Source organism: Tursiops truncatus, chromosome X (assembly GCF_011762595.2).
Source record: "Tursiops truncatus isolate mTurTru1 chromosome X, mTurTru1.mat.Y, whole genome shotgun sequence".
Classification (NCBI taxonomy): Eukaryota; Metazoa; Chordata; class Mammalia; order Artiodactyla; family Delphinidae; genus Tursiops; species Tursiops truncatus.
In genome coordinates, this window is record NC_047055.1 from 77330062 (window position 1) to 77402150 (window position 72089).

At 39.2% G+C, this 72089-nt stretch overlaps 1 long non-coding RNA gene and 1 pseudogene across 1 annotated transcript; both read right to left on the bottom strand.

The window, feature by feature from the left end:
- Positions 1 to 1395: 1395 nt before the first annotated feature.
- On the bottom strand, positions 1396 to 47693 carry LOC141277591 (uncharacterized). Its single transcript, XR_012329212.1, has 3 exons — positions 47574 to 47693; positions 10081 to 10160; positions 1396 to 1981 (listed from the first exon to the last, which is right to left on the bottom strand). It is a non-coding gene; the product is annotated as an uncharacterized lncRNA (long non-coding RNA).
- LOC101329127 (THO complex subunit 7 homolog pseudogene) lies at positions 2092 to 2836 on the bottom strand (annotated as a pseudogene).
- Positions 47694 to 72089: the final 24396 nt, after the last annotated feature.

Sequence of the window (72089 nt, forward strand, 5' to 3'; positions counted from 1 at the left end):
CAATTCCTCATGGATACAGAGGGATGATTGTATATAGTGCCTTATACCCATTCCTGTGCCTATGGTGGACATTACTAATTGGTCACTGCACCCCAACTTCAGTGCTGACTCAACCTCAAAATCCGTCTTAAACTGAGCACTCTAGGCAGTATTGACACGGAAATGAAAGCAATTTGTAATTTCAGGCCTAGAATAACAGCTGTGTGTCACAAAAGGGTAGAAGTAGTTCTAATCGGTTAGATGTCATTATCTAGGGCTCTTTGGTTGCAAGCAACAAAAGGAAGAGTTGCCCTCAGAAGGGGAAGAAACCAGGACGTCTCTGTAGACCTAAACAGTATAAGTTTGTGACCCTTCCTCACAAGAGCACTGCCACTCATGAGACTCAGCTCCAATGACTGGCACCCAAGCTTTGTTGCTTTGAGTATCCCATTATCAAACTCCCCAGAGAGTGAAGTTGATTGGACCAACTTGGAACAAATTTTTAAACCCTGGAACAATAAGTGATGGAGGGAAGACAGGGTCATATAGCACAGGGCAGACTTGACTATTAGGCCTGTGAATTGGGGCATGCCCAGAGATGCTTTCAGCTGCAATTAATCGAAAACACATCAGAAGTGACTTAAGCTAGGAGGAAAATTCATTGTTTTACCAATATCATGTCTAGGAATATGGAGTTCTGGGATTGGTTAATTCACCACCAAGGACCCAACATATTTCCATCTGTTAGCAAAAAAAAAAAAGTGAGGAAATAGCTATTGGCTAGACAATCAGCAGTGACTATCACAAGCATGTTGCTGTGAGCCAAATCACCACCCCAAGAGGTGTCTACCCTAGATATGCTTCAGGAAAACCAAAAGAGACCGAGAGAAACAGGACGGGGTGAAGGTAGGCTTTTCAGAGACTAAAGCCATAGAGGTCTCTAAGAGGAGTTACAGAAACCCCTGCAAGGCCCCCTGAAGTGCAAGAAAGGCCTCTTGAGGGCTAGATAAGTGCTTTCTTCATACATGGGACCAGGAACCAGGGTAGTTCTCTCAGGGGCCAGCAGAGCTACTCAGGACAAGTATAAAGTTTCCTAGGACCAGGAGATAATCTGGAAATGTTCCCACCTCACCCCCTGTCCAAAGCTAAATTAACAAAGCAGGTTCTGGGAAGGATGGAGAATCCCATCAGCCCTAATGATGGCACCAACCCAAACTTTCCAGGCAATGAGTCTGAGTAGCGTGGTTGAGACAGGATTGAGGCCAAGACTAGGAATAGGATTGAGTGCCCTATAAACTGTGCCAGCCAAGCCCATCAGTGGAAAGATCTGAGTTCCATTAGGAAAAGGAATGTCTTCTATAAACTCATTTATTTCTAGGGTTCTGGAATTTTTAAAAATTTGTGTGTTCCCCTCAATTTCTTTTTTTTTTCTAGAAAGTTTTGCATATTGATTTTACTTTGCATCTTGTAATTACCTCTGATATCAGTGATTCTTAATATCATGGAACCTCTCCCACAATAAGCATACACCACAAACATTTTGTACATAATTTCACCAAGTTCACGGCCCTCCTGAGAGCCTATTCATGGACTTCATTTTCAAAAGTGGTAATGATTTCCAGAAATTTACTAATTTTCTCAGGTAAATCCTAGAAATGCCACCTTCTCACTATCTTCCACTTATTTTGTGAGCAAATCAATGTTACCAGTTAAAAACTACCTAGAATACCAATGAGCACTAACATATCTGGCTTGAAAATACTTCATTAAACATTTTTGGATGTTGCTTCCTAACTTTTAAGTATAAAAAAGGCATTTCAGGGCTTCCCTGGTGGCGCAGTGGTTGAGAATCCGCCTGCCGATGAAGGGGACATGGGTTCCTGCCCTGGTCCGGGAAGATCCCACATGCCACGGAGCGGCTGGGCCCGTGAGCCATGGCCGCTGAGCCTGCGTGTCTGGAGCTCCGCAACGGGAGAGGCCACAACAGTGAGAGGCCCGCGCACTGCAAAAAAAAAAAAGGCATTTCAATAAAAACAAACATATAATGAAGTCATCTCCCTTTGTGTGAAGCAATATGAATGAACTGTGAATTAAAATTTAACAGCAACGTAGTTCACTGCCAAAACTTTAATTGTCTCAAGAACACAACAAATTCTGAACACACTAAGATCATGTTGCTACTTCAGTATTCTTGGGAATGGTGAGTGATGAGTTAGTCTATGGTTTAGGATCAGTTCCCATGCTTGTTTCTTGAGCTGCTTCTACCTCTGAGAGCTTTTCATCATTTTCCAGTGCTTGCTGAAGTTCGCGGATGGTAGTAAAAAGAACGTGAAACTGTTTTCTTCTCAATTCTAGCTTATCTTCAACACTTTGTTTAACACGTGAAAGATGCTCTAATTCTTTTCCCAGAGCCTCTATTTCCTTTAATGTCTCATGCCTGTCTGGATGACGCTGGATCGCTTTTGCCAATGCATCATATTCTTGGCGATTTTTTCGTATTTGTTTTGCTTGAAGAATTTGCTTTTTGAACTCAGCAATTTTTTCATGTGCTCCAGCAATGTTACCTTCTATTTCTTTGTAAGTTTTTTCATAATTTTCCACTTCTTTGAGATTCATATTATATACCAGCAAAGTTTTGCCCATTGAAAGTTCACATTGGGACAGTGTGCTCAGCATTTGTTGGTACTGGCTGTACCCCTCTTCCTGGGCTCCAGAGTAGCACCATTTAATGAAACTTTTCACTAGCAGATTAATTCTCTCATCATCTCCAGCACCCTCTCCGTCGATTAGGAGACGCTTCCGTATGACTTCGTCGTCGGTCATGGCGTGAGCGGCAGCGGCGACGGCGTGAGCGGCGGCGGCGACGGCGCAAGCGGAGGCGGCGACGGCGCAAGCGGAGGCGGCGGTTGGCGGTGGTGGAGGTCAAACTCCCACAATGCAGCTGGGTAAACAGCAATGGCGGAGGAGGCGGAGGCGCACGCGGCGGCGCACGCGGCCGCCCGCTCCGTCGCCTGAGCTGCGTCGCGTCGCGCCGCGCCGCCGCCGCCGCCGCCGCCGCCGCCGCCGCCGCCGCCGCCGCCGCCGCCGCCGCCGCCGCCGCGGGACCTGCGCTCCGCGCGCTCCCCGAACTCCTCCCCTCAATTTCTGAAAAAGATTTCTTTTGCAAACTCCCATCTGATCTCAGATCAGTTCAGGTGAAAAGGCATTTGGCCACAGACAGGTCAAGACAGCTAGGAAGATGATCAAGCTCCCAAACAGGAGGAATGGAGGTGGCTGTGATCGGCCACTTGGGGTCTTGGGATGAGAAGATGAAACCGAGGTAGATCAAGAGGTACCATTTCTATGAGATTAAGGTCCTTTCCGGACATTCCCCTCATGGAAAGGGGATGTACATGTCTGTGGTCTGTAGATAGAACACTATTTGAGGGCTTTGGGCCTGAATGAATGATAGAGCTGATGAGGATTCAGGTTGGGGCCCTTTTGAGGAAAGACTATCCCCTAGGGAGTTTCAGTTCTTTACTCTTTTTCACCTTTGCCTCTACCTTGAAGATAAATGTGAATGTGCATGTTCCCAAATCTCAAAGAGCCCCAGTTTTCTCATTTTTAAGTTAGAGATACCAAGTAGGGAATGCTGCAAGGATTAAATGAGATAATATGCCAAGTGTTTAACATTCTTGGCCCAGAGCAGGTGGTCAAAGAGTCGATAAAATCAATAAAACATACTTTCTTTTTTCCTTATTTCAGTGTGTATGTATGTATGTGTGTGTGTGTATCCTTCTGCCAGACACTGGATACTCTGCTAGGGGCTGGGTATTCAGAGATGAAATTATACAGTCCCCCTGCCCTCGAATATCTTGAAGTCTAAAAAAGAAGAGAGTTAAGGAAACATCATTTACAATGAAGTCTCTAGTAAGGGTATATATGCGTAAGTTCAGTGGTAATATGGAGAAAGTGAAGCCAGAGTCTACTTGAGGAATTCAGGGAGGGCTTTACAGAGGAGGTAGCATTTAATCTGGGCTCTGAAGGATGAGTAGGAATTTGTTCAGTGGACAAGCATGGGGAGAGTCTTCAAGACAGAGGAAACAGTACTGCAAACCACAGAGGTATGGGAGAGCATACCTAATTCAGTACTGCTGGAGCTTTACCTGTTACCATATCAGGCAAAAAAGGTAAATTTAATCCTATAGTCTGAATAATTTTGAGCAGGAAAGTGGCTTATCACATTAGCAGTGATATTTTAGGATGGAGGGATACTGAAATTAGAGGTTAGAGGAAAGATTACTATTTTGGACAAGATGGGACCTCAACTGGAGCACTGGCAAATGGAGATGAAGAGGAGGAGGTGGATTGGACAGTTATTGAGAAAACAGAACCTTTAAAACTTGGTGATGAGTTGGTTGTGGAGAATGAGGGAGAAGAGGCATCTAGTATATGTCTGGTGTCTGGGTAGCTGTGTAGATGATGGTAACACGCACTGGGATAGGCAACACGAGAGGAAGAGGGAACACAGTGTGGGGCAGGGAGGAGATGATGAGTTCCATTTTGAAATGTTAAGTTGAAGAGCCTATGGGATGTTCAAGTGGAGATCTTCACAGTCAGCACAGGATTGAAATCTGAGCTAGAAATGGAAATGTAGAAAATATCAGCAACAGTGAAAAGGAGAAGAGGAAAAGCAACATTAAAAGGTAGACAGAGGCCCTTTGGAAGACAGTCTGGTAATTCTTCAAAAGGTTAAACATGGAGTTACCATTTGACCCAGCAATTCTTCTCCTAGGTGTATACTCAAGAGAAATGAAAACATATGTCCACACAACAACTTGTACACAAGTGTTCCTAGCAGCACTATTCACAACAGTCAAAAGTTGGAAATAACTGAAACGTCCATCAATGGATGGATGGATAAACCAATTGCGGCCTATGCATACAATGCAATATTGTTCAGTTAGAGAAAGAATGAAGTAGTGACACAAACTTTGACAACTATGCTAAGGGAAAGAAGCCAGACACAAAAAGCCACATATTGTTTTTCACATAATTCCATTTATATGAAATGTCTGGAATAGGCAAATCCAGAGAGACAAAGTAGATTAGGTGTTTCCTAGGGCTGGTGAGGATTGAGAAATTGGGGGTGGTGGCTAAGGGGTATGGAGTTTCTTTTGAGGATAATGAAAGTGTTCTGAAATAGACAGTGGTGAAAGTTACACAACTTGGTGTTTACATTAAAAACCACTGAATGGCATACTTTATTTTTTTTAACATCTTTATTGGGGTATAATTGCTTTACAATGGTGTGTTAGTTTCTGCTTTATAACAAAGTGAATCAGTTATACATATACATATGTTCCCATATCTCTTCCCTCTTGCGTCTCCCTCCCTCCCACCCTCCCTATCCCACCCCTCCAGGCGGTCACAAAGCACCGAGCCGATATCCCTGTGCCATGCGGCTGCTTCCCACTAGCTATCTACCTTACGTTTGTTAGTGTATATATGTCCATGCCTCTCTCTCGCCCTGTCACAGCTCACCCTTCCCCCTCCCCATATCCTCAAGTCCGTTCTCCAGTAGGTCTGTGTCTTTATTCCTGTCTTACCCCTAGGTTCTTCATGACATTTTTTTCCTTAAATTCCATATATATGTGTTAGCATACAGTATTTGTCTTTTTCTTTCTGACTTACTTCACTCTGTATGACAGACTCTAGGTCTATCCACCTCATTACAAATAGCTCAATTTCGTTTCTTTTTATGGCTGAGTAATATTCCATCGTATATATGTGCCACATCTTCTTTACCCATTCATCCGATGATGGGCACTTAGGTTGTTTCCATCTCCGGGCTATTGTAAATAGAGCTGCAATGAACATTTTGGTACATGACTCTTTTTGAATTTTGGTTTTCTCAGGGTATATGCCCAGTAGTGGGATTGCTGGGTCATATGGTAGTTCTATTTGTAGTTTTTTAAGGAACCTCCATACTGTTCTCCACAGTGGCTGAACCAATTCACATTCCCACCAGCAGTGCAAGAGTGTTCCCTTTTGTCCACACCCTCTCCAGCATTTATTGTTTCTAGATTTTTTGATGATGGCCATTCTGACTGGTTAAAAAAACCACTGAATGGCATACTTTAAATGGGTGAGCTATATGGTGTGTGAATTATATCTCAATAAAACTGTTACTAAATTTATTTTAATATGGGCAGAGAAAGAAAGACTATCAGAGAAAATGGTAAAGGAAAACCCCAGAGGTAGGATAACCCAGAGCAAGCACTGAGGCAGATACACAGAAAATAAGAGCAGGTCAAGAGAATTTTTCACAACAAGGGTCAAATGCCATGGACAAGCCATGTATGATCACGACTGCCTTTCTTCTTTGCTCCCCTATTTTTCCTCTTGTCTGGGTAAGGGGACATCTCCACTGTGATCCTTAGAAGGCAGGAGGGTCTGGGCTCTCTCACACTCAGGCCCTACGACCTGTACTTATGCAAAAGTCTGGCAGCGTATGAACAAAACAGAAGCTTGTTTATACAAAGGCAGGGACCACATAAGAGGAAAGGATAAGGTTATTACCAATGAGAAATCTTAAGATAATTATCCAGTCTCTTCCAGGTGACCAGTTTTATCCTGGAAGGAATATGAATTTTGTCAGTAGCTGGTGCAAAGCTAAATGCCAGTGGGGCATGATATGATGAAGTAGAATGGTCCTTGAATACCCTTCACTTTGGCAAAGTCATCATCAAAGAGCACTAAGTCATTTCCTATGCAAGACCCTACATAAAGTATTTTAACCAACTGGATCTTTTGCCTTCAATTCTTCCTTGAATGGAGTTTATAATCAAAATCCATGAAGGCCAAGTGTACACTGGACCACGAGTTCTACCCGTGAAAAGATCACTAGTCATTCATTTCTCTACATCCAGCATCCCACAGGGGACTTGATACAATATAGGTGTTCAGTAAGGATTCCTTAACTGACCAATTGACTGACTGAATAAATGAATGAAGCAAGTGGACATACATTAACAAAAGAGCAACATGTGTAAAGGTTGGAAAATAGGAGAAATTAAATTCCTACAGTAGAGGGGCATGGAAGTGAGGGAAGATACTGAAAGTTCCAGGTTTAGTTGAGGGGAGCCTAGTTTGCCTTGCCAGTTCAGGCCAGGCAGGGAAAGTTCCTGAGTGGAGCTGACCTAATCTGAGGCAGTAGGGAGTGATGACCCAGGGGAAAGCAGAAAGGCATGCCCAGCCCACAGGCACGCCAATCCAAACACTGCACCCAACACACACAGCAAAACTGCAGGCCCAATTTGGCCTAAGGGCCATACTTGGTAGCCTTTGGGAAGGCTTCTTAAGAGGAGGTGGCGGTCAGAGATGTTTGGATGAAGAGAGAAAACTTGTGTGTTTTGAGGAGTCCACATTCCAGGGTCGAGTTGGGACAGATTGCTCAAAGGATGGGAACTTTGAGTTAGGGACACCAAGAGGCAAGGAAGAAAAAAGAGATTGGAGAAATGAGGTTAGCTGGAGCTTCCAGGAAGGAGACAAAGTCCCAGTAAGAGAACAATGGAGAAGCCACCCCAGGAGAAAGAGACAGAATTTGGACTGGACTCATAGCACTTTTAGCATAATATCACAAAATATTTGCTGAGGTGCTTGTCTTACCACCAGACCGAGCACAGGGCCCTCGTCTGATTGTTCTGAGCATGTGCCCTGATGCCTGACAATGTCTGCAGACTGAATGAAAGGTTGGATGAATGGATGACTGAATGAGAAGAAGAGGTGTATTTAACATGGTAGACAGCTTAGGAAACCACCCAAAAGAAGAAAAAAGTTCTTTGTGCAGAGATGTTTATTACAGCATCATCTGTAATGGTGAAAAATTGGAAATACTTAAGTAAATGATGGCACATCCACTCAATGGAATATTATGTGGCCATTAAAATGACAATTATAAAGACACTGTAGCAACACAGCAAATGATTATGATATAATGCTAAGTGACACAAGCAGATGAAATTGCATCTATGCCGTGATTATAAGTATGTAAAAATGATGTATGCATACGGCCAAGCCCTGGAAAGGGGAGCATAAAAATGAAAACAGGTGACTCATGGGGTGGCAGGATGATCAATGAATTATTTTTTCTTTTCTTTTGATTTGTGTTGATGTCATTTATGCCTTTACAAAGGAAAAAATAAAGTTGATAGGTGGCAAACTGAACCATGACCTTGAAAATTGAACAGAAAGACCTGGTGCCAGAGATGGGAATTCCTACAAAATGATGTTGCCAAGGTGAAAGAAGGCTAAGGCTGGAGGTGAGGCTGCAGGCATAGAAAGGAAGGGGTGAGTTAGGGAGATGTATGCAGTTATTGTCTGCAAATATGTGACCTGGGCAGGTTGTAACTGTACTGGAAGCAAGAGAGTAGGGAATTTGAAATAAGAAGACCAAAGTTCTGCTGCTTACTGTGTGATCTTTTGGGCAGGTTTATGAACCTCTGAGCCTCAGTTTGGTAATCTGTAAAATGGAGCTAAAGATCGTTAATTCACAGGGTTGTTTTGAGGATTAAGTGGAAGAGAATGTATAAGAAAGCCCTTTGTAAATGACAAAGCCTATACAACTGTAAACAGCTATTACCATTCTCATCATCAGTATAGTTATTATGTCTCCCAACTTGGCTTGAAATTCCATACATAAGAGATTTATTTCAATAACAAGCACATACTTCTGTAATAAACTGAAGGAGGAGCTATCAGTCATTCAAGAGTCAATAAAGCCTAGTTCGTGGTTGTCAACTCTGGCTGCTATTAGAATCACATGGGGAGATTTTATTAATTGATGCCCAGGCCACACGCCTAAGCCATTAAGGCAGAATCTCTGGAGATGGAAGCCAGGCAGGGGTATTTTTTAAAGCTCGCAACCTGGGACTTCCCTGGCGGTCCAGTGGTTAAGGCTCTGCACTTCTTAATGGTCGGGGATGCAGGTTCGATCCCTTGCTCAGGGAACTAAGATCCCGCATGCTGTGCGGTGTGGCCAAAAGAAAAACAAGGCTCCCAAGCTGCAGCTGGGATTAAGAGCTATTGGCAAGTAGGCCCTGAATCCGGGCAGCCCTGACTTCAAATTCCAGGTTAAATTTTGTCTCTTCCTCTCATAGACATAGAGAAGAGACATGTGGTTGCCAAGGGGGAGGGGGCTTGGGGGAGGGGGCTTGGGGGGAAGGCTGGAGTGGGAGTTTGGGTTTAGCAGATGCAAACTAGTATATATAGAATGGATAAATAACAAGGTCCTACTGTATAGCACAGGGAACTATATTCAACATCCTGTGATAAACCATAATGAAAAGAATATAAAAAGAATGTATATATATGTGTAACTGAATCTCTGCTGTACAGCAGAAATTACATTGTAAATCAGCTATACTTCAATAAAAAAAATTATCTCCTCCACTTACTGAGTGTGTGATCTTATTACATACTCAAAACCTCACTTCCCTTATTTTGAAATACAAACAATGGTACCTACATCATAGGGTAGTGGTGAGGATTAAAGGAGTTAACACATGTGAACAACTTTAGCACAATGCCTGGCCCACAGTAAGTGCTATGTGGTGTTCACTAGTTTTGTTTGTTATTTGTAGGCTCTGCTCCAACCTCATCATGAGGGACCTGTCTTGACCTTAGCAGAGGGAAGAGAAGGTACGGCATGGAGTCTGCTTTATCACCAGTTTTGCTCTGACTTTCTAACTCCAAGCCCCCAGTGGCTGGTCTCTTTGCTCAGATGTTCTAATACCTGGAACTTGAATCCCCGACATACGACTTTTACAGCTGGCCCTCTTTAATGAAAATTGGCTTTCCCTAGAGATCTCAAATGCCCATTTCTCTCTTCAACCTCCAGGCCTACCATGTGCTATGGACTAGTCTTGGTTGTTGCTTGAATAATAAGCCTGTCAATTAGTCCAGATTCCACCTGCCCACTTTCACCTAAGCCTTGCCCAGTCGGGTCCCACCCAACCCAAATCTTGCTTCTGAAGCATTTCTGAAAAGAAAACTCACCAGATTTGTATACTCTCTGTCTTTCTGGAACAAAGGACAGACATAGCACCCCAGATTTCTTACCTAATGGGCAGGTGAGAAGGTAGTAGAAAGAGGCTGGGCATCTCTCTTGAGTGTGTACAATCTACGTCGGTGACGGGCATCTGTAATAAATAAAACTGCCTGAATATTTTTTGTACTCTGTATAAATTTCCTATGGCTGCTGTAACAAATTACCACAAACTTGGTGGCTTAAAACAACACACATTTGGGGGACTTCCCTGGTGGTCCAGTGGTTAAGACTCCATGCTCCCAATGCAGGGACCCAGGTTCAATCCCCGGTCAGGGAACTAGATCCTGCATGCCGCAACTAACACCCAGCACAGCCAAATAAATAAATACTTTTTTTTAAAAACACATTTTTTTACAGTTCTGTAGGTCAGAAGTCCAAAATCAGTCTCCCTGGGCTGAACTCAAGGTGTCAGTAGGGCCACGCTCCCTCTGGAGGCTCTAGGGGGTGAATCCAGTCCTTTCCTCTTCCAACTTCTGGTGGTTGCCAGCATTCCTTGGATTGTAGCTGCATCACTCCAATCTCTGCTGCCTTGGTCATATCGCCTCGTCAATGTTATATCTGACTCCCTCTTATAAGGACACATGTGATTGCATTTAGGGCCCACTCAGACAATCCAGGATAATCTCCCTACCTCAAGATCCTTATATTAACCACAGCTGCAATATCCTTTTCTGCCATATAAGCTAGCATTCACAGGTTCAGGGGATTCCAACGTGGATAATTTTGGGGACCATTATTCAGCCTTCCACACACTCCAAGGTGTTTTCTCCTTTAATTCCCCTCAAGCCCTCTGCCTGGTTCCCTCCTGCCTGAGAAATGAAGCCATTCAAGCTTCACGGATTTTGTTTGTGTCTTTTCTGTGTGTGTTTATGGTCTGTTTGCTGTCTGTTATTCGTTTGAATGGCGATTGCAGGACCCTGAGCACCCAGTGGCATGGGAATTTTAGCATTCTTATGAGAGATTCCCCTCCTTTGGCTGTGTGAATCTGGGCCTCGCTGGAGCAGGCCCTAAAGGGGCTTAATATTTTGTTTCTCTGGAAAGATTGGATAATTGCTGGCCTGGAGCTTCCTGCCCCTGCCTGAGTCCCATACCCTACCTTTCTGATTCAGTTCCTTCCTGTTAGTACCTACTCCTTAGACATAGCCCAGTAGCCCACTCTGTGCCATGGCTTCTGTGTTGGAGATATTATATCAATAATAGCAGGGGAGAGAGAAAAATCTGATTCCAATGCAGCATTCCGAGTGTGATACTAGGAATCCTAAGGTGTTAAGACCCCACCGAGAAGGGCCCCTGACACAGATGCGAGTTGTGTGCAGGTGGTCAGGAATCCCTGAACTGCCTCTAATAGAATGGCTATCTCAGTTGCCCTAAATCTCCCTGCCCCAAGATGCTCTAGGGCGTAGTACAGGTACGGCAGTTCGTGCACTTGGAGTCCTGGCTTTCTCATTAGATTGCTACATGGCTTTGCCAGGTTACTCTAATCTTCTGAGCCTCAGTTTCTTCTTGTGCTAAAATTGAGAAGGAAGTTACATTAATAATAGAACTCATATTAATAATAGTTATATTAATAACTCATATCATAATGGTAATAACTCATATCATCATAACTCATATCATAATAGCTATATTAACGGGTTGTTGTGAGGATTTGGAGAACAGGATATGTGAAGGGCTTTATAAAATATAAAGCACCATAACCTGTTCTGGTGGTTATTCTTAGCTCACCAATCACTCAGTCTTTTCCTTCCTTGCCTGCTCTCCAGCTTCCTGCAGGCTATTTCATGCCAATCTTCTGTTTTAGCTAATTCAGTCCTGCTTCTTTCATTGTTTCCTGACCCATTCCTTGCTCTACACACACAAGGGAACCATTTGTTTCTCACCTGTTATTCTGCTTCCAGTCAATCTCTTGCCAGTCATACATTAACAATTAGAAACAAGCCCATTTATAGAGAAGCACTACTTCAAAGGGGGTTTGTTTATCAGCCTTCCAAATTTCTGCCCAGTCTAGAGGAGATTTCTCTACTGGATTCCAGCCACTCATGTGGTCAGCCAATACTTACTGAGCATCTACTATGGACCAGGTACTGTGTTAAGCACTAGGCTTACAAGTGAGAATAAGACAGTCCTAGTCTCTGGCCTCAAGGGAGCTCACAGGCTGGTGGAGGGGTCAGACAAGCAAACGAGTGATTCAAGTTTAGTGTGAAGGTGCCATTAGAAGAAAGCACAAAGTTTTGGAGGAGCAGATGAAGGGGCAGTAGACTCAGTGGGTAGGTGTCCTCAAGAGAGGCCTCCCAGTATGGGACTAGTGGATGCAAACTATTATATATAGAATGGATAAACAACAAGGTCCTATTGTACAGCACAAGGAACTATATTCAATATCCTGTGATAAACCATAATGGAAAAGAATATATATATATGTATAACTGAGTCACTTTGCTGTACACCAGAAACTAACACAACATTGTAAATCAACTACACTTCAATAAAAAAAGGAGAGGCCTTCCAGAGGGGATGATACTCCAGAAGGGGTGATATCTAAGCTGAGGCCTAAACGATAAGTAGAAATTCGGTGAGGTGGAGAAGGAATTTTCCAAGCAGAGGGAATGGCATCCATTCTGGACAAATTGAAAGGACTTTAGTGTCGCAGGAGCGTGGAGTGTGAGGAGGGGGCTGGCAGGTGGTGAGCATGGAGGAGGAGGCAAGAGACAGAGGCAGCAGCCTGATCACATTGGTCCATATTCAAAGCCATGTTTTGACTTTACTTCCAGGGAAATAGGAAGCTATTGAAGAGTTTTCAAGAGTGGCACATCATATCTACGTTTACAAAATCCTTCTCACAGTTTTATAAGGAACAGATTGGAAGAAAGCAAGAATTGGATGCAAGGGGACCTGTTGGGAGTCCCATGCAGGGATCCAGATGAGAGCATGTGGTGATCCAGATAGGGTGATGGCAGTGGGAATGGAGCAAGTTAGAGCAATGCCAGAGAGTTGCGGATGGTAGGATCGTCGGGATTTGCTTTGTGATTGATCAGATGTGGGCACCAACGAGGAGGAAGGAGTCAGAGTTCCCAGATTTCTAGTCACCTGCGTGGACAGCAATGCCATGCGCTGGGATAGGGCACAGGTGCAGGGTGGAAGAAAATAGTTCGTTGAGTTTGGGACATGTTGATTTTAAAGTTTCTGTAAAACATCCAAACAGATTTGTGGATATGCAGAACGGAGGATCAGGCAAGAGAGAGGTGTGGCGTCAACTGACCAGGGCTGCTCCCTGGAGCCATGGGAGTGAATAGGATGGCCCATGGAGAGAGCCTAGAGGGGAATGAGGAGAGGAGCTGAGGACAAAACCCCTAGGAACCCCAGTCTTTAAGGAATAAGGTGAGGAATGGGAGCCCAGACTCTACCTCGTGGTAAATACATAATAACCATTGCCGAAGGAAATCAAAATAGACTGAGAAGAATTGGCTAGAGATAACAAACCTTCTTTGGGATGGAGAAAAAGAGACACAAGGCTTCAGAAAGGAGGTGAAGCTTGAGCTAAATCATGAAGGATAACTAGGAATTCACCAGAAAGACAGGGGAGGAAAATTTCATTTCAAGAAGAGTAAAGAGCATGTTGAAAATTTCAAAAACAGAAAAAGTCATGGCCTTTGCACATGGAATCCTCCATATTCCACTTAGGTCTTTTTCCCTTATGATCCAGCTGTGCGTCCTTAATAAATCTTAATATCCTTAATAAATTCCTGTAATAAATCTTAGCCATGAGTATGAAAAAGCAAAAGTGATGATATGCTCAGGGAAGATTTTCTGATTTACTATATAAGTGTCTTACTTTCCTTTTAGATCTGTATTCATGGCTCACTTCATAACCGAGGGAGCCTAGATTCAGGTGCTAAATACATTTCATGCTGCACTCCCACTGAATGGTAGGGACTACTTAGAGTGATGTGTTAAGAAGGAGTCAGGGTGCAAATGGACTCAGTGGTGGAATGCTATGATTGATTATCAATGTCTGCCATGGATGACGGCAAGAGGAGTTATAGTACATGTGCCTTATGTCTATCATGCTGACCTAGGCTTTTCCTCCCTTCTTTCACTTCTCCCTCACCGTCTGAACCCTTGGGGGGTGAGGATAGGATCTCATGAATCATGAATTGGCAACTAATTGTGAATTGGCAACTCTCCACTCCTAAAGGACATGGTCTTCATGAGAGAATGAATATTTGCTGAGAACTTATTCACTGATCAGTCACCGACTGAGTATGTACTGTATGCCAGGAACTAAAACTAGCCCCTAGGAATTCCACATAGACTACATGATTGTTCACTCAGCCACAGACTTCACTGTGTTGAACCAATGGAGTAAATCCCAAATTCGGGGCTCCATGCTGAAAGAAAGCATGGCTCTTTCATTCTCAGAGCACAGGCAATGTCCAGATTTAACTCTAAGGCACTAGCATGCAGTAAGGGTCTGTTTATTGGGATCTGGTTCTATTTTTTTTACCTTCGCTTATGCTGTGTTTACTGGCCCACTGAACACAGAATAAAGAGCTGCTTGCCCTTACAAAAACTTGAAAATCATACAAGCATATTCAGCACAATCTAGCATACTCTTTCTCACACAGCAACTGCTCAAAGCTTGTTTTGTGTCTGCCTCTTACTTACACTGCACCCCTCCTCTTTCTATTCTCACACACACACACAAAAAAAAACCCCACAAACCTCTGTATTGGTTCTAATGCTCACTGCAGGACCGTTCTGGGTATTGTGTGGTGGAGGGGAGTGAGTGATAAAGAGAGCTCACCTGAACCCTTAGAGAAGGCTCTAGGGCCAGTTCTGGAGACTCAAGGATGCAATCATTCCTCTCCAGCTAACTGGCTAAGAAACAGGTAATCGCTGCAGGCCAAACACCAGAATTGAAAGTGTGAACCCTTTCAAGGCCTGGGAAATTTGAAGCAGCAGAGTGAGGTTTTTAGCAGCTGATAGTTGGAAATGGGGAGGCAGAGGTGAGAGAGTTTGGGGGCTGAGATATCTAGAGGGCCTCATGACTAAGCAACAGGCAGGGTGCGAGGTCGGGGGAAAGGAAAACCAGGTGAAGCTGCTGGCCCAGTCACATCAGCTCATCAGCGCATCTCAGTTCCCTGGATGTAAAGAGTCATTATTGATCGGAGTGTGTTGTACATGAGAAAGGTGTGAGGGCAGGGGAAAAGTTATTAGAACTACTGGCCTAAATAGTAAATCTATCTAAAGAGAGAGCTTTTGGGGTCTCTGTAAAAAATTTTTTCATTTTTTTAATTGAAGTATAGTTGATTTGCAATGTGTTAGTTTCAGGTGTACAGCAAAGTGATTCATATATATATATATATATATATATATATTCTTTTTCAGGTTCCTTTCCATTATACTTTATTACAAGATATTCAATATAGTTCTCTGTGCTATACAGTATGTCCTTATTGTTTATCTATTTTATATATAGTAGTGTGTATCTGTTAATCCCAAGCTCCTAATTTATCCCTCCCATTTCCTCTTTCATAAACATAAGTTTGTTTTCAAAGTCTGTGAAAAGTCTGTGAGTCCGTCTCTGTTTTGTAAAGAACTTCATTTGTATCATTTTTTTTTAGATTCCACATATAAGTGATATCACATGATATTTGTCTTTCTCTGTCTGACTTACTTCACTTAGTATGATAATTTCCAGATCCATCCATGTTGCTGCAAATGGCATAATTTCATTTCTGTAAAGAAAACGTTTCACTGCTTTTACTGGGATTGTGAAATTCAAAACCTGTGGTGTAGAAACCTGACTCTGCTGTTACTATAATTATTTTCTGTTTTCTCTTAGGATTTAGTAAAATCCCTTTAGAGAATGGAAGCTACACTAAGAAAAACTAGAAAATGGGACTTTTTTCCATTGTGGGCCTGATTTTTAAAGGCAGAGTGGAAACCCCCCAGAGGGTTGGGCACCATGCATTCATTTATTCATTCATTCATCAAATAGTTAAGTACTTGCATGTGCTAGGCACTGTGCTAGGTGTGAGGACTCAAAGAGGACTAAGACACATCAAGGAACTTAGATTCTAGTAGATGAGACATTCCTATAGACAAGTAAGTGCATTGCATTATTTTAAATGGTTCAGAGATATAAATATGATCAGGGTAGAGAATGGTGTAATAGTTACAGGAAGTAAGGCTAGTTGCTGTAACATATGAACTCCCAAATATAAGGGACTTAACACACAAAAATGTATTTCTTGCTCATGTTCAAGTTTACTGTGGTTCAGCTTGTGAAGGGAGGCTCTACTCCACAAAGTCATTTAGAGATCCAGGTCTGTTCAATCCTCCACTAAAGACCACTAAGCACCACCTAGCTGGCATATAGGGAGAGAGAGGCAGAGTGGAGAAAATAACCTTCTCATAACCATTTTGTGGCAGAAGTGACACAGCATGTGGTCATGTGGCCCCATCTAGATGCAGGAGGGCTGAGAGATCAGTCCAGTGTTATGCTGAGGAGGAGATTTGAAAACAGGGTCTGGTGAACATGTAGCTGGACAGCCCCAGACGGAATGGTCAAATCAATCTGAAAGGGGATGGAGAGCCCTCATAGAGGACATGACCCCTGCGTGGAATATCTAAAGAGAAGTAGGTGTTGAGAGTATTAAAGTGAAATAATGCCATGGGAAAAACGAAACCCCAGAGGAGGAAGTTGGGGTTGCTGTTACAACCATATCTTCCCATCATTTAACTTTCTCCCACTCCCTACCCACCTTCTTCTTTCCTACTCATCCTTGAAGTCTCAGTTTAAATATTACTTCCTCCAGGAAAGTCTTACCTGATCAATAGACTGGGAGAAGTTCTCCTGCGATGTGGTCCCAAAGTATCCACTGTTTTTGTTGTAAGTATTCGAATGTCTATTTTTTTCTTATACTGTAAGCACCATAAGGGCAGGGACCATATCTGGTTTTACTCATCATTGTATCTCTAGTGATCAGCACTGTGCCTGTCAACATAGCAGGCCTTTGATAAGTATTTGTTGAATGAATGAATCTACCTCCCCAAAGCATCCTCTTACAGCACTTTTGTCAGTCATTCATGCAGTTGATCAGTCAACTGATATTTCATCCTCATTAAGTGCTAGAGGTTCCTTTGTACACTGGAGTTAGTGATGAATAAAACACTGTCCTTTTGGTTTGATCATAGTTACCTGTATTCCCATTCCACTGAGAGAAGCGTAGGGTGGCCAACTCATCCTGGTTTGCCCAGGGCTTTCCTGGTTTTAGCACTGAGAATATCATATCCTGGGAGCCCCCCACCAAGGGCTGTGCAATCTGGGACTGTTGGTCACTCTAGAGTAGAGTCTGTTTCTTACCTCTATCCCAGATATCTGGCATTATACCGAGCACATGATAATTTCTCAATGAACATTTGGTGGGTGGGTTGGTGGATGGATGTGACTGTGCCCTTGGATGAGTGAGTGGATGGCTGGGTGGGTGAATGGATATGTTTGCCTTGGGAACTTTTCAGAATTTGGAGGAAAAGAAAAGTGACACCTGGAGATCTCAAAACACTCAGGAAAGTTCTACTGCAGAGGGCTGGGAAGCGGGGGAACGTCTTCCGGGAGTTGAAGGTAGTAACACTTTCCTTTGGTCACTTCTCTGAATGAGACATATCTTCAGTTTTCTATAGACCCAGAGGTAAGGAGTGATTGGCCACTGAAAGAAAGTCCCAGCTAGGATGACAGGTGTCAGGGTGACCTGACACAAAAAACTCCTCATTCTTCTTGTCCAGTCTCTGGGATTAATATCCCCTGGCTACATTCTCAGGGGAGATCAAGGTATAAATTAATATTTCAAGACCTTAGTTTGAGAAAAAAATGCAACAAGGCTATTGCATGGAGGAGAGATGTGGAGGGGTGAGAAGATAGCCAGAACCTTATAATAATTGCAGCTAATTATATTTTTAATGACAATGGATAAAATATAGCTAATAAAACTACATTTACTTTTTTCCAGCTCAGATTCCTGGTGGAGTGGGGTCAAATTTTTCAAATAATTATTTTAAGGACATTATAGTAGCTGTGTATTCTTAGGAATACATTCTCTACTGTCTTCTAGAACATTCCTCAGCCCCAGCTCCACCCTTATTCCTCAAAAATGAGACACTTTGGGGAAGTCTTTTTGGATTCCTCCAAGCACTTGGAGTATTTTGTTCATACCCTTTATGGCAGGTCTCCTTGAACAGAACTGTGAGTTATAAATGCCTGTTCTTCCCATTAGGTAGCCACTGCCCTGAGTACAGCTACAGATTCAAGTATCTACCCCGCTACTTATTAGCTGTGTGACTTCCAGCCAGTGACTTTTTTTTATTTAAATGACAGAAATTTCTTTTCTCACAGTTCTGGAGGCTATTAGTCCAAAATCAACGTGTCCACAAGCTTAGTTTCTTCTGGGGCCTCTCTCCTTGGCTTCTAGATGACCTATGTCACACTGTGTCCTTCCTCTGTGCACAAGTGCCCCCTTTTGTGAGTTTAGATTTCTCCTTGTGTGTCTAAATTTCCTCTTCCTATAAGGACAAGTGAGATTAGATTAGGGCCCACCCTACTGGCCTTATCTTAATTTCATCATCCTTCTGCAAGCCCTATCTCCAAGTACGGTCACATTCTGAGGTACTGCGGGATAGGGCTTCAACAGATGACCATGTCAGCCCATAATACTTGACAAAGTAAATACAATTAGAAGCCAATCTCACTTATAAACATAGATGCAAATATTGGCAAACTCAATCCAACAATCAATAAAATTATAAAACCTTAAGACTAAGTTTGGTTTTTCCCCAGAATATATGGCACTTTTAATATTAAAAAAGTCATTCAATTCAATTTGCCAGATTAACAGTTGAAAGGAGAAAATGCAATCATCTCACTAGATACAGAAAATATTTTGTCACCCTCCATTCAAGAAATGTCCAGCTCTAGTTACTTAACTTCTCTGAGCTTTAGTGTTTCCTTTTATAAAAGGATAACTTTATTTATCTCATAGGGTTGTTGCGAGGATTAAATGAGATAACATAAAAAATCTAGCACACTGCCTGGCACAAGTGGGCATTTGACAAATGTTAGTTGTCTCCGGGCTTCCCTGGTGGCGCAGTGGTTGAGAGTCCGCCTGCCAATGCAGGGGACACAGGTTCGTGCCCTGGTCTGGGAAGATCCCACATGCTGCAGAGCGGCTGAGCCCGTGAGCCATGGCCGCTGAGCCTGCGCGTCCGGAGCCTGTGCTCCGCAACAGGAGAGGCCACAACAGTGAGAGGTCCGCATACCACAAAACAACAACAACAACAACAACAACAACAACAACAAAAAAATGTTAGTTGTCTCCCTTTTCCCCTTCTTTGAGGAAGGAACTGTGTATTATTTATGTGTTTTTGGATCTCTGGCACAGAGCTTGGCACACAGAGGGCCTCAAATGTTTGCCAAGCTGAACTATCAAAGAAACATGGTCATGTTGGAGGATGACATTAGGCGAAGTCTCAGTGACTTGGTATAAAATGTTGGAAACAGGAAGAGGAGGCTGGCACAGAACCATTTGCAGAATTAAACACAAGCCATGTCTAATTCATCTATTTCTCTCTTTACTGATTCAGTATTAATCACATTTTCTTTCAACTTGCTATCCTGCCTATTTTTTAAATTTATTTTATTGAAATATATTTGATTAACAATGTGTTAATTTCTGCTGTACAGCAAAGTGATTTAGTTATACATATATATACACACTCTTTTTCATATTCTTTTCCATTATAGTTTATCACAGGCTATTGAATATAGTTCCCTGTATTATACAATAGGACCTTGTTGTTTATCCATCCTATATACAATAATTTGCATCTGCTAATCCCAAACTCTCAATCTATCCCTCCCTAACTACATTTTTTTATTTAATTGTTTGTTCCCATTGTACCACTGGCATACTTGTACCTTAAAATTATCAAGTTATAATAACACCATACACAAAAATAAACTCAAAATGGATTAAAGACCTAAATGTAAGGCCAGACACTATAAAACTCTTAGAGGAAAACATAGGCAGAACACTCTATGACATAAATCACAGCAAGATCCTTTTTGACCCACCTCCTAGAGAAGTGGAAATAAAAACAAAAATAAACAAATGGGACCTAATGAAACTTCAAAGCTTTTGCACAGCAAAGGAAACCATAAACAAGATGAAAAGACAACCCTCCGAATGGGAGAAAATATTTGCAAATGAAGCAACTGCCAAAGGATCAATCTCCAAAATTTACAAGCAGCTCATGCAGCTCAATATCAAAAAAACAAACAACCCAATCCAAAAATGGGCAGAATACCTAAACAGACATTTCTCCAGAGAAGATATACAGACTGCCAACAAACACATGAAAGGATGCTCAACATCACTAATCACTAGAGAAATGCAAATCAAAACTACAATGAGATATCACCTCACACCAGTCAGAATGGCCACCATCAAAAAATCTACAAACAATAAATGCTGGAGAGGATGTGGAGTAAAGGGAACCCTCTTGCACTGTTGGTGGGAATGTAAATTAATACAGCCACTATGGAGAACAGTATGGAGGTTCCTTAACAAACTACAAATAGAACTACCATACGACCCAGCAATCCCACTACTGGGCATATACCCTGAGAAAACCATAATTCAAAAAGAGTCATGTACCACAATGTTCATTGCAGCTCTATTTACAGTAGCCAGGACGTGGAAGCAACCTAAGTGTCCACTGACAGATGAATGGATAAAGAAGATGTGGCACATATATACAATGGAATATTACTCAGCCATAAAAGGAAACAAAATTGAGTTATTTGTAGTGAGGTGGATGGGCCTAGAGTCAGTCATACAGAGTGAAGTAAGTCAGAAAGAGAAAAACAAATACCGTATGCTAACACACATATATGGAATCTAAAAAAAAAAAATGGTTCTGAAGAACCTAGTGGCAGGACAGGAAAAAAGACGCAGACGTAGAGAATGGACTTGAGAACACGGGGAGGGGGAAGGGTAAGCTGGGACGAAGTGAGAAAGTGGCATGGACTTATATATACTACCAAATGTAAAATCGATAGCTAGTGGGAAGCAGCAGCATAGCACAGGGAGATCAGGTCGGTGCTTTGTGACCACCTAGAGGGGTGGGAGGGAGAGAGACGCAAGAGGGAGGAGATATGGGGATATATGTATATGTATAGCTGATTCACTTTGTTATAAAGCAGAAACTAACACACCATTGTTAAGCAATTATACTCCAATAAACATGTTTAAAAAATAAATTAAAAAATAAAATCATGTATTTATACTTTGTCTCCCCAGCTGAATTTTAATTTACTTGAGTACAGAGAAAGTACTTTATTCATCTTTGTATCACCTATACGTAGAATAATTCTTGCCATATAAATACCCATTTGACATTTGTTTGGTTTTTTTTAAACTGTGGAGCTGTTTTCACTTATTTTGACATATCTATGTTTGGTGAGAAACTGCTCCCTAATATGAATCCTGTCTCTTCAACTGAATTGAAATTTCTTTCAAGGGAGGAAGCCATATTTCTCCTCTGGGCCCTAACATAGAATTGGAACCATAGTGGGTGCTAATTGCATATTTAATTGACCAATACATATTCTCCTACAATAGAGAAATGTCATTCCACATCATAAAAAACATTTCTGATGAAGTAAAAATATACAAGTTTCTGGTATGGTCCATTCATGTCATACCATGTCAGATAAAATTTGAATCTAGTACAACCAAAGAACAAATACAGTTTACTTTCTTCTGAAAAAAGAATGATGTTACTGTTTTTATACAAATAAAAAAGCAGATCACCCCAAATTCCACCATCCAAAAATAATCAGTGTTAATATTTAGTGAACATCATTTCAGACATCTATGCACATACGCAGAAAAGAGATGGATGGATGGTTAGATAAAAAAGATTTTATGAAAATAGGATCATAGTGTGCAGGGCAGTTTTATTAAAAAGTATTCAATCTAATTTTACTTGAATTTAACAGAAGACTAAAATGAAACCAAAGGAATTGCTAACCTTTGGATAAATATTTTTTCACGTCAAGAGATATTGACTCCACACTATGGAAGATAAGATTATCACCGTTATACTTTCTCTCATCTCCTCTCCCCCAACCTCCAGATTTTTATTAGTTATAACATTACTCTGTCAGTGTTGTTAACAGCTATATGCTGCTTTGCCACCAGCATCGCCCCAGTTATTTAGGGAATATATATGTAGTATAAATATATATTTTTTGGCTGTGCCCAGTTATTTAGGGAATGTATATAATTTTTTTTTTTGGCCACGCCGCACGGCTTGTAGGATCTTAGTTCCCCACCAGCGATTTAACCTGGGCCCATGGCAGTGAAAGTGCAGTCCTAACCACTGGACTGCCAGGGAATTCCCCTACCTGTACTCTTTTACCATGGCTTATCTATTCCCAGATTTTTTAATTTGATTTTTCTCTTGGTTGGCTGGCTTTCATAGAGGGTTCTATGAATGCTGTACTCACTGAGTTCTGCCTATTGCCTTTTTATTTGAAAAAGTAGTTGGCTGGGTATGATGTCTTTGAGTCTCACTTAAACTTTGTCACAACACTTTATAGACCTGCTTCATTCATTGTCTTTTGGTATTGAATATTGCTGTGAAGTCTGAGCCAGGCTGATTTTTCCTTCATATAAATATGCTACTTTTTTCTGTCTATACACCTGAAGAATAGGGTTTTTTTTTTTATCCTTGATGTTCAAAAGCTTACTTACGATAAGTCTCGATATCACTCACACATAAATTTTTTCTGGAGCACAGTATGTCCTTTCTGTCTACAGATTTGGTTCTTCTTTCATTTCAGGGAAAGTTTTCTCTATTATATTCCTAAGTAGCTTTTCTGCACAATTTGTTGAATTCTGCATAGACTTTAGGAACCCTAACTAACCTAGTTAGATTGTCATCATCTTCCATGACTATTATCCTGTCTATGATTGAATTAATACCTTTATCCTTTAGCTTTGATTCACCATGATTATCACAATACTTCCTTCCAAGTCAGTGATTCTACTTTCAGTCATGGCTATTTTGAGACACACTGTTTCCAATTAATTTATTAGTTCTGAAATAGTTATTATTCTGGTTCTTACTATGTTTCTTTAATTCTGCCATATCCTCTTTTTATTGTTTATTATCTTGTCTTTTAGTTCTTATTTATTTATTTATTTATGAGGTACGCGGGCCTCTCACTGCTGTGGCCTCTCCCGTTGCGGAGCACAGGCTCCGGATGTGCAGGCTCAGCAGCCATGACTCACAGGCCCAGCCGCTCCGCGGCATGTGGGATCTTCCAGGACCGGGGCACGAACCCGTGTCCCCTGCATTGGCAGGCGGACTCTCTACCACTGTGCCACCAGGGAAGCCCTGAGTTCTTATTTATTGAATTCATGTTTTGGGGGGTTCTAACATGTGAACTACTCAGAATTTTCTTGTTTTCCTTGGGTTGTGTTTTCTTTCATATATTTTTATTTTAATTAAACTTTTTATTAAGATCATTGTAGCTTCACATGCAATTGTAAGAAATAATACAGGAAGAGGGGAGGAGCTTCAATACGGCGGAAGAGTAAGACGTGGAGATCACCTTCCTCCCCACAAATACATCTACATGTGGAACAACTCCTACAGAACACCTACTGAACACTGGCAGAAGACCTCAGACCTCCCAAAAGGCAAGAAACTCCCCACGTACCTGGGTAGGGCAACAGAAAAAAGAAAAAGCAGAGAAAAAAGAATAGTGACGGGACCTGCACCAGTGGGAGGGAGCTGTGAAAGCATAAAGGTTTCCACACAGTACAAGCCTCTTCGCGGGCGGAGACTGCGGGTGGCAGGGGGGGAAGCTTCAGAGCCATGGAGGAGAGTGCAGCAACAGGGGTGCGGAGGGCAAAGCAGAGAGATTCCCGCACAGGGGATCGGTGCCGACCAGCACTCACCAGCCCGAGAGGCTTGTCTGCTCACCCGCTGGGGCGGGCGGGGGCTGGGAGCTGAGGCTCCGGCTTCGGAGGTCGGATCCCAGGGAGAGGACTGGGGTTGGTGGCGTGAACACAGCCTGAAGGGGTTAGTGCACCACAGCTAGCTGGGAGGGAGTCCGGGGAAAAGTCTGGACCTTCCGAAGAGGCAAGAGACTTTTTCTTCCCTCTTTGTTTCGTGGTGCGCGAGGAGAGGAGATTAAGAGCGCTGCTTAAAGGAGCTCCAGAGACGGGCGCGAGCCGCGGCTAACAGCGCAGACCCCAGAGACAGGCATGAGACGCTAAGGACTGCTGCTGCCACCACCAAGGAGCCTGTATGCAAGCACAGGTCACTATCCACACCTCCCCTCCTAGGAGGCTGTACAGCCCGCCACTGCCAGGGTCCCGGGATCCAGGGACAACTTCCCCAGGAGAACGCACGGCGCACCTCAGGCTGGTGCAACGTCATGTCGGCCTCTGCCGCCGAAGGCCCGCCCCACACTCCGTGCCCCTCCCTCCCCCTGGCCTGAGTGAGCCAGAGCCCCCGAATCAGCGGCCCCTTTAACCCCGTCCTGTCTGAGCGAAGAACAGACGCCCTCAGGCGACCTACACACAGAGGCGGGTCCAAATCCAAAGCTGAACCCCAGGAACTGTGCGAACAAAGAAGAGAAAGGGAAATCTCTCCCAGCAGCCTCAGGAGCAGCGGATTAAATCTCCACAATCAACTTGATGTACCCTGCATCTGTAGAATACCTGAAGAGACAACGAATCATCCCAAAATTGAGGAGGTGGATTTTGGGAGCAACAATATATATACTTTTTTCCCTTTTTCTCTTTTTGTGAATGTGTATGTGTATGCTTCTGTGTGTGACTTTGTCTGTATAGCTTTGCTTTTACCATTTGTCCTAGGGTTCTTTCTGTCTGTTTGTTTTTGTTTTTGTAGTATAGTTTTTAGCTCTTGTTATCATTGGTGGATTTGTTTTTTGGCTTTCTTGCTCTCTTCTTTCTTTCTTTTATTTTAATTACTTTAAAAAATTTTTTAATAATTATTTATTTTAATTATTTTATTTATTTATTTCTTCCTTCCTTCCTTCCTTTCTTTCTTTCTTTCTTTCTTTTTCTCCCTTGTATTCTGTGTCATGGGGATGACAGGCTCTTGGTGCTCCAGCCAGGCGTCAGGGCTGTGCCTCTGAGGTGGGAGAGCCAACTTCAGGACACTGGTCCACAACAGACCTCGCAGCTCCACATAATATCAAACAGCGAAAATCTCCCAGAGATCTCCATCTCAACACCAAGACCCAGCTCCACTCAACGACCAGCAAGCTACAGTGCCAGACACCCTATGCCAAACAACTAGCAAGACAGGAACACAACCCCACACATTAGCAGAGAGGCTCCCTAAATCATAATAAGGCCACAGACACCCCAAAACACACCACCAGATGTGGACCTGCCCACCAGAAAGACAAGATCCAGCCTCATCCACCAGAACACAGGCACTAGTCCCCTCCACCAGGAAGCCTACACAACCCACTGAACCAATGTTAGCCACTGGGGACAGACACCAAAAACAACGGGAACTACAAACCTGCAGCCTATGAAAAGGAGACCCCAAACACAGTAAGTTAAGCAAAATGAGAAGACAGAGAAACACACAGCAGATGAAGGAGCAAGGTAAAAACCCACCAGACCTAACAAATGAAGAGGAAATAGGCAGTCTACCTGAAAAAGAATTCAGAATAGTGATAGTAAAGTTGATCCAAAATCTTGGAAATAGAATGGAGAAAATACAGGAAACGTTTAACAAGGACCTAGAAGAACTAAAGAGCAAGCAAAAAGTGATGAACAACACAATAAATGAAATTTAAAATTCTCTAGGGCTTCCTTAGTGGCGCAGTGGTTGAGAATCTGCCTGCCGATGCAGGGGACAAGGGTTCGTGCCCCGGTCCGGGAGGATCTCACATGCCACGGAGTGGCTGGGCCCGTGAGCCATGGCCGCTGAGCCTGCGCGTCTGGAGCCTGTGCTCTGCAATGGGAGAGACCACAATGGTGAGAGGCCCGTGTACCGCAAAAAAAAAAAAATCTCTAGAAGGGATCAAAGCAGAATAACTGAGGCAGAAGAACGGATAAGTGACCTGGAAGATTCAATAGTGGAAATAACTACTGCAGAACAGAATAAGGAAAAAAAAATGTAAAGAATTGAGGACAGTCTCAGAGACCTCTGGGACAACATTAAACACACCAACATTCTAATTATAGGGGTCCCAGAAGAAGAAGAGAAAAAGAAAGGGCCTGAGAAAATATTCGAAGAGATTATAGTTGAAAACTTCCCTAACATGGGAAAGGAAATAGTTAACGAAGTCCAGGAAGCACAGGGAGTCCCATACAGGATAAATCCAAGGAGAAACACACCAAGACACATATTAGTTAAACTATCAAAAATTAAATACAAATAAAAAATATTAAAAGCAGCAATGGAAAAACAGCAAATAACACACAAGGGAATCTGCATAAGGTTAACAGCTGATCTTTCAGCAGAAACTCTGCAAGCCAGAAGGGAGTGGCAGGACATATTTAAAGTGATGAAGGGGGAAAACCTACACATGTATACGATGGAATATTACTCAGCCATAAAAAGAAACGAAACTGAGTTATTTATAGTGAGGTGGATGGACCTAGAGTCTGTCATACAGAGTGAAGTAAGTCAGAAAGAGAAAAACAAATAGTGTATGCTAACACATATATATGGAATCTAAAAAACAAACCAAAAAATGGTCATGAAGAACCTAGGGGCAAGACGGGAATAAAGACGCAGACCTACTAGAGAATGGACTTGAGGATACGGAGAGGGGGAAGGGTAAGCTGGGACAAAGTGAGAGTGGCATGGACATATATACACTACCAAACGTAAAATAGATAGATAGTGGGAAGCAGCCGCATAGCACAGGGAGATCAGCTCGGTGCTTTGTGACCACCTAGAGGGGTGGGATAGGGAGGGTGGGAGGGAGGGAGATGCAAAAGGGAAGAGATATGAGGATATGTGTATATGTATAACTGATTCACTTTGTTATAAAGCAGAAACTAACACACCATTGTAAAGCAATTATACTCCAATAGAGATGCTAAAATATATAGAAATAAATAAGTTAATTTTTTAAAAAAAGAAATAATACAGGGAGACACTGTGTACTCTTCATCTAGTTTCTCCCAAAGGCAACATCTTGCAAATGATAGTACAAATCACAACCAGGATACTGACATTGACACAGTTCATCTATTTGATTCAGATTTCTCCAGTTTTACTTCTGCTCATTTGTGTGTGTGTGTGTATTTACCTCTATGCAATTTATCATGTGTAGGTTTGTGTATCCATCATGGTAGTCAGGATAGAAAATAGTTCCAACACCACAAGGATCCCTTGTGTTGCCTTTTTAACCACACCTTCTCACCTCACTAAGGAAGGGGATTGGCTTTTTTCACTCAGCATAGTTTCCCGAATATCTATCCAAGTTATTGTATCAACAGTCTGTTCCTTTTATTGCTAAGTAGTATTCCATGGTATGGATGTACCACAGTTTGTTTAAGCATTCGCCTGTTGAAGTATATCTGGGTTTTTTCTAGTTTGGGGCTATTATGAGGAAAGCTGCTAGGGTACATTTGTGCACAGGTTTTTGTGTGAATATAAGTTTTCATTTCTCTGGGATAAATGCCCAAGACTGCAATTGCTGCTCCATATGGATTTAATCTCTTGTTTGCATACTATATTTCTTCTCTTTTCTCCTCTGGTTGTGGTGGTATGTTGGCATGGTAGCCGTGCCATTTCTTTTCCCCTTGCTAATGCTTAACATGGCCAGGTCTGGCCAGAGCTTCTATTTGTTTTGATATAATTTGGTTGAATTCTCCACGACACCCTTCCCAGCATATCTATGATCTTTTCATATTCCTTTCCAAGGCCTTGTTTGAAAGCAGAATGTTCTGTTCAATCCATTATTCTGTAACTAAAGCTCTGCCTCTCTTGCTGAGGGACCTGACTCTGATCTCTGTCTTGTGATGCCTTATTAAATATCCATACATGGCCCATTTCTACCTGCCAGGGGTATATTCCACACCCAAAGCTTTGGTTCAATACTCCTAAGAAACAGGGAAGTAAGGAACCTCCATAAAATGACAAGCTCTGACAGCACCCCCTGCCTTGGCTAAGATCCTGCAATAATATGTTGGGACTCTCCTCCTGGAGGTATTCTCTGGACTCTTCCCCAAATGCTCTGTTCTTCAACCCCTCCCCCATCACCTGCCCATTCCAAACCCCTGTTGACTAGTCTCCAAATTGGTGGGGTTTAGTGATATCTTACAGGACTTTGTTGACTTGCCTTTTTCCCTAAGTGCTGCTTCTGGGGGTGGGAACAGAGTTAGGAACCTTGTAACACTGTCCCAAGGTCTTCAATTTCCATCCTTGGCTGTCACTTTTGGCAATTTATAGTTTGAAGTTTTACTCTTCGTTTGCTGTTATTCAAATTGTTAGTATTTTTTTATTATGATTTAGTTTTGTTCACTTTGTTAGGTATTTGGCAGCAGTAGTAGTGGATTAAGAGTCTGTAGGTCAGCTTTATTCTATCAGCTTTCCCAGGAAATCTCAGATGGTATTTTTTTTAAAATCTTGTTTGTGCTGAAGGGCCTGAGGCTGGACTTTTAGGAAAGCAAGAAAATATAACAGAGTTGGGAAGTCACTGCATCTAGAACCAGGAAGGGAGGACATAAGTTGGCAGGGCATACCCAAACATGGAGCTGACCTGGGACCCCTAACTGAGTGTGAACCTTCCTTTGCTTCATCGCCCTTACCCAACTCTTCCTAGCTCTGTCAATTTGCCTCCAAATTCTTTCTCACGTGTGTCCCTTCTTCTCTATCTTATTGTCACTGGCTTTAGTCAAGCCCTCCTCTTTCTCCTGGATTTCTGCAATATTCTCCTAACACAATTTCATGCCTCTAGTTTCTTTCCCATGGAGGCCATCCTCCCCACACTGTCACTGAGTCAATTTCTCTAAAGCACCAATTTGTGTATACCCTCTCCATTCAAAGGCCATCAGAGAACTCCCAATTGAAAAAAGAAAAAAAAAAGAAAAGAAAAGAAAATTAAGTTCAAACTTATTAACATGGTCTACAATAATAAGAGGAGCTAACATTTATATGGTACTTCCTAATGCTGAGAGCATTCTAATTGATTTTTACATATTGAATGATTTCATCTTCAAATCTTTGAGGTAGTTGTTGTAATTATGCTCATTTTTCATATGAGGAAACTGAGGCAAGGAGGTCCCATAATTTCCCTAAGGCCATACAGTTAGTAAATGGGAGAAATGGGATTCAACTGCTGGTAATGTGGCTCCAGAGTCCATGCTCTTAAACTACCTCATGACATTGCATCCCTACAGTGCCCTTCATCATCTGCCTTTGTAGCCTTATGACTGTCTCATTACCCTCCATACACCAACATCCTGAGCAAGCGACTTGCTGTTCCCCAAGCACACCATATACTTTCACACCTCTGTCCCTTTTCACATGCTGTTCTCTCCATGGACCACTCTCACTACCTTCTGCCAAACCTACTTGGTAAACCCCCTTCATCATTTTTTCTCCTGCTGTTTTTTACTAAAGCGCAAATCTAATTTTACAGTTGCTGCTTTGCCCTTCAGCGGGGCCCCATTGCCACTAGGATACACCCAGCTTTCTCAGCACAGAAGATAAGGCCCTACCCAGTCTAGCCCTTACCTACCCTGTAAGTATCATCTTTTCATTTTTCCCTTTACACCTCACATTCCACCCATACCAAACTACTTGAAGTTTCCTGAACACACCATTCTCTTCCGTGCCTCTATGTTTTTGTGCCCCGTTCTTCCTTCTGATTGGAATCCCTGTCCACCTGAAAGACTCCTACATATACTTCAAGATTCAGTGCAATCATCTTCCGTGTGGTGAAGCTTTCCCTGCCCTTCCCTTCCCTACCATGCCTTGCCCTGCCCTCTCCTCCTTTATTCTCTTCCAGTAGAATTGGCTATTCTCTTCTCAGTGTCACCCATGCACTTTGTACATTACTTCAATTGTAGCGTTTATCACACCATTGCACAATTTTTTTTTTACACAGCTGTCAGCTATCTCCTTTATAAACCTTCTTGAGGGGAATGGCAGGTCGCTTTATTTCTTTAAAGTTTACTCTAACTTGTACTTAGCACACAACAGACACTTCCAAAATATGTGTCAAATGAGTGAACTTTAATAGCACCAGCATCTAGCACAGTGCTAGGACACAGTAGGTGCTCAATAAATATTTGTTTAGTTAACAAATAAATGCCTAAGCCCTTTTCTCACTGTTATGTGCTTTCCTTCTAAGTACTTTCCTACTTCTTCAAACAGATCCTTTAGTAGGAGCACCCAGTGCCTCTGAGCCAGCTTGTGGGTCTATTTTCCAGAGCAAAAGGTTACCTTGAAGGAAATAGCATGACCTGTGGAAGCATGGCTAGAAGAGAGAGACTGTGTCAAGCTGGCAGGAGCAAACAGGGGTAGAATATTTGCCAGAACCTAACAGGCTTGGTACAAAGGTAGCCCTGAAGATAATGGCTTAATCTTTCTAGGGCAATGATTCCCAAACTTCAGTGGACATCAAAATTATTGGAAAATAATTCTCCATAGGTCTCTGCATGTGTTGTGAGTAGAGGCACTGACTTTTAAAGGGTGATTGCACAGTGAAAATTCTTGGAAGATAGAGATAGTATATCCCTCCAGAACAAAAGACAAGTTTATTTCTCCCCTGTATAATAAAGATAATCTCTCCTCCTAAAGCTCAGGCATGCTTATTGCCCATTATATAAGATTCAGCTTCCCTAAGCTTGGTGTTCTTCTGTAACACAACCCACTGCATGTGTTTGCATCACTTAGCCCTCTTCATGTCATCTGCGAGAATTAGGGCATGGGAAACTGACACGGATGCTAACACTCTGGCAAGTGGTACTGCTGAGTAGTAATGATAAGAACCATATAATCTAATAATAATAATAATAACAACAACAATAACAACTCTTGACTCTGACCCAGGAATTTCTGTCTTCTGCCAGAATCCATGAAACCATGACAGGCAAGCTTGTTAACATGCAAGTAGAGTAAAATCTCATACCCTTCACAGTTCTTGACAAGAATCATGTGAATAGCTTGCTTAAAATGTAGGTTCCTGGTTCTCCCCCAGACCATGATTTGATGATTCTAGAATGAGGCCCAGTAATATGCATTTTTGAAAAGTAATTCTGATGTCAGAGATCTTTAGAACTCCCTTGAGAAATACTGTTTTTAGGATTATGCTAGCCTAGATTTGACTATAGACAAGAGACATCACTTTCTTCTTGCACAGCTAGAGGTAATCATAGGTTAGCACTGGCAGATTTTCAGGTTCAAAAGAAACTGTTAAAATAGAAAATATCTACTCACTATAAGAAATATATAAGAGAAAGTTAGGTACTGGCTAGAGTACAATTGAAAGAAATGGAAACACAAGAATAAACTCATACGTGTGTCATTAAGCTCAATTATATAATCACTGTGTAAATTAAGCTTGAGCTTTTCTTTGTCCTCTGAGAAAAAGTGGGAAGTGGTTCTTACATTCACTCTTAATTCTTTATTGGATTTGTTCCTCCAGCCTGAGTTTCAACAAATATTTATTGAATACCTGTTGTGTGTCCAGCACTGTTCTAGGTGTCAGAAATACAGAGATGAATAAGACAAAGTCCCAACTTTTGTGGCATTTATATTCTAGTGGAGGGACACAGACACTGAACCCATAGACAAGCACCTCACATTTTTTCAGATGGCAAAGAAACTAAAACAGAGTAAAGGGATAAAGACTTGGTGAGTGTTGAGGGACATTTTAGCTATTGTGTCAGAGAAGGCCTGCCTGAGGAGGTAGCATCTGAGCTTTGTTTTTTTTTTAAATAAATTTATTTATTTTATTTATTTATTATTTTTGGCTGCGTTGGGTCTTTGTTGCTGCGCACGGGCTTTCTATAGCCGCAGCAAGCAGAGGCTACTCTTCATTGTGGTACGCGGGCTTCTCAATGCAGTGGCTTCTCTTGTTGCGGAGCACGGGCTCTAGGCGCGCGGGCTTCAGTAATTGTGGCTCGTGGGCTTCAGTAGTTGTGGTTTGTGGGCTCTGGAGTGCAGGCTCAGTAGTTGTGGCGCACGGGCTTAGTTGCTCCGCAGCATGTGGGATCTTCCTGGACCAGAGCTTGAACCTATGTCCCCTGCATCGGCAGGCAGATTCTTAACCACTGCACCACCAGGGAAACCCTGAGATATGTTTAAAGGAGACTTTGTAGCTCTAGCTGTCAGTTTCTGCCTGCTAGAGACTTGCCCATTTGTAGGAACTGAAACCCTTTAGCCTTCATGGTAAGCCTCACCTAGCTCCTGCCAAGCTTGAAAACATATCAGGGGCGTCTTCTCACTTGTGGCTGAAGTTCAGAATTAGCCTGCTGCCTGGGCTAATTCATTTTGCACATATTTATGGAATAGATACCTTGTCAAGACTTATTCTAGGCACTGGGGATAGAGCAGTAAATAAGAGAGACCCTATATTTCCTGGAACTTCTAGTGGCTTCTATGGCAGTTGCTAGCTTGAACTACCCCCTACATACACACATCAGACTAGACCTTGCCTAGTTAAAAGGGGAACTGGATCATGTCGTGATTCTCCAGATGTGGACTTGAATCCTCTTCAAACCAGATCAATCCCTGGAATCCAGACATTTCCACACAAATTTCTGTGATTATCACCACTATGCAAATACTACTGTTCCTGGTCATGAGACTCCAAATTCGCTCTGAAAACCAGTGCAAATAAGACCTGAATTAACCCCATCCTCTTTGATAGGGATAGAGTAGGATAATTAAATAGTTAGTTTAGAAATCCCACTCGGAGATTAAAGATAGAAAGGGAATTTTAAGAGAGTTTGGGAGACTGTTGTAAGCTAATGACCACTCAAGAAAAGAATCCAGTAACCAAGCAACAATCTACCTATTTACAAGTTAAAGTATAAGACAGTAGATATGGGGTCTGAATCTTGTTGCATGAAGTCAGGGGGTTAATGCTCCTTGAAGAGTAGCATTTTTGCATGTAGCTAATACAGGAATATAGGCAAAAGCCAAAAGAAACTAGGTGAAAAGGGACATTATACCAAAATCTGAGATGAATTACCACCCTTCTGCTAATATATATATGATTTAAATAGAGCCATGACAGTCCCGGTTAGACCATATATAGTCAAAGGAAGAACTAATGATGTAAGCCTTGACATCTACACAAGAATGAGGAAGAAAGTGGTCTTCTTCCCTCCCCTCTTTTTCTTTGATTATAAAAATATAGCCCCCTTTGTTTCCGGGACTCCCTTCTGTGCTCCCTTTCCTGCCCCTTTGTATGTCTCACAAGTGTCCTGTGCTAATAAGCTCACACTATGCCTCTTGCTGAATTCTTTCTGCACTGAGACAAAAGAACCTGAGCTTCACTAAGTCCTGAGACCTAGTGTGTGGTTTCAATCAAAAGACGGTAAGTTTGAGTCCCCTCCTAAGTCAGGGATTGTGGGTTCAAGTCCCAACTGAAGTGCTGTTGGGTTCGAGTCCCATTGGAGGAGTGCGGTTTCACCTTGGACCCTGCAACTTGGACTTTTGGTCAACTCCCTTCTTCAGGTTGTGCCCTGTACCCTAGAGGTTCCCTTCTCCCCATCGCTGCCTGCCACTTTACTCTTTCCTCTCTCCCTGTCAAGGTCCCAACAAGCCTGTTGCTTTGGTTATGACACTGACTCCTAGAAATGCTTCTAGTTGGCTTGCTCATTGCCTGATGATTGAAGCTAAATGAAAACAAAGATAATGGAGGCAGCAGTGCTTGCCTCATCAGCTCTTCTCAAGTGAAGGGTTCCTTCCAACCAGGAAGAGCTTGCTCTGGTAACCACTTACTCTAATCCCTCTCTTATTAATTTCTGTTACAATGGAATGAGTTTTCTTTCCTGAGACAAGTTTCTCAACCATATTTACAACCTGCTTTGTGGCACCAATTTGTCTTTTCTTAAGGAGAACAAGTCCGTTCTCTTTCTGAATGCTTCCCAACAATTATCTCAGTGCTTATTATATGGAAGGCAGCGTGCTGGACCTTGGTGGTAGATACAAAGATGTAAATATATTTATGATGTACGAGAAAGAGCACTGGATTTTGGAGTCAGAATACCTGGTATTGTTAAATAACTTCTTAAATTTATAGAAGTCATACAAACACATGACCAACAACTAGAACAACACAGAGAAGCATAAAGTGAAAAATAAAAGTATTCACCTCTCATTCCCATTTCTCACATATAAGTAATATTTTTTTCTTGTGTTATAGTAATTTTCTGGACATATATATGCATATACGCTTTTATTGTTTTCCCTCACAAATGGGATCGATGTTGTACATATGATCCTGCTATTTGACTTTTTGCTTCCTATTTATTGAGCATTTTCTCTATCATCAAGAATCTATCACATTCTTTTTAATGGTTATATAGTATTCCATTGTATGGATGTACAGTCCCCTATTGATGATCATTTATTTGTTTGAATTGTTTTTATTATAATTAATTTACAATAAACATCTTACTGCACATATTCTGGTAGAAGACATAGTATTTGTGTTGGGTAAATTCCTAGATGTGAAACTGCTGGGTCATAGGTGTGCACATTTTAAAATGTATTGCCAAATTGTTCTCCAAAACAATTGTACCAATTTAGTCTCTTGACAACAATAAATGAGAGTGACTATTTCCCAAGAAAATCTGGTTTTGAATTCTTTCTGGTAGCAATGACTTTGAACAAATTACTTAAACTGGTTAAATTTCCATGCCTCCTCTGTATAACAGAGATGATAATGCCATCCTTACAGAATTTTGAGAATTAAACTTAAATAAGATAGTCTCAAAAGGTTAGCACAGAGTTACCAAGTGACCCAATAATTCCATTTCTAGGTATATACCCAAGAGAAATGAAAGCACATGACCACACAAAAATTTGCAAATGAATACTCATGGCGGCATTATTCATAATAGCCCAAAAGTAAAAACAACCCAACTGTTCATCAGTTGATGAATTAATAAATAATAGGTATATCCATGCAATGGAAAGTTATTTGGCAATAAAAAATAATGAAGTACGGATACATGCTACAACACAGATGAATCTTGAAAATATTATACCATGTAAAGAACTAGTCACAAAAGACTACTTATTGTATATGATCAATTATATGAAATGGCCAGAATAAGCACATTTATAGAGACAGAAAGTAGATTAATGGTTGTCTAGGGCTGGGGAGGGAGTGGGGGGAAATGCAGAGTGATTGCTAATGGGTAGGATATTTCTTTTTGGCATGGTGAAAATGTTCTAAAATTGATAAAGGTAATGGTTGCACAGCTCTGTGATATACTAAAAACCATTGATTTGTACACTTTAAATAGATAAGTTGTATGGTAAGTGAATTACATCTCAATAGAGCTCTTGTATAAAAAATATTAAATAACATAATACCTCTGCTTCCAGCCAAGATGGAGTAAGAGGTAACGAATTTACCCTTCCACTTGAAACATCACTGCCCTTAAAAAATCCAGACAAAATATACAAAACTAGGGTTTTCAAGACACTAGCTATCAAACAATGAACAATAGTGATCCCTGAGAAATGGAAAAAACAATAAATGAGCCCTAAGGTTGCCAGCTTACTGCTAGAAGAGAATTTTCAGGTCATGACACAATGAGGGGAAGTCCAGGTGGATCCCAGCACACTTCAAGTTGAGGAGATGGAGCTGACAGTCCAGGGAGACTAAAGTGGCTAGGGTTCATAGGTCAGAGTACTGAAGAGAACAGAGTTGCACAAAAAGAGACCCTGGAAGATCTTGAAGAGGTTCTCCCTTGAGTATTCAGCAGAGTACTGATCAGTGCATGCATGTGAGGAAACTACCCAAAGCCAGGGAAAAACCTATAAAAAAGGATTAAAGGGAGTGTAACATTCATATGGGGCCAAGAATAGTGCCTGTTCCCACCAGCCAGAATGGAATAACTCATAATTCACAAGGCATTCAATAGAGTACTCAGGAAGGTCTTATCTCAGTAATGGGAAATAATTAGCCTTAGACTGAGTACTATTCCAGACTCACATAGCAAATCATAAAAGCAAGACCTTTAAGGGTCTAAGTTTTTCCAAGTAACATAACTGTATCCCAGAGTAAACTTCAAGATTTATAAGAATACAAAAATATCTAGCACACAAGAAGGTGAAATTAACAATACCTGGCATCCAATCAAAGCTTATTGGGCATGCAAACAAGCAGGAAAACACAAACCATAATGAGGATAAATGATCAGTCAACTGAAACTGACCCTGAACTGGCACAGATGTTACAATTAGCAAAGAAGTGCATATGAAAACGTTTATTATAACTGTATTAAATATGTTTAAAGAATTAATTACTGATATAGAAAATGTAAAATAAACCCTAATTGAACTTTAAGAGTTGAAAACTACAATCTGTGAGATGAAAAATACACTGAATGGGGGTAACAACAAATTGGACTTGGCACAAAAAAAGATCAGCGAAACTGAAAGGATAGCAATAGAAAATATCCAAAATTAAACATAGAGAAGAGGATTTTAAAGAGTCAAAAGAGCATCAGTGAACTGTGGGACAACTTTAAGCAATTTAAAACACGTGTAATTGGAGTCCCTGAAATCATAAGGGGGGAGGGGTACAGAAAGATATTTGAAAAAATGATAGCCAAAATTTTCGAAATTTGATGAAAAATATAAACCGACAGAATAAGAAGCTCAAAGAACTTCAAGAAATATGAAGAAAACTAAGCCAAGACACATCATAATTAACTCACTTAAAAACAACCAGAGGGGGGAAATAAACAAATTAAGTGCTGAGGAAAATGTTAACAGCACCCAGAGGGAAAAAGACACATTATATTCAAAAGAACAGAGAATGAGAACCGACTTGTTATCATAAAAATGCAAACAAGTAGATAGTGGAGCAACATCTTTAAAAGACTAAAAGAAAAAAAACACCTCTCAATCTAGAAATCTTTGCCCAATGGAAATATCTTTCAAAAATGAAGATGAAATAGAGAATTCTCAGACATACAAGAGCCAAACTAATTCAGCACCAGCAGAACTGGACTATAAGAAATGTTTTTTTAAACTTAATTTTAGTTTATTATACAGCAGGTTCTTATTAGTTATCCATTTTATACACATTAGTGTATACATGTCAATCCCAATCTCCCAATTCATCACACCACCACCACTCCCCCGCCACTTTCCCCCCTTGGCATCCGTACATGTGTTCTCTACATCTGTCTCTCTATTTCTGCCCTGCAAATTGGTTCACCTATACCACTTTTCTAGGTTCCACATATATGCGTTAATATACGATATTTCTTTTTCTCTTTCTGACCTACTTCACTCTGTATGACAGTCTCTAGATCCATCCTCGTCTCTACAAACGACCAATTTCATTCCTTTTTATGGGTGAGTAATCTTCCATTGTATATATGTACCACGCCTTCTTTATCCATTCGTCTGTCAATGGGGATTTAGGTTGCTTCCATCACCTGGCTATTGTAATACTGCTGCAATGAACATTGGGGTGCATGTGTCTTTTTGAATTATGGTTTTCTCTGGGTATATGCCCAGTAGTGGGATTGCTGGATCATATGGTAATTCTATTTTTAGTTTTATAAGGAATCTTCATACTGTTCTCCATAGTGGCTGTATCAATTTACATTTCCGCCAACAGTGCAGGAGGGCTCCCTTTTTTCCACACCCTCTCCAGCATTTGTTGTTTGTAGATTTTCTGATGATGCCTATTCTAACTGGTGTGAGGTGACACCTCATTGTAGTTTTGATTTGCATTTCTCTAATAATTAGTGATGTTGAGCAGCTTTTCATGTGCTTCTTGGCCATCTGTATGTCTTCTTTGGAGAAATGTCTATTTAGGGCTTCTGCCCATTTTTGGATTGGGTTGTTTGTTTTTTTAATATCGAGCTACATGAGCTGTTTATATATTTTGGAGATTAATCCTTTGTCCATTGATTCGTTTGCAAATATTTTCTCCCATTCTGAGGGTTGTCTTTTCATCTTATGTTTTCCTTTGCTGTGCAAAAGCTTGTAAGTTTCATTAGGTCCCATTTGTTTACTTTTGTTTTTATTTCCATTTCTCTAGGAGGTGGGTCAAAAAACATCTTGCTGTGATTTATGTCAAAGAGTGTTCTTCCTATGTTTTCCTCTAAGAGTTTTATAGTGTCTGGTCTTACATTTAGGTGTCGAATCCATTTTGAGTTTATTTTTGTGTATGGTGTTAGGGAGTGTTCTAATTTCATTCTTTTACATGTAGCTGTCCAGTTTTCCCAGCACCACTTACTGAAGAGAGTGTCTGTTCTCCATTGTACATCCTTGCCTCCTTTGTCATAGATTAGTTGACCATAGGTGCATGGGTTGATCTCTGGGTTTTCTAGCCTGTTCCACTGATGTATATTTCTGTTTTTGTGCCAGTACCATACTGTCTTTTTTTTTTTTACATCTTTATTGGAGTATAATTGCTTTTCAATGGGGTGTTAGTTTCTGCTTTATAACAAAGTAAATCAGTTATACATATACGTATGTTCCTATATCTCTTCCCTCTTGCGTCTCCCTCCCTCCCACCCTCCCTATCCCACCCCTCCAGGTGCTCACAAAACACCGAGCTGATCTCCCTGTGCTATGCAGCTGCTTCCCACTAGCTATCTATTTTACATTTGATCGTGTGTATATGTCCATGCATCTCTCTTGCTTTGTCACAACTCACCCTTCCCCCTCCCCATATCCTCAAGTCCATTCTCTAGTAGGTCCGTGTCTTTATTCCTGTCTTACCCCTAGGTTCTTCATGACATTTTTTTTCTTAAATTCCATATATATGTGTTAGCATATGGTATTTTTCTTTCTCTTTCTGACTTACTTCACTCTGTATGACAGACTCTAGGTCCTTCCACCTCACTACAAATACCTCAATTTCGTTTCTTTTTATGGCTGAGTAATATTCCATTGTACATATGTGCCACATCTTCTTTATACCTTCATCCAATGATGGACACTTAGGTTGTTTCCATCTCCAAGCTATTGTAAATAGAGCTGCAATGAACATATTGGTACATGACTCTTTTTGAATTATGGTTTTCTCAGGGTATATGGCCAGTAGTGGGATTGCTAGGTCATATGGTAATTCTATTTGTAGTTTTTTAAGGAACCTCCATACTGTTCTCCACAGTGGCTGTATCAATTTACATTCCCAACAACAGTGCAAGAGGGTTACCTTTTCTCCACACCCTCTCCAGCATTTATTGTTTCTAGATATTTTGATGATGGCCATTCTGACTGGCGTGAGATGATATCTCACTGTAGTTTTGATTTGCATTTCTCTAATGATTAATGATGTTGAGCATTCTTTCATGTGTTTGTTGGCCGTCTGTATATCTTCTTTGGAGAAATGTTTATTTAGGTCTTCTGCCCATTTTTGGGTTGGGTTGTTTGTTTTTTTGTTATTGAGCTGCATGAGCTGCTTATAAATTTTGGAGATTAATCCTTTGTCAATTGCTTCATTTGCAAATATTTTCCCCCATTCTGAGGGTTGTCTTTTGGTCTGGTTTAAGGTTTCCTTTGCTGTGCAAAAGCTTTGAAGTTTCATTAGGTCCCATTTGTTTATTTTTGTTTTTATTTCCATTTCTCTAGGAGGTGGGTCAAAAAGGATCTTGCTGTGATTTATGTCATAGAGTGTTCTGCCTATGTTTTCCTCTAAGAGTTTTATAGTGTCTGGCCTTGCATTTAGATCTTTAATCCATTTTGAGCTTATTTTTGTGTATGGTGTTAGGGAGTGATCTAATCTCATACTTTTACATGTACCTGTCCAGTTTTCCCAGCACCACTTATTGAAGAGGCTGTACTTTCTCCACTGTACATTCCTGCCTCCTTTATCAAAGATAAGGTGACCATATGTGTGTGGGTTTATCTCTGGGCTTTCTATCCTGTTCCATTGATCTATCTTTCTGTTTTTGTGCCAGTACCATACTGTCTTGATTACTGTAGCTTTGTAGTATAGTCTGAAGCCAGGGAGCCTGATTCTTCCAGCTCTGTTTTTCTTTCTCAAGATTCCTTTGGCTATTCGGGGTCTTTTGTGTTTCCATACAGATTGTAAAATTTTTTATTCTAGTTTTGTGAAGAACGCCATTGCTAATTTGATAGGGATTCCACTGACTGTAGATTGCTTTGGATAATATAGTCATTTCACAATGTTGATTTTTCCAATCGAAACATGGTGTATCTCTCCATCTGTTTGTATCATCTTTAATTTCTTTCATGAGTGTCTTAAAGTTTTCTGCATACAGGTCTTTTGTCTCCTTAGGTAGGTTTATTCCTAGGTATTTTATTCTTTTCGTTGCAATTGTAAATGGGAATGTTTCCTTAATTTCTCTTTCATATTTTTCATCCTTAGTGTATAGGAATGAAAGAGATTTCAGTGCATTAATTTTGTATCCTCAACTTTACCAAATTCATTGATTAGCACTAATAGTTTTCTGGTGGCATCTTTAGGATTTTCTATGTGGAGTATCATGTCATCTGCAAACAGTTACAGTTGGTTTTTTTTTTTTTGCGGTACACGGGCCTCTCACTGTTGTGTCCTCTCCTGCTGCAGAGCACAGGCTCCGGATGCACAGGCTCAGCGACCACAGCTCACGGGCCCAGCCGCTCCACGGCATGTGGGATCTTCCCAGACCGGGGCACGAACCCGCGTCCCCTGCATCGGCAGGCGAACTCACAACCACTGCGCCACCAGGGAAGCCCCGAACAGTTACAGTTTTACTTCTACTTTTCCAATTTGTATTCCTTTTATTTCCTTTTCTTCTCTGATTGCCATGGCCAGGACTTCCAAAATTATGTTGAATAATAGTGGCAAGAGTGGACATCAATGTCTAGTTCCTGATCTTGGAGGAAATGTATTCAGTTTTTCACCACTGAGAATGATGTTTGCTGTGCGTTTGTTATATATGGCCTTTATTATGTTGAGGTAGGTTCCCTCTATGCCAGTTTCTGGAGAGTTTTTATCATGCATGGGTACTGAATTTTGTCAAAAGTTTTTCTCCATCTATTCATATGATCATATGGTTTTCATTCTTCAATTTGTTAATATGGTGTATCACATTGAATGATTTGCATATATTGAAGAATCCTTCCACCCCTGGGATAAATCCCACTTGATCATGGTGTATGATCATTTTAATGTGTTGTTGGATTCTGTTTGCTAGTATTTCATTGAGGATTTTTGCATCTATATTCATCAGTGATATTCGTCTGTAATTTTCTTTTTTTGTAGTATGTTTGTCCGGTTTTGGTCTCAGGGTGATGGTGGCCACATAGAATGAGTATGGGAGTGTTCCTTCCTCTGCAAATTTTTGGAAGAATTTGAGAAGGATTGGTGTTCGCTCTTCTCTAAATGTTTGATAGAATTCACCTGTGAAGCCATCTGGTCCTGGGCTTTTGTTTGTTGGAAGATTCTTAATCACAGTTTCAATTCCATTACTCTTGATTGGTCTCTTTATATTTTCTATTTCTTCCTGGTTCAATCTTGGAATATTATACCTTTCTATGAATTTGTCCTTTTGTTCCAGGTCGTCCATTTTATTGGCATAGAGTTTCTTGTAGTAGTCTATTAGGATGCTACATATTTCTGTGGTGTCTGTTGTAACTTCTCCTTTTTCATTTCTAATTTTATTGATTTGAGTCCTCTCCCTCTGTTTCTTGATGAGTCTGGCAAATGGTTTATCAATTTTTTATCTTCTCAAAGAACCAACTTTTAGTTTTATTAATCTTTGCTATTGTTTTCTTTGTTTCTATTTCACTTATTTCTGCTCTGATCTTTGTGACTTATTTCCTTCTACTAACTTCGGGTTTTGTTTGTTCTTCTTTCTCTACTTCTGTCTCTACATATTTTTTTATTTCCTCTTTGATTTCTTCAGTGATCTCTTGATTATTTAGTAATGTATGGTTTAACTTCAATGCATTTGTGTTTTTTACATTTTTTTCCCTGTAATTGATTTCTAATCTCATAGCATTGTGGTCAGAAAAGATGCCTGATATGATTTCAATTTTCTTAAATTTACTGAGGCTTGATTTGTGACCTAAGATGTGTCCTATCCTTGAGAATGTTCTGTGTGCACTTGAGAAGAAAGTGTAACCTGCTGTTTTTAGGTGGAATATCCTATAAATATCAATTAAATCTATCATGTCTACTGTGTCATTTAAAGCTTGTGTTTCCTTATTAATTTTCTGTTTACATGATCTGTCCATTGGCATAAGTGAGGTGTTAAATTCCCCCACTATTGTTGTGTTACTGTCGATTTTGTGTTTTAGAGCTGTTAGCAGTTGCCTTATGTAGTGTAGTGCTCCTATGTTGGGTGCATATATATTTATAAGTGTTATATCTTCTTCTTTGATTGATCCCTTGATCATTATGTACTGTCCTTCCTTGTCTCTTGTAACATTCTTTATGTCTCCTGTAGATAGCATATATATGGGTCTTGTTTCTGTATCCATTCAGCGAGCCTGTGTCTTTTGGTTGGAGCATTTAATCCATTCACATTTAAGGTAGTTATCGATATGTATATTCCTATTACCATTTTCTTAATTGTTATGGGTTTGATTCGGTAGGTCCTTTCCTTATCTTCTGTTTCCCACTTAAAGAAGTTCCTTTAGCATTTGTTGTAGAGCTGGTGTGGTGGTGCTGAATGCTCTTAGCTTTTGCTTGTCTGTAAAGCTTTTGATTTTTCCGTTGAACCTGAATGACATCCTTGCCAGGTAGAGTAATCTTGGTTGTAGGGTCTTCCCTTTCATCACTTTAAATATATCATGCCACTCCCATCTGGCTTGTAGAGTTTCTGCTGAGAAATCAGCTGTTAACCTTATGGGAGTTCCCTTGTATGTTATTTGTCATTTTTTCCTTTCTGCTTTCAATAATTTTTCTTTCTCTTTAATTTTTTGTCAATTTGATTATGATGTGTCTCAGCATGTTTCTCCTTGGGTTTATCCTGCCTGAGACTCTCTATGCTTCCTGCACTTGGGTGGCTATTTCCTTTCCCATGTTAGGGAAATTTTCGACTATAATCTCTTCAAATACTTTCTCAGGTCCTTTCTCTCTCTCTTCTCCTTCTGGGACCCCTATAATGTGAATGTTGTTGCATTTAAGTTGTCCCACAGGTCTCTTAGGCTGTCTTCATTTCTTTTCATTCTTTTTTCTTTATTCTGTTCCACAGCAGTGAATTCCACCATTCTGTCTTCCAGGTCACTTATCGTTCTTCTGCCTCAGTTATTCTGCTATTTTTTCCTTTTAGTGTATTTTTTAACATCTATATTATAGTATAATTACTTTACAGTTGTGTGTTAGTTTCGGCTTTATCCTTCTTATGTATTTTTCATTTCAGTTATTCAGTATTGTTTATGTCTGTTTGTTTTTTCCTTAATTCTTCTAGGTCTTTGTTAAACATTTCTTGCATCTTCTCGATCTTTGCCTCTATTCTTTTTCCGAGGTCCTGTATTATCTTCACTATCATTATTCTGAATTGTTTTTCTGGAAGGTTGCCTATCTCCATTTCATTTAGTTGTTTTTCTGGGGTTTTATCTTGTTCCTTCATCTGGTACATAGCCCTCTGCCTTTTCATCTTGTCTGTCTTTCTGTGAATGTGGTTTTTATTCCACAGGCTGCAGGATATTCATTCTTCTTACTTCTACTGTCTGCCCTCTGGTGGATGAGGCTATCTAAGATGCTTGTGAACTATAAAAAATGTTAAAGAAAGTCCTTTACAACGAAGAAAAATGATACGAAACGGAAATATCGAATGAAAAAAAAGAAATAAGTAGCACCAGAAATGGTAAATACTTGAATTAATATATAATGTTTTCCTTATTACTTAATTCTATTTAAAAGACAATTGAGTTTTTAAACAAAAATAATAAGTGTATTGTGGGATTTATACCTATAAACAATATGTGTGACAATAATGCAAAAGTCAAGGAGGGAGAGATAAAAATATACTATTTTAAGGTTCTTATAGTATCTGTGAGGTGGTATAACATCCTTTAAAGGTAGATTGTGAAAAGTTAAAGGTGTATAAAACAACCAGTAACACAACAAAACAAAGTATTATAGCTAATAACCTCTCAAAGGAGGTAAAATGGAAAAATTTAATGTACTAATCCAAAAGGAGGCAGGAAACAAGGAACAAAAACTAGATGGAACAAATAGAAAACAGCCAGATGATAGATGTAATCCTAACTATATCACCTAATTACATTATATATAAATAGTTAAAATACCCCAATTAAAAGTCAGAGAATGTCAGATTGGATAAAATAGCAAAACCCAATTGTGATTACTATTTATTAATGTTAATTTTTTTCTAAACTGCCTTTCTTTATTACATGTTTGAAATCCTTAATTTTTATGATTAGTTATTAGTTATTCTAATTAGTTTTTCTACCTTTTAGGGCTCATATTTCTTTTTTAAATTTTTAATTTGTTAAGAACACAACATGAGATCTATCCTCTTAACAGATTTTGTTGACAAATATAAATTGTGTAGATTTAAGTTGTACAATGTGATGATTTAATATATGTATACACTGTGAAATGATTACCACAATCAAGTTACCTTTTCTTTTGGTGGTGAGAACACTTACGTTTATTCTCTTAGCAGATTTCAAGTGTACAATACATTTTTATTAACTATAGTCACCATGCTGTATATTAGATGTCTTGAACATATTCATCTTATAACTGAAACATTTTACCCTTTGACCAACATCTCCCCATTTCCCCCTCTCCCCAGTTCCTGCCAAACACCATTCTACTCTCTGCCTTTATGAGTTTGACTTTTTTAGATTCCACATGTAAGTGAGCTCATATAGTATTTTTCCCTGTCTGGCTTATTTCACTTAGCATAATGTCCTCCAGGCTCATCCACATTGTTGCATAATGACACAATTTCTTTCTTTTTATGGCTGAATGATATTCCATTATATATGTGTGTGTGTGTGTGTGTGTGTGTGTGTCTGTGTGTCACATTTTGTTTATCGGTTCATCCTTTGACAGACATATTGTTTCTATCTCTTGGCTATAGTGCTTCAATAAACATATAAGGGCAAATTTCTCTTTAAGGGAGTGATTTTATTTCCTTCGGATATATATCCAGGAGCTGGATTATTCAATCATATGGTAATTCTATTTTTAAATTCTCAAAGAACATCTATGCTGCTTTCCTTAATAACTGTGACAAGTTACATTCCCACCAACAGTGTATGAGGGTTCCCTTTTCTCCACATCCTTACCAATACTTATTACTGATTGTCTTTCTGACAATAGCCATTCTGACAAGTGTGAGGTGATATCTCATTGATTTACATTTTCCTGGTGATTAGTGATGCTGAGCACCTTTTCATATACATTTTGGTCATTTGTATGTCTTCTTTGGAGAAATGTCTATTCAGGTCCTTTACCCATTTTTTAATCATTTTTATTATCATCAACATTATTATTGCTATTGAGTTATAGGAGTTCCTTATATGTCTTGATATTAACCCCTTGTCACATATATGGTTTGCAAATATCTTCTCTTATTCTGTACATTGCCTTTTTAAAAATAAATTTATTTATTTATTTTTGGCTGTGTTGGGTCTTCGTTGCTGCACATGGGCTTTCTCTAGTTGCTGTGGGCAGGGGCTACTCTTTGTTGCAGTGCGTGGGCATCTCATTGCCATTGCTTCTATTGTTACATCACGGGCTCTAGGCATGCGGGCTTCAGTAGTTGTGGCACATGGACTCAGTACCTGTGGCTTGTGGGCTCTTGAGCGCAGGCTCAGTAGCTGTGGTGCACGGGCTTAATTGCTCCATGGAACATGGGATCTTCCCGGACCAGGGCTCAAACCTGGGTAGCTGGCATTGGCAGGTGGATTCTTAACCCCTACACCACCAGAGAAGTCCCTGTACACTACTTTTTAATTTTGTTTATTTCACTGTGCAGAAGATTTTTAGTTTGATGTAGTCCTTCTGTATTGATGGACTGATTGATTGATTGACTGATTGACTGATTGATTACTTGTGCTTTTGATATCACTATCAAGGAATCACAGGCAAGACCCTTGTAAAGGAGACTTTCCCTAATGTTTTCTTCTTGGAGTCTTATAGTTTCAGGGATTATATTTAAGTCCTTAATCAATTTTAGTTAATTTTCGTGTATGGTGTAAGGTAAGGGTCCAATTGCATTTCTATGTATGTGGGCAACCAGTTTTCCCAACCCCATTTATTGAAGAGATGATCCTTCCCTACTGTGCATTATTGCCACCCCTGTCAAAGTTTAGTCCACCATATATGTGTGGGTTTATTTCCGGGCTCTCAATTCTGTTCCATTGGTCTATGTGTCTCTTTGTATGCCAGTACCATACTGTTTTGATTAGTATAGCTTTGTAGCATAATTAAAAATAAGAAGTGTGATGCCTTCATCTTTGTCTTTTTTCAAGACTGCTTTGGCTATCCATGGTCTTTTGTGGTTTCATCCAAACTTTTGGAATTTTTTTTATTTTTGGGAAAAATACCAAGGGAATTTTGATAGGGATTGCACTGAATCTGAAGGCATTCAAACTGTAAAGGAAGAAGTTGAATTTCTATTTTTGCAGATGACATGATCTTATACATAGAAAACCCTAAAGACTCCACCAAAAAACTGTTAGAAGCAACAAACAAATTCAACAAAGATACAGTATACAAAACTAACATACAAAAATTGGTTGCATTTCTATACACTAGCAAAGATCTATTCAAAAAAGAAATTAAGAAAACAATCCAAAGATGCTGGAGTATAAGGACGTGCTCTCACTCCCTCTTGTGAGAACACCAGAATCACAACTAACTGCTGGACAATCATCGACAGGAAGACACTGGAACACACCAAAAAAGATACCCTACATCCAAAGACAAAGGAGAAGCCACAATGAGATGGTAAGAGGCGCACAATCACATTAAAATCAAATCCCATAACTGCTGTGTGGGTGACTCACAAACTAGAGAACACTTTTACCACAGAAGTCCACACACTGGAGTGAAGGTTCTGAGCCCCATGTCAGGCTTTCCAACCTGGGGGTCTGGAAACGGGAGGAGGAATTCCTAGAGAATCAGACTTTGAAGCCTAATGAGATTTGATTGCAGGACTTCAAAAGGACTGGGGGAAACAGAAACTCCAATCTTGGAGGGCACACACAAAGTAGTGTGCACATCGGGACCCAGGAGAAGGAGCAGTGACCCCAGGGGAGACTGAACCAGACTTACCTGCGAGTGTTGGAGGGTCTCCTGCAGAGGGGGTGATGGCTGTGGCTCACCATGGGGACAAGGACACTGGCAGCAGAAGTTCTGGGAAGTACTCCTTGGTGTGAGCCATCCCAGAGTCTGTGATTAGTCCCACCAAAGAGCCAAGGTAGGATGCAGTGTTGGGTCAACTCAAGCCAAACAACCAACAGGGAGGGAACCCAGCCCCACCTATCAACAATCAAGCGGATTCGTTTTACTGAGCTCTGCCCACCAGAGAAACAGTCAGCTCTACTCACCACCAGTCCCACCCATCAGGAAACTTACACAAGCCTCTTAGATAGCTAAAACCACCAGAGAGAAGACAGCAGAAGCAAGAGGAACTACAATCCTGCACCCTGTGGAACAAAAACCACATTCACAGAAATATAGACAAGATGAAAAGGCAGAGGGCTATGTACCCGATGAAGAAACAAGATAAAACCCAAGAAAAACAACTAAATGAACTGGAGATAAACAACTTTCCAGAAAAAGAATTCAGAATAATGATAGTGAAGATGGTCCAGATGTAGGAAAAAGAATGGAGGCAAAGATCTCAAGAAGATGCAAGAAATGTTTAACAAAGACCTAAAAGAATTAAAGAACAAACAGAGATGAACAATACAATAAGTGAAATGAAAACTACACTGGAAGGAATTAATAGCAGAATAACTGAGGCAGAAGAACGGATAAGTGACCTGGAAGACAGAATGGTGGAATTTATTGCTGCAGAACAGAATAAAGAAAAAAGAATGAAAAGAAATGAAGACAGCCTAAGAGACCTGTGGGACAACTTAAATGCAACAACATTCACATTATAGGGGTCCCAGAAGGAGAAGAGAGAGAGAAAGGACCTGAGAAAGTATTTGAAGAGATTATAGTCGAAAATTTCCCTAACATGGGAAAGGAAATAGCCACCCAAGTGCAGGAAGCATAGAGAGTCTCAGGCAGGATAAACCCAAGGAGAAACATGCTGAGACACATCATAATCAAATTGACAAAAATTAAAGAGAAAGAAAAATTATTGAAAGCAGAAAGGAAAAAATGACAAATAACATACAAGGGAACTCCCATAAGGTTAACAGCTGATTTCTCAGCAGAAACTCTACAAGCCAGAAGGGAGTGGCATGAAATACTTAAAGTGATGAAAGGGAAGGACCTACAACCACGATTACTATACCCAGCAAGAATCTCATTCAGACTACATGGAGGAATCAAAAGTTTTACAGACAAGCAAAAGCTAAGAGCATTCAGCACCACCAAACCAGCTCTACAACAAATGCTAAAGGAATTTCTGTAAGTGAGAAACACAGGAGAAGAGAACCTACAAAACCAAACCAAAAACTACTAAGAAAATGGTCATAGGAACATACGTATCGATAATAACCTTAAACGTGAATGGATTAACTCCTCCAACCAAAAGGCACAGGCTTGCTGAATGGCTACAAAAACAAGACCCATATATGTGCTGTCTACAACAAACCGACTTAGATCTAGGGACACATAGAGACTGCAGGTGAGGGGATGGAAAAAGATATTCCATGCAAATGGAAATCAAAACAAAGCTTAAGTAGCAATACTCATTTCAGATAAATAGACTTTAAAATAAAGAAAGTTACAAGAGACAAGGAAAGACACTACATAATGATCAAGAGATCCATTCAAGAAGAAGATATAACAATTATAAATATATATGCACCCAACATAGGAGCACCTCAATACATAAGGCAACTGCAACAGCTATAAAAGAAGAAATCGACAGTAACACAATAATAGTGGGGGACTTTAACGCCTCACTTACACCAATGGACAGATCATCCAAACAGAAAATTAATAAGGAAACACAAGCTTTAAATGACACAATAGACAAGATAGATTTAATTGATATTTATAGGACATTCCATCCCAAAACAGCAGATTACACTTTCTTCCCAAGTGTGCACGGAACATTCTCCATGCTGGATCACATCTTGGGTCACAAGCATCTTCTCTGACCACAATGCTACGAGATTAGAAATGAATTACAGGGAATAAAACGTAAAAAACACAAATACATGGAGGCTAAACAATACGTTACTAAATAACCAAGAGATCACTGAAGAAATCAAAGAGGAAATTAAAAAATACCTAGAGACAAATGGCAATGAAAACACAAAGATCCAAAACGTATGGGATGCAGCAAAAGCAGTTCTAAGAGGGAAGTTTATAGCTATACAAGCCTACCTCAAGAAACAAGAAAAATCTGAAATATACAATCTAACCTTACACCTAAAGGAACTAGGGAAAGAAGAACAAACAAAACCCAAAGTTAGCAGAAGGAAAGGAATCATAAAGATCAGAGCAGAAACAAATGAAGTAGAAACAAAGAACACAATAGCAAAGATCAATAAAACTAAAAGCTGGTTCTTTGAGAAGATAAACAAAATTGATAAACCATTAGCCAGACTCATCAAGAAAAAGAGGGAGAGGACTCAAATCAATAAAATTAGAAATGAAAAAGGAGAAGTTACAACAGACACCACAGAAATACAAAGCATCCTAAGAGACTACTACAAGCAACTCTATGCCAAAAAAGTAGACAACCTGAAGAAATGGACAAATTGTTAGAAAGGTATACCCTGCCAAGGCTGAACCAGGAAGAAATAGAAAATATGAACAGACCAATCACAAGTAATGAAATTTAAAATGTGATTTAAAATCTTCCAACAAACAAAAGCCCAGGACCAGATGGCTTCACAGATGAATTCTATCAAACATTTCAAAAAGAGCTAACACCTATCCTTCTCAAACTCTTAGAAAATATAACAGAGGGAGGAACACCCCCAAACTCATTCTACGAGGCCACCATCACCCTGATACGAAAACCAGACAAAGATGTTGTAAAAAAGAAAAACTACAGGCCAATATCACTGATGAATATAGATGTAAAAATCCTCAAGAAAATACTAGCAAACAGAATCCAACAGCACATTGAAAGGATCATATATCATGATCACATGGGGTTTATCCCAGGAATGCAGGGATTCTTCAATATACTCAATTCAATCAATGTGATACACCATATTAACAAATCAAAGGACAGAAACCATATGATCATGTCAATAGATGCAGAAAAAGCTTTTGACAAAATTCAACACTCATTTATCTTAAAATCTCTGCAGGAAGTAGGCATAGAGGGAACTTTCCTCAACATAACAAAGGTCATATATGACAAACCCATAGCAAACATCTTTCTCAATGGTGAAAAACTGAAACCATTTCCTCTAAGATCAGGAAAAACACAAGGGTGCCCACTCTCCCCACTATTATTCAACATAGTTTTGGAAGTTTTAGCCACGGCAATCAGAGAAGAAAAAGAAATAAAAGGAATACAAATTGGAAAAGAAGAAGTGAAACTATCACTGTTTGCAGATGACATGATACTATACATAGAGAATGCTAAAAATGACACCAGAAAACTACTAGAGCTAATCAATGAATTTGGTAAAGTAACAGGATACAAAATTAATGCACAGAAATCTCTTGCATTCCTATACACTAAGGATGAAAAATCTGAAAGCGAAATTAAGGAAACACTTCCATTTACCACTGCAACAAAAATAATAAAATACTCAGGAATAAACCTACCTAAGGAGACAAACGACCTGTATGCAGAAACCTATAAGACTGTGATGAAAGAATTGAACGATGTTACAAACAGATGGAGAGATATACCATGTGCTTGGATTGTAAGAATCAACATTGTGAAAATGACTCTACTACCCAAAGCAATCTACACATTCAAGGCCATCCCTATCAGACTACCACTGGCATTTTTCACAGAGCTAGAACAAAAACTTTCACAATTTGTATGGAAACACAAAAGACCCCAAATAGCCAAAGCAAACTTGAGAAAGAAAAACGGAGCTGGAAGAATCAGGCTTCCAGACTTCAGACTATACTACAACGCTACAGTAACCAAGACAGTATTTTATTGGCACAAAAACAGAAATATAGATCAATGGAACAGGATAGAAAGCCCAGAGATAAACCCACGCACATATGGTCACCTTATTTTTGATAAAGGAGGCAAGAATATACAATGGAGAAAAGACAGCCTCTTCAATTAGTGGTGCTGCAAAAACAGGACAGCTACATGTAAAAGAATGAAATTGGAACACACCCTAACACTATATAGAAAAATAGACTCAAAATGGTTTAAAGACCTAAACGTAAGGCCAGACAATGTAAAACTCTTAGAGGAAAACAGAGGCAGAACACTCTATGACATAAATCACAGCAAGATCCTTTTTGACCCACCTCCTAGCGAAATGGAAATAAAAACAAAAAGAAACAAATGGGACCTAATGAAGCTTAAAAGCTTTCACACAGCAAAGGAAACCATAAACAAGACGAAGAGACAACCCTCAGAATGGGAGAAAATATTTGCAAATGAAGCAACTGACAAAAGATTAATCTCCAAACTTTACAAGCAGCTCATGCAGCTCAATATCAAAGAAGCAAACAACCCAATCCAGAAATGGGCAGAAGACCTAAATAGATATTCCTCCAAAGAAGATACAGAGATTGCCAACAAACACATGAAAGGTTGCTCAACATCACTAATCGTTAGAGAAATGCAAATCAAAACTACAGTGAGGTATCACCTTACACTGGTCAGAATGGCCATCATCAAAAATCTACAAACAGTAAATGCTGGAGAGGGTATGGAGAAAAGGGAACCCTCTTGCACTGTTGGTGGGAATGTAAATTGATATAGCCACTATGGAGTACAGTATGGAGGTTCCTTTAAAAACTACAAATAGAACTACCATAGGACCCAGCAATCCCACTACTGGGCATGTACTCTGAGAAAACCATAATTCAAAAAGGGACATGTACCACAATCTTCACTGCAGCTCTATTTACAATAGCCAGGACATGGAAGCAACCTAAGTGTCCATCGACAGATGAATGAGTAAAGAATATGTGTCACATATATACAATGGAATGTTACTCAGCCATGAAAAGAAACAAAATTGAGTTTTTTGTAGTGAGGTGGATGGGCCTAGAGTCTGTCATACAGAGTGAAATAAGTCAGAAAGAGAAAACGAATACCATATGCTAACACATATATAAGGAATGTAAATATATATATGTATATATGGTTCTGAAGAGCCTAGGGTCAGGACAGGAATAAAGATGCAGACGTAGAGAACGGACTTGAGGACATGGCGGGGGGATCGCTAAGCTGGGATGAAGTGAGATAGTGGCACTGACATATATACACTACCAAATGTAAAATAGATAGCTCGTGGGAAGCAGCTGCATAGCACAGGGAGATCAGCTCTATGCTTTGTGACCACCTAGAGTGGTGGGATAGGGAGGCTGGAAGGGAGAAGCAAGGGGGAATGGATATGGAGATATATGTATACATATAGCTGATTCACTTTGTTATACAGCAGAAACAAACACAACATTTTAAAGCAATTATACTCCAATAAAGATGTTAAAGAAAAAGCAATACCCAACTATATTTGCTGCTTATAAGAAACACACATTAAATATAATGATACAAAGTGGTTAAAAGCAAAAGGATGGAAAAAATATACCATGGTAAACCTAGTCAATAGGAATCTGGTATGGCTATTTATATCAGATAAAATAGATTACATAGCAAAAGATATTACTAGGAATAAAGAAGTTCATTTCATAGCGATACAGGGTTCATTTCATCAGGAGGAAATAATATTCCTAAATGTTTATACGTCTAATAAAAGAGCTTCAAAATACATGAAGTTGTATAACTGATTTACTTTGTTATAAAGCAGAAACTAGCACACCATTGTAAAGCAATTATACTCCAATAAAGAGGTAAAAACATATACATGAAGTGAAAACTGATAGAACCACAAGAACAAATAGACAAATTCTTAATTTTGATTGGAGATTTCAATACACTTCTCTCAACATTTGGACAAAAAAAATTAGTAAGTTTATGGATTTGAACAGCACCATCATGCAACTTGTTCTAATTAACATTTCTGGAACACTGCACCCAATGACAGAAGAATACAAATTCTTTTAAAGTGTACATGGAATATTCATCAAGATTTACTAGGGCTTCCCTGGTGGCGCAGTGGTTGAGAGTCCGCCTGCCGATGCAGGGGACACGGGTTTGTGCCCTGGTCTGGGAAGACCCCACATGCCGCGGAGTGGCTAGGCCTGTGAGCCATGGCCGCTGAGCCTGTGCGTCTGGAGCCTGTGCTCTGCAACTGGAGAGGCCACAACAGTGAGAGGCCCACATACCACAAAAAAAAAAAAAAATATATATATATATATATATATATATTTACTATATTCAAGGCAATAAAAGAAACCTTAAGAAAATTAAAAGGATTCAATTCATACAAAGTATGTATTCTTTTAATGGAATTAAATTTGAAATCAATAGCAAAAATATATCTGGAAAATCTCCCAATATTTGAAAACAAAATAACACTTTTCCAAATAACCCATGAGCCAAAGAAAAATCTTATGTTAATTAAAACATTTTAATCTTAATGAAAAGGAAAACAAAACATAACAAAATTTCTGGGATGCTGCTAGAGCAGTACGAAGTGGGAAATTTATGGTAATAAAACAGCTATATTAGAAAAGTACAAAAGTCTAAAGTCAACGACCTCAGCTTCAACCTTAAGAAACTAGAAAAAGAAGAGCAAATTAAACCCAAAATAAGCAGCAGACAGGAATATAATAATGATCAGAGTACAAGTTAATGACAGGAAAGAGGGGGAGAGTAGAGAAAAATCAATAAAACCAAAATCTCATCCTTCAAAAAGATCAATAAAATTAAACCTCTAGCCAGGCTAACCAGGAAAACAGACAGAAGCCATGCATTACTAATACCAGAAATGAAAGAGGTGAAATTACTACAAGTTCACCAAATATTAAAATGATAGTGGAATATTATGAACAACTATATACCCATAAATTTGACAATTTAAATGAAACACAAATTCTTTGAAAGAAACAAACTACTAAAGCTCATATAAGGTAAATTAGATAACCTGAATAGCCCTATATTAATTAAATTAAATTGATAGTTACAAACCTTCCCAGCGAGGAGAGGTGGACAAGAAGATGGAGTATGAAGACCCTGAACTCACCTCCTCCCATGGACGCACCAACTTGCAGAGCAACTATCTGTGAGAACAACCTGAAAACTAGCAGAAAAAAATTTTCTATGAGTAAAGACATAAAAAAGGAAACACAACAAGACAAATAGGGGGGCAGAGATGCAATATAGTCAGTAACCACACCTCCAGGTCAGCAACCCACAAACAAGAGGAATATCACAAATGTAAAGGGCCTCCACAAGAAGCGAGGGTTCTGAACCCAACATTGAGCTCCCCAGTCCTAGGGTTCCACACCAGGAAAATGAGCCCCCAGAATGTCTGACTTTGAATACTAGCAGGGCTTAGGTTTGGGAGAGGAAGAGAGCTGTAGAAAACAGAGACTCTGCTCTTAAAGGGCGTATACAAAATCTCACATGCTCCAAGTCCCAGTGCAGAGGCAGTAGTTTGAAAGGAGCCTGGATCAGACCCACTTACTGATCTTAGAGAGCCTCCCAGAGAGGCAGGAGGCAATTGGGACTTCCCCTGGGGACAGAAACACTGGTGGCAGTCATTTTGGAGAGTGTTCTACCATGATAACACCAGCACTAGCAAACACCATTTTGGAATCTTCCCTCTAGCCTATCAGTGCTAGGATATTGCCTGCCCACCAGCAGGCTGGCACCAACCCCAAGACCCCAGGCCATGCAGACAGTTGCACAGGGATCTGGACCCAACCTCCAGCAGGCCAGCACCAGTCCCATGTCTCCACAGGACATGTGGCAAACCACATTGGAAGCCTACCTCACACTCCAGCAGGGCCACAGCCACTGCAAAAGCCAAGAGCTCACAGCCAACCATGCTGAGGTCCAGTGCTACCCACCAGCATGTCCATGGTAGTCAGCACCACCATAAAAGCAAGGCTCACACAGCCCACATGGGGGCACCCCTAAAGCATATAGTTTTGGTGGAAAGAAGGGAACATGCTGCTGGACCTCATAGGACATCTTTGATATAAGGCCACTTTTTCAAAATCAGGAAATGTCACTGACCTACATAATACATAGACAAAAATACCAAAAAAAAAAGGCAAAATGAGGAGACAGAGGAATATGTTCCAAATGAAGGAACAAAACAAAACCATGGAAACAGGAGTAAATGAAGTAGAGGTAAGAAATCTACTCATAAAGAGTTCGAGGTAATGATCATAAAGATGCACACTGAACTCAGGAGAAGATTGGATGAACACAGTGAGAATTTCAACAAAGAGTTAGAAAATATAAAGAAGAACCAAACATAGCTGAAGAACACAATAACTAAAATAAAAAATACACTAGAAGGAATCAACTGTAGATTGATTCCTTGATTCTGTTTCAACAGAAACAAATCAGTGAACCAGAAGACAAAGTAGTGGAAGTCACCCGAACTAAGCTGACAAAACATAAAAGAATTTTAAAAAGGATAGTTTAAGAGACCTCTGAGGCATCATCACACATACTAATATTTGCATCATAGAGGTTGCAGAAGGAGAAGAGAGAGAAAAAGGGACAGAGACTTATTTGAAGAAATAATAGCTGAAAACTTCCCTAACCTTTGGAAGGAAAAAGACATCCAAGTTCAGGAAGCACAGAGAGTTCTAAACAAAATGAACTCAAAGGAGTCCATACCAAGATACATTACAATTAAAATGGTAAAAGATAAAGAAGCAATCTAAAAAGCAGCAAGAGAAAAGCAACTTATAACTACATTCAAGAACTCCCATAAGACTAGCAGCTTACTTTTTAGGAGAAACTTTGCAGGCCTGAAGAGAGTGGCACAGTATATTCAAAATGATGAAAGGAAAAAACCTACAACCAAGAATATTCTACCTGGAAAAGCTATCATTCGGATTTGGAAGACAGATAAAGATTTTTACAGAAAAGCAAGACATAAATGGGTTCAGCATCACTAAACCAGCTTTATAAGAACTGTTAAAGGGACTACCCTAAACAGAAGAGAAAAGGCCACAAATAGAAATAAGAAAATTATGAAAGGAAAAACCTCACTGGTGAAGGAAAACATACAGTACTGGTAGTAGATCAACCACATATAAAACTAGTAGGAAAGTTAAAAGACAAATGTAGTAAAATTATCTATATCCATAATACATAGTTAAATGATACACAAAACAGAAAGTTGTAAAATATGATGTCAAAAACATTAAACATGGAGGGGAGGAGTAAAACTGTAGGGTTGTTAGAATGTGTTTGAACTTAAGAGATCATCACCTTAAAATATGTGGCTGAATGGATAAAAAAAAGACCCATATATATGCTGCCTACAAGATACTCACTTCCAATCTAAAGACACACACAGAATGAAGAGATGGAAAAAGGTATTCCATGCAAATGGAAATGAAAAGAAAGCCAGGACAGCAATACCTATATCAGGCAAAATAGACTTTAAAACAAAGACTAACATGCGACAAAGAAGATTACATGATGCTAAAGGGACCAATCCAACAAGAAGATATAACAGTTGTAAACATATATGCACCCAACATGAGCAACTATTACATAAAGCAAATATTAAAAAACATAAAGGGAGAAACTGACTGTAACAAAATAACAGAAGGGAACTTTAACACCACATTTACATCAATATACATATCACCCAAACAGAAAATTACCAAGGAAACCCTTGCCTTCAAGGACACATTAGACTAGATAGACTTAATAAATATATACATAGAACATTACACCCAAAAGTAGTAGAATACACATTCTTTTTAAGTGCACCTGGAACATTCTCCAGGATAGATAACACACTAGGCTACAAAACAAGTCTCAATAAATTTGAAGATTGAAATCATATGAAGCATGTTTTATGGCCATAAAGATATAAGGCTAGAAATCAACTACAGGAAAAAAAACTGCAAGAAACACAAACACGTGGAGTCTGAACAACATGTTATTCAACAGTCAATGGATCACTGAAGAATGCAAAGAGGGAATTAAAAAATACATGGAGACAAGTGAAACTAGAAACACAATGGTTCAAAACCTATAGGACACAGCAAAAACAATTCTAAGAGGGAAGTTCATAGGGATGCAAGCCTACCTCAGGAAACAAGAAAAATCTCAAACAATCTAATATCACACCTAAAGGAACAAGAAAAAGAAGAACAAACAAAACCTGTTAGTAGAAAAAAAAATAATGATCAAAGGGAAATAAGAGAAATAGAGACTAAAAAAAATAGAAAATATCAATAAAACAGAGCTGATTCTTTGAAAAGATGAAAAAAATTGATAAACCTTTAGCCAGACTCATCACAAAAAATAGAAAAAGGGCCCAAATAAATAAAATCAGAAATGAAAGAGAAGTGACAACAGATATGACAGAAATACAAAGCATCATAAGAGATTACTATGAAGAATTATACATCAATAAAATGGGCAACCTAGAAGAAATGGACAAATTCCTAGAAAAGTACAATCCCCCAAGTCTGACTCAGGAAGAAACAAAATATTAACAGAACAATTACCAGTAATGAAATTGAATCAGTAATAAAAAGAACTCCCAACAAACAAACTACAGGACCAGATGGCTCCACAGGTGAATTCTACCAAATATTTTTTTTAAGTTAACACCTATTCTTCTTAAACTATTCCAAAAAATTGAAGAGGAAGGAACACTTTTGAAATCATTCTACAAGGCCAGCATCTCCCTGATACAAAAACCAGTCAGAGATGCCACAAGAAAAGAAAATTACAGACCATTATCACCAATGAACATACATCCAAAAATCCTCAACAAAATATTAGCAAACTGAATTCAACAATATATTAAAAGGATTGTACACCATGATCAAGTAGGGTTATCCCATGGATGCAAGGATGTTTCAATATCCACCAATCAATCAATGTGATACACCATATTAATATATTGAAAAATAAAAATTATATTATCATTTCCATAGATGCAGAAAAAGCTTTTGACAAAATTCCACATGTATTTATGATTTAAAAAATCTCTCAACAAAGCTGGTATAGAGAGAATTTACCTTAACATAACAAATGCCAAATATGACAAACTCGGATCCAATATTATACTACAAAGTGAAAACATGAAAACATTTCCTCTAAGTCAGGAACAAGACAAGGATGCCCATTCTTGTCACTTTTATTCAACATCATATTGGAAATCCTAGCCACAGCAATCAGAGAAGAAAAAGAAATAAAAGGAATCCAAATTTGAAAAGATTTAAAATGGTCACTGCTTGCAGATGACATAATACCATATATTGAAAGATACTACTAAAAAAACTATTAGAACTAATCAATGTATTCAGTAAAGTTGCATGATACAAAATTAATATACAGAAATCTGTTACATTTGTACACCTTAATAAGGAACTTTCAGAAAGAGAAATTAAGAAAACAATCCCATTACAATTACATCAAAAATATTAAAATACCTCAGAATAAATCTAACCAAAGAAGTAAAGACGTACTCTGAAAACTATAAGATTTTGATGAATGAAATTGAAGATGACACAAATAAATGGAGAGATATACTATGCTCAAGAATTGGAAAAATTAGTATTTTTAAAATGACCATACTCCTCAAGGCAATCTACAGATTCAATCAATCCCTATCAAAATACCAAAGGCATTTTTCACAGAATTTGAACAAATAATTCCAAAATTTGTATGGAGGCACAAAGACCCCGAATAGTCAAAGCAATTTTGAGAAAGAAGAGCAAAGCTGAAGGCACCACACTCCCTGATTTCAAACTATAATACAAAGTTACAGTAATCAGAACAGTATGGTACTGGCACATAAACAGATACATACATCAATGGAACAGAATAGAAAGCCCAGAAATAAACCCACTTACATGGCCAATTAATCAATGACAAAGGAGGGAAGAATATACTGGGGAAAGACAGCCTCTTTGATAAATGGTGTTGGGAAAACTGGACAGCTACATGCAAAATAATCAAAGTGGACTACTTTGTCACACCATATATACAAAAATAAATTCAAAATAGACTAAACACTAAAATGTAAGACCTGAAACCATAAAATTCCTGGAAGAAAATGTAGGCAGTACATCCTTTGACATTGGTCTTAGCAATATATTTTTGGCTATGTCTCTTCAGGCAGGAAGCAAGAGCAAAAATAAGCAGATGGGACTAAATCAAACTAAAAAGCTTTTGGACAGCAAAGAAAACCACCCATAAAACAAAAAGACCATCTGCTGAACGTGAGAATATATTTGCAAATGATATATCTGGTAAAGGGTTAATATCCAAAATGTAAAAAGAACACGTACAACTCAACATCAGAAAAACAAACAACCCAGTTAAAAAATAGAGGACATGAATAGACATTTTGCCAAAGAAGACCTATAGATGGCTAACAGACACATGAAAACATGTTCAACATTACTAATCATCAGGGAAATGCAAATCAAAACCACAATGAGGTACCACCTCACATCTTTCAGAATACTATCATAAAACGACAAAAAATAACAAGTGTTGGTGAGGAACTGGAGAAAAGAGAACCCTCAGGCACCATTCGTGGGGATGTAAATTGGTGTAGCCACTAAGGAAAACAATATGAAGTTCTTAAAAAAATTAAAAATAGAATTACCGTATGATCCAGGAATTTGACTTCTGGGTATTGGACTGAAGAAAAAAAAGACACTAAGCTGAAAAGATATATGCACTCCAATGTTCATTGCAGCATTATTTACAATAGCCAAGATTTGGAAGGAACTTTAGTGTCCATCAACAGATGAATGGAGGGACTTCCCTGGTGGTCCAGTGGTTGAGAATCTGCCTTCCAATGCAGGGGGCATGGGTTTGATCCCTGGTCAGGGAACTAAGATCCCACATGCAGCAGAACAGCTCAGCCTGTGCACCGCAACTACTGAGCCCGCATGCCACAATTACAGAGCCCACATGCTCTGGAGCCCATCTGCCACAACTAGAGAGAAGCCCACACACTGCAACGAAAGATCCTGTGTGCCGCAACTAAGACCAGATGCAGCCAAAAATAAATAAATAAATAAATAAATATTTAAAAAACAAAAACAGATTAATGGATAAAGACACTGCAATATATATTGGGCTGGACAGAAAGTTTGTTCGGGTGGCAAAATAGGTGATGAGGATTCAGAGGTATAAACATCCAGTCACTAAAAAAATAAGCCATGGGGTCATACTATACAGCATAAGGAGTATGGTCAATAATATTGTAATAACTTTGTATGGGAACATATGGTTATTTGACTTATAGTGGTGACATTTCATAATGTATGCAAATGTCACATCACTATGTAGTATGCATCATTATTTAGAAACTAACATAATATTGTCTCAAGTATATTTCAATTAAAAATAAATAAATGGACTATATAGTATTTTAATGATTTTAGTAAAACACATGAAAAATAAACTATTTTGAAATAAAACAAAACCAAAAAGTCTTCTCAGGAAAGAAGAAAAATATCTTACAAAGCAAACTTATTTAAAAAGGAGAAAAGATTCTTCAGAAAAAAAAAAAAAAACCCTTCCCACAAAAAATGTCAGGCCCCAAATGAGTTCACTGATGAATTAATTCCACCAAAAATTTCAGGAAGAAGCAGTACCAATTCTATACTAACTCTTCCTAAAGAATGAAGAGGAGGGACTATTTCCCAACTCATAACAACTGATAACAAAATATTTTCTATGAGGTCAGCATTACCTTGATACAAAATTTTCTTAACAAAATTTCAGCAAATTGAATCCAGCAATATATAAAAGGATAATAAAACACCAAGATGAGTGGAGATTATCCCAGGAATGCAGAGATGGTTTAACATTGGAAAATCAGTCAATGTAATTCACTACATTAACAAACTAAAAAGGGAAAACCGTACAATCATCTTAACAAATGCAGAAAACACTTGACAAAATTCAATGTCCATTTCTGATAACAAATTTTCAGCAAAGTAGGAAGGTAAGGGAACCTCCCTCAACTTGATGAAAAGCTACCACAAAAAGCCTACAGTTAGTATCATACTTATTGGTGAAAGATGAGGATTAGGAAAAGGAATGTCTACTTTTACCCTTCTATTCAACATTATATTGGACATTCTAGTCAGTGCAATCAGACAAGACAAAGAAATAAAAGACATCAAATTGGAAAAGGAGTAAAATCGTCCTTATTCACAGACATAATCACCTAAGTAGAAAATCTGATGGGATTTTCAGAAAATCTCCTTGAACCATTAAGTATGTATATCAAGATTGCAGGATACAAGATCGATATATAAAAATTGTGTTTCTACATACCAGCAATGAAAAAAAATTGATAATCAAAATTAAGAAAGCAATATCATTTAAAATAGCAATAAAATACTAGTGATAACTAATCCAAAATATTTAGGTATGAGTCTGACAAAAGTTGTGAAAGATTTGAACATTGAAAACTACAGAATATTGCTGTGAGAAACTGAGGAAGACCCAGAAAAACTGGGGAGTTATATCATGTTTATGCAACAGAAGTCTTAACATTATTATTGTGTCAACTCTCCCTAAATTGATCTATAGATTCAAATGCAATCCCAACCAAAACCCCTGCAGGATCTTTTATAGAAATTGACAAGTTGATTCTAAACTTCATATGGAAATGCAAAGGACAAAGAATAGCTAAAAACAACTTTGAAGAAGAACAACATTAGAGGGCTAGTATCACCTGATTTCAAGATTTAAAGTTACAGTAATATAGATATCATGATATTGATGCAAAACAGATAAATAGATCAATGAACGAAATATAAAGTTCAGACTTACAAGTATATGGACAATTGCTTTTTAACAAAGGCAAATAGGCAGTTCAGTGGAGATATAATAATCTTCTCAATAAATGATGTTAGAAAAATTGGATGGATATCTGTATGTGAAAAAAGAACTTCCATCCATACCTTTCACCTGTAAAAAAATTAGCTTAAAATGGATCATAGACCTAAACGTAATACTTTTAGATAGAATATCATAGACCTAAATATAAAACTTCTAGGAGAAAACAGGAAAAAGTTTGTGAACTTGGGTTAGGTAACAAATTTCTTAGACATGACACCACAATCACAATCCATAAAAAATAGATAAATTGGACTTCATAAAAATGAAAAATTTGTGTTCTTCAAAGACACAGTAAAGAAAATGGGTAGACAACCCATAGAATGCAAGAATATACATGCAAAGCATATATCTGATAAAAGACTTGTACCAGAATATATAAAGAACTGTTGAAACTTATCACCAAGAGCACAAACAACCCAATTTAAAAATGGGCAAAAGGTATGAAGAGACATTTCACCAAAAAAGATACATAGATGGCAAATAAGAACATGAAAAGATGCTCAACATCATTATATTGGGGGAAATATAAATAAAACTGCAATGAGATATACACTATCAGATTGGCTAAAATTTAATTTTTTTTTTTTTTTCTGTACGTGGGCCTCTCACTGTTGTGGCCTCTCCCGTTGTGGAGCACAGGCTCCGGACGCGCAGGCCCAGCGGCCATGGCTCACGGGCCCAGCCACTCCACGGCATGTGGGATCTTCCCAGACCAGGGCACGAACCCGTGTCCCCTGCATCGGCAGGTGGACTCTCAACCACTATGCCACCAGGGAAGCCCTAAAATTTAAATTTTGACCATACCAAAAGTTGACAAGGTTGTGGAGGAACTGGAACTCTCATACATTGCTGATGGGAATGTACATGGTACAACCATTTTGGAAAACAGTTTAGCAGGTTCTTAAATAGTTAAAAATACATTTGCTATATGATCTAGCCATACTACTCTTAGGTTTTACCCATGAGAAATTAAAGCATGTGTCAAAATAAATACTTGAACATGAATGTTCATAGCAGCTTTATTTGTATTGGTGAAAAACTGGAAACAACTCAAATATCCCTCAATTAGGGTATGGTTAAACACACTGTGATATGTCCATACAATAGGACACCATTCAGCATTAAAAAGGAATAAATTATTCCATGTGATTACTTTTATATAAAACTCTAAGACATGCAGACTAATGTATAATGACAGAAATCAGATCAGTTGCCTTGAGACAAGGCCAAAGGTGGAGGGATTTACAAAGGAGCATGAGGAAGCTTTGGAGGGTGATACATATGTTCAATATCTTAATTGTGGTGGTGTGTATATATGTCAAATCTTATTAAACTGTATACTTTTAATATGTGCAATTTTATTATATGTCAATTATATCTCAATATAGCTGTTAAATTAGATTATCCCAGAAAGCTTTTTTGCAGATTTAGACAAGCTTAATCTAAAATTTAAATGGAAAGACACCAGACCTATATTAACTAAAGCAACCTTGAAAAAGAAGAATAAAGTGGGAGGAATCACTCTACCCATTATTAAGGTATACCATATAGCTGTGGCAATCAAAACAGTGTCATATTGGAAGAAGGATAGACACATAGATTGATAGAACAGAATAAAGAACCTAGAAATAGAACCACATTGATTTTTGACAAAGGTGGAAAACCAGTTCAATTTAGAAAGCACAGACTTTTCAACAAATATTGCTGGAGTAAATGAACATCCATAGACAGAAAAATGAACCTCTATCTAAACCTCACACCTTATACAAAATTAACTGAAGCTGGATCACAGACTTAAGTGTAAAATGTAAACCTATAAAAAGTTTAGAAGAAAAGAATACAGAAAACCTCCAGGATATAGAACTAGTCAGAGTTCTTAACCTTTACACTGGATGCATCATCCATAAAAACTTTTTTGATAAATTGGAATCTATCAAGGTTAAAGAAACTTTTGCTCTGTGAAAGATTATGTTAAGAGAATAAAAAGACAAGCTACAAACTGGGAGAAAATATTTGCAAACCGCATACTTGAAAAAAGGACTTGTGTCTAGAATATATAAAGAACTCTCAAAACTTAGTGAAAAAAAATCTAATTAGAAAATGGGTAAAAGATACCAAGAAGATATACAGATGGCAAAAATCTCATGAAAAGATGTCAATATCACTAGCTATTAGAGCAATTTTGCTCTAGGTTGTGGGCACAAGACATCACTACATACCTATCAGAATGGCTAAAATTAAAAAAAAAAATAGTGACAAAACCAAAAACTAGTGAGGATACAGAGAAACTGGATCACTCATACATTGCTAGTGGGAATGTAAAACAGTACAGCCACTCTAGAAAACAGTTTGACACTTTCTTATAAAACTAAACATGTAACCACCATATGCCCCAGCAATTGGACTGCTGGGCAATTTCTCTCCAAGAGAAATGAAAATTTATATTCACACCAAAACCTGTAAATGATATGATGACTATACTTAACAATATTGTACTGTATATTTAAAAGTTGCTAAGAGAGTACATCTTAAAAGTTCTCATCACAAGAAGAAAAATGTAACTATGTGAGGTGATGGGTGGTAGCTAAACTTACTGTGTTATAATTTTTCGTTTATTTGTTTTTTGAATTTTATTTTATTTATATCTTTATACAGCAGGTTCTTATTAGTCATCCATTTTATACACATCAGTGTATACATGTCAATCCCAATCACCCAATTCATCACACCACCACAACCAGGTCAGCCACTTTCCCCTCTTGGTGTCCATACGTTTGTTCTCTACATCTGTGTCTCAATTTCTGCCCTGCAGACAGGTTCATCTGTACCACTTTTCTAGGTTCCACATACATGCGTTAATATATGATATTTGTTGGGCTTCCCTGGTGGTGCAGTGGTTGAGAATCTGCCTGCTAATGCAGGGAACACAGGTTCGAGCCCTGGTCTGGGAAGATCCCACATGCCGTGGAGCAACTAGGCCCATGAGCCACAACTACTGAGCCTGTGCGTCTGGAGCCTGTGCTCTGCAACAAGAGAGGCCGTGACAGTGAGAGGCCCGCGCACTGCGGTGAAGAGTGACCCCTGCTTGCCACAACTAGAGGAAGCCCTCGCACAGAAACGAAGACCCAACACAGCCAAAAATAAATAAATAAATAAATAAATTAAAAAATATATATATATATGATATTTGTTTTTCTCTTTCTGACTTACTTCATTCTGTACGAGAGTCTCTGCATCTATCCACGTCTCTACAAATGACCCAATTTCGTTCCTTTTTTATGGCTGAGTAATATTCCATTGTGTATATGTACCATACCTTCTGTCAGTGGGCATCTGTCAGTGGGCATTTAGGTTGCTTCCATGACCTGGCTATTGTAAATAGAGCTGCATTGAACATTGGGGTGCTTGTGTCTTTTTGAATTATGGTTTTCTCAGGGTATATGCCCAGTAGTGGGATTGCTGGGTCATATGGCAGTTCTATTTTTAGTTTTGAAGGAACCTCCATACTGTTCTCCATAGTGGCTGTATCAATTTACATTCCCACCAACAGTGCAAGAGTGTTCCCTTTTCTCCACACCTTCTCCAGCATTTCTTGTTTGTAGATTTTCTGATGATGCCCATTCTAACTGGTGTCAGGTGATACCTCATTGTAGTTTTGATTTGCATTTCTCTAATAATTAGTGATGCTGAGCATCCTTTCATGTGTTTATTGGCAATCTCTATGTCTTCTTTGGAGAAATGTCTATTTAGGTCATCTGCCCATTTTGGGATTGGGTTGTTTGTTTTTTAATATTGAGCTGCATGAGTTGTTTATATATTTTGGAGATTAATCCTTTGTCTGTTGACTCATTTGCAAATATTTTCTCCCATTCTGAGGGTTGTCTTTTCGTCTTGTTTATGTTTTCCTTTGCAGTGCAAAAGCTTTTAAGTTTCATTAGGTCCCAATTGTTTCTTTTTGTTTTTATTTCCATTTCGCTAGGAGGTGGGTCAAAAAGGATCTTGCTGTGATTTATGTCATAGAGTGTTCTTCCCATGTTTTCCTCTAAGAGATTTATAGTGTCTGGTCTTATATTTAGGTCTCTAACCCATTTTGAGTTTATTTTTGTGTATGGTGTTAGGGAATGTTCTAATTTCATTCTTTTACATGTAGCTGTCCAGTTTTCCCAACACCACTTATTGAAGAGACTGTCTTTTCTCTTTTGTATATCCTTGCCTCCTTTGTCATGGATTAGTTGACTATAGTTGACTGAGTTTATCTCTGGGCTTTCTACCTTGTTCCATTGATCTATATCTCTGTTTTTGTGTCAGTACCATATTGTCTTGATTACTGTAGCTTTGTAGTATAGCCTGAAGTCAGTGAGTCTGATTCCTCCAGCTCCGTTTTTTTCCCTCAAGACTGCTTTGGCTATTTGGGGTCTTTTTTGTCTCCATACAAATTTTAAGATCTTTTGTTCTAGTTCTGTAAAAAATGCCATTAGTAATTTGATAGGAATTGCATTGAATCTGTAGATTGCTTTGGATAGTATAGTCATTTTCACAATACTGGTTCTTCCAATCCAGGAACATGGTATATCTCTCCATCTGTTGGTACCATCTTTAATTTCTTTCATCAGTGTCTTATAGTTTTCTGCATACAGGTCTTTTGTCTCCCTAGGTAGGTTTATTCCTAGGTATTTAATTCTTTTTGTTGCAATGGTATTTTGGAGTGTTTCCTTAATTTCTCTTTCAGATTTTTCATCATCAGTGTATGGGAATGAAAGAGATGTCTGTGCATTAATTTTGTATCCTCAACTTTACCAAATTCATTGACTACCTCTAGTAGTTTTCTGGAGGCATCTTTAGGATTCTCTATGTAGAGTATCATATCATCTGCAAACAATGACAGTTTTACTTCTCCTTTTCCAATTTGTATTCCTTTTATTTCTTTTTCTTCTCTGGTTGGTGTGGCTAGGACTTCCCAAACTATGTTGAATAATAGTGGTGAGAGTGGGCAACTTTGTCTTGTTCCTGATCTTAGAGGAAATGCTTTCAGTTTTTCACCATTGAGAATGATGTTTCCTGTGGGTTTGTCATATATGGCCTTTATTACTTTGAGGTAGGTTCCCTCTGCCCACTTTATGGAGAGCTTTTATCATACATGGGTGTTGAATTTTGTCAAAAGCTTTTTCTGCATCTATTGATATGATCATATGGTTTTTATTCTTCAATCTGTTAATATGGTGTATCACATTGAATGATTTGCATATATTGAAGAATCCTTGCATCTCTAGGATAAATCCCACTTGATCTTGGTGTATGATCCTTTTAATGTGTTGTTGGATTCTGTTTGCTAGTGTTTCGTTTAGGATTTTTGCATCTATATTCATCAGTGATATTCGTCTGTAATTTTCTTTTCTTGTAGTACGTTTGTCTGGTTTTGGTATCAGGGTGATGGTGGCCACATAGAATGAGTTTGGGAGTGTTCCTTCCTCTGAAATTTTTTGGAAGAGTTTGAGAAGGGTGGGTGTCCGCTCTTCTCTAAATGTTTGATAGAATTCACCTGTGAAGCCATCTGGTCCTGAACTTTTGTTTGTTGGAAGATTTTTAATCACAGTTCCGATTTCACTACTTGTGATTGGTCTGTTCGTATTTTCTATTTCTTCCTGGTTCAGTCTTGGACAGTTATACCTTTCTAAGAATTTGTCCATTTCTTCCAGGTTGTCCATTTTATTGGCATAGAGTTGCTTGTAGTAGTCTCTTAGGATGCTTTGTATTTCTGTGGTGTCTGTTGTAACTTCTCCTTTTTCTTTTCTAATTTTATTGATTTGAGTCCTCTCCCTCTGTTTCTTGATGAGTCTGACTAATGGTTTATCAATTTTGTTCATCTTCTCAAAGAACCAACTTTTAGTTTTATTGATCTTTGCTATTGTTTTCTTTGTTTCTATTTCATTTATTTCTGCTCTGATCTTTATGATTCCTTTCCTTCTGCTAACTTTGGGTTTTGTTTGTTCTTCTTTCTCTAGTTCCTTTAGGTGTAACGTTGCATTGTTTATTTGGGATTTTTCTTGTTTCTTGAGGTAGGCTTGTATAGCTATAAACTTCCCACTTAGAACTGCTTTTGCTGCAGCCCATACGTTTTGGATCGTCGTGTTTTCATTGTCATTTGTCTCTAGGTATTTTTTAATTTCCTCTTTGATTTCTTCAGTGATCTCTTGGTTATTTAGTAGTGTATTGTTTAGCTTCCATGTGTTTGTGTCTTTTACGTTTTTTTCCCTGTAATTCATTTCTGATCTCATAACGTTGTGGTCAGAAAAGATGCTTGATATGATTTCAATTTTCTTAAATTTACTGAGGCTTGATTTGTGACCCAAGATGTGATCTATTCTAGAGAATGTTCCATGCACACTTGAGAAGAAAGTGTAATCTGCTCTTTTTGGATGGAATGTCCTATAAATATCAATTAAATCTATCTTGTCTATTGTGTCATTTAAAGCTTGTGTTTCCTTATTAATTTTCTGTTTTGATGATCTGTCCATTGGTGTAAGTGGGGTGTTAAAGTCCTCCACTATTATTGTGCTACTGTCAATTTCTTCTTTTATAGCTGTTAGTAGTTGCCTTATGTGTTGAGGTGCTCCTATGTTGGGTGCATATATATTTATAATTGTTATATCTTCTTGGATTGATCCCTTGATCATTATGTAGTATCTTACCTTGTCTCTTGTAACATTCTTTATTTTAAAGTCTATTTTATCTGTTATGAGGATTGCTACTCCAGCTTTGTTTTGATTTCCATTTGCATGGAATATCTTTTTCCATCTCCTCACTTTTAGTCTGTATGTGTCCTAGGTCTGAAGTGTGTCTCTTGTAGACAGCATATATATGGGTCTTGTGTTTGTAACCATTCAGCAAGCCTGTGTCTTTTGGTTGGAGCTTTCAATCCATTCACGTTTAAGGTAATTATTGATATGTATGTTCCTATGACCATTTTCTTAATTGTTATGGGTTTGTTTTTGTAGGTCCTTTTCTTCTCTTGTGTTTCCCACTTAGAGAGTTTCCTTTAGCACTTGTTGTAGAGCTGGTTTGGTGGTGCTGAATTCTCTTAGCTTTTGCTTGTCTGTAAAGCTTTTGATTTCTCCATCGAATCTGAATGAGATCCTTGTCGGGTAGAGTAATCTTGGTTGTAGGTTCTTCCCTTTCATCACTTTAAGTATATCATGCCACTCCCATCTGGCTTGTAGAGTTTCTGCTGAGAAATCAGCTGTTAACCTTATGGGAGTTCACTTGTATGTTATTTGTCGTTTTTCACTTGCTGCTTTCAATAATTTTCCTTTGTCTTTATTTTTTGCCAATTTGATTACTATGTGTCTCAGCATGTTTCTCCTTGAGTTTATCCTGCCTGGGACTCTCTGAACTTCCAGGACTTGGGTGACTATTTCCTTTCCCATGTGAGAGAAGTTTTCGACTATAATCTCTTCAAATATTTTCTCAGGTCCTTTTTCTCTCTCTTCCTCTTCTGGGACCCCTATAATGCGAATGTTGTGTTTAATGTTGTCCCAGAGGTCTCTTAGGCTGTCTTCATTTCTTTTCTTTCTTTTTTCTTTTTAATTCGTTTTTGCAGCAGTGAATTCCATCATTCTGTCTTCCAGTTCCTTTATCTGTTCTTCTGCCTCCGTTATTCTGCTATTGATTCCTTCTAGTGTAGTTTTCATTTCAGTTATTGTATTGTTCATCTCTGTTTGTTTGTTCTTTAACTCTTCTAGGTCTTTGTTAAACATTTCTTGCATCTTCTTGATCTTTGCCTCCATTCTTTTTCTGAGGTCCTGGATCATTTTCACTATCATTATTCTGAATTGTTTTTCTGGAAGGTTGCCTATCTCCTCTCCATTTAGTTGTTTTTCTGGGGTTTTATCTTGTTCCTTCATCTGGTACATAGCCCTCTGCCTTTTCATCTTGTCTATCTTTCTGTGAATGTGGTTTTTATTCCACAGGCTGCAGGATTGTAGTTCTTCTTGCTTCTGCTGTCTGCCCTCTCGTGGATGAGGCTATCTAAGAGGCTTGTGGATGTTTCCTGATGGGGGTGATGGTAGAGCTAACTGTTTCTCTTGTGGGCAGAGCTCAGTAAAACTTTAGTCTGCTTGTCTGCTGATGGGTGGGGCTGGGTTCCCTCCCTTTTGGTTGTTTGGCCTGAGGTGACCCAACCCTGGAGCCTACCTGGGCTATTTGGTGGGGCTAATGTTGGACTCTGGGAGGGCTCATGCCAAGGAGTACTTCCCGGAACTTCTGCTGCCAGTGTCCTTGTCCTCATGGTGAGACAGAGCCACCCACCACCTCTGCAGGAGACCCTCCAACACTACCAGGTAAGTCTGGTTCAGTCTCCTGTGGGGTCCCTGTTCCTTCCCCTGATGCACACACTGCTTTGTGTGTGTCCTCCAGGAGTGGAGTCTCTGTTTACCCCAGTCCTGTCAAAGTCCTGCAATCAAATTCTGCTAGCCTTCAAAGTCTGATTGTCTACAAATTCCTCCTCTTGTTGCCAGACCCCCAGGTTCGGAAGCCTGATGTGTGGCTCAGAACCTTCACTCCAGTGGGTGGACTTCTGTGGTATAAGTGTTCTCCAGTTTGTGAGTCACCACCCAACAGTTATGGGGTTTGATTTTATTGTGATTGCGCCCCGCCTAGTATCTCATTGTGGCTTCTCCTTTGTATTTGGATGTGGGGTATCTTTTTTGGTGAGTTCCAGTGTCTTCCTTTTGATGATTGTTCAGCAGTTAGTTGTGATTCCGGTGTTTTCGCAAGAGGGAGTGAGAACACGTCCTTCTACTCTGCCATTGAATCTCAATTTGCATTTTAACAAGATCCCCTGGTGATTGGAGTTATCCATATAAACATGAAAGTTTGAGAAGTCCTGCTTACAGCTGCCATCCATAAAGCAAGCAGTTCTTTCTTGGTCAGTTGAGAACTGTTTATAAGGCACTGTGTAAGTGATGACAGAATCTGGCGGCTCCTCATACAGTTTCAAAGTCAGTACGGACACCAAATCTGCTGACACCTTGATCTTGGATTTCCCAGGCTTCTGAAATTTGCTTATTCACTGTGGTATAATTTTGAAATACATACATATATCAAATCATTATGTTATATACCTAAAACTATACATGTTACATGTCAGTTATATCTCTATTTAAAAAAACCCTGTATACATGTTCATACAGGGCTCATAGCAGCTTTATTCCTAACAGAAAAAATCTGGAAACAACCCAGATAACCTTCAACAACCCAGAGAGCATTCATGTGAATGATTAAACAAACTGGTAATCTATATCATGGAATACTACTCAGCAATAAAAAAAGAATGAACTATTGATACACACAACAACTTGGATAAATCTCCGTGTAATTATCCTGAATGAAAAGCTAACCCCACAAAGGTATACACTGTCTTATTCCTTTTCTATAATATTCTTGAAATGACAAAACTATAGAGGTGGAGAACAGATTTGTGGTTGCCAGGGGTTTGAGATGGGTTGCGGGAG